The sequence below is a fragment of the Musa acuminata genome, chromosome BXJ3-5, assembly GCF_036884655.1.
Source record: "Musa acuminata AAA Group cultivar baxijiao chromosome BXJ3-5, Cavendish_Baxijiao_AAA, whole genome shotgun sequence".
Classification (NCBI taxonomy): domain Eukaryota; kingdom Viridiplantae; phylum Streptophyta; class Magnoliopsida; order Zingiberales; family Musaceae; genus Musa; species Musa acuminata.
This window is the reverse complement of record NC_088353.1, coordinates 38,140,210-38,212,298: the sequence shown is the minus strand read 5'-3', so window position 1 is coordinate 38,212,298 and position 72,089 is coordinate 38,140,210. Positions and strand designations below refer to the sequence as shown.

General features: G+C 33.7%; 3 protein-coding genes and 1 long non-coding RNA gene across 8 annotated transcripts; 1 reads left to right on the top strand and 3 right to left on the bottom strand.

The window, feature by feature from the left end:
- Positions 1-9,267: 9,267 nt before the first annotated feature.
- On the bottom strand, positions 9,268-24,176 carry LOC135637951 (anthocyanin regulatory Lc protein-like). Its single transcript, XM_065150852.1, has 8 exons — positions 23,724-24,176; positions 15,193-15,447; positions 11,893-11,989; positions 11,737-11,751; positions 11,559-11,615; positions 10,488-11,456; positions 9,826-10,266; positions 9,268-9,740 (listed from the first exon to the last, which is right to left on the bottom strand). The coding sequence occupies exons 1-8, from the start codon at positions 23,849-23,851 to the stop codon at positions 9,669-9,671; spliced, it is 2,034 nt and encodes a 677-aa protein (XP_065006924.1). The 5' UTR covers positions 23,852-24,176; the 3' UTR covers positions 9,268-9,668.
- A 24,905-nt stretch (positions 24,177-49,081) lies between these two features.
- LOC135638963 (rop guanine nucleotide exchange factor 3-like) lies at positions 49,082-53,031 on the top strand. Of its 2 annotated transcripts, none has more exons than XM_065152598.1 (8): positions 49,082-49,466; positions 50,001-50,352; positions 50,433-50,549; positions 50,658-50,812; positions 50,901-50,975; positions 51,153-51,440; positions 52,129-52,464; positions 52,651-53,031. In XM_065152598.1, exons 2-8 carry the CDS (start codon positions 50,034-50,036, stop codon positions 52,807-52,809), a joined length of 1,449 nt encoding a protein of 482 aa, XP_065008670.1. In that variant the 5' UTR covers positions 49,082-49,466; positions 50,001-50,033; the 3' UTR covers positions 52,810-53,031. The 2 variants fall into 2 exon arrangements, with proteins under 2 accessions (XP_065008670.1, XP_065008671.1); XM_065152599.1 differs by lacking the exon at positions 49,082-49,466 and adding an exon at positions 49,492-49,762.
- On the bottom strand, positions 51,434-52,195 carry LOC108952926 (uncharacterized). Its single transcript, XR_001978157.2, has 4 exons — positions 52,058-52,195; positions 51,836-51,938; positions 51,720-51,756; positions 51,434-51,575 (listed from the first exon to the last, which is right to left on the bottom strand). It is a non-coding gene; the product is annotated as an uncharacterized LOC108952926 (long non-coding RNA).
- Positions 53,032-55,895: 2,864 nt separating the features above from the next.
- LOC135638962 (uncharacterized) lies at positions 55,896-63,978 on the bottom strand. 4 transcript variants are annotated; one of them, XM_065152594.1, is made up of 9 exons: positions 63,554-63,978; positions 63,191-63,439; positions 62,545-62,716; positions 62,061-62,125; positions 57,649-59,128; positions 57,487-57,546; positions 57,237-57,379; positions 56,981-57,149; positions 55,896-56,884 (listed from the first exon to the last, which is right to left on the bottom strand). In XM_065152594.1, the coding sequence occupies exons 3-9, from the start codon at positions 62,663-62,665 to the stop codon at positions 56,307-56,309; spliced, it is 2,616 nt and encodes an 871-aa protein (XP_065008666.1). In that variant the 5' UTR covers positions 62,666-62,716; positions 63,191-63,439; positions 63,554-63,978; the 3' UTR covers positions 55,896-56,306. The 4 variants fall into 4 exon arrangements, with proteins under 4 accessions (XP_065008666.1, XP_065008665.1, XP_065008667.1 ...); XM_065152593.1 differs by having other exon boundaries at positions 62,545-62,702; XM_065152595.1 differs by having other exon boundaries at positions 62,545-62,702; positions 63,724-63,978.
- Positions 63,979-72,089: the final 8,111 nt, after the last annotated feature.

Sequence of the window (72,089 nt, the reverse complement as noted above, 5' to 3'; positions counted from 1 at the left end):
ACGTATCACAATACATAGATCAAGTATAACTTGAGGCAAGATTTGAACCTCACCGATAGAAGAAATATCTAATAAATGGTAATGCACCACATCATCCTCACCTAACTTCTATTTAAGACAAGAAACATAAAAAAATAGATGTATTTTAGAGTTTGTTGATAAGTTTAAGCGATAAGCAATTGGACCAATGTGTTTCAACTCCTTATAAGGCCCAAAGAATCAAGAAGATAGCTTCATAGATAACCGAACTTTTATAAAAGTTTGCTTAAAAGGCTGAAGTCAAAGAAAAACCCAATCATCCACTTCAAACTCTTCTTAACTATGATGCTTATCAGCTTCTTACTCCATTCTGACTTGTGAGACTACGAGATTATATCTTAGAAGTTAAATAATTCTATCCCTATCAAGCAATTCTTTATCTACTTGATCAACCTTAGAAGAACTAGGCATATATTTTATAATCGTGGGAGGAGGTCGATCATAAGCTGCTTCAAAATGAGTCATTTTAGTAGAAGAATGATAAGTGGTATTGTATCACCACTCTGCCTAAAGAAGCCATTTCATCCATTCCTTTGGTTTATCACTAGTAAAACATCTGAGATAGTTTTCTAAACATTTGTTCACCACTTTAGTCTGCTCATATATTTACGGGTGATAGACAATACTTATATATACCTAGATACCCTGCAAGTAGAAGAGCTCATTCTAGAAGATTCTAGTAAAATCTGTCTCGATCACTAACAATGGAATGTGGAACTCTAAACAACTTTACTATATTTTTAGTAAAAGTATGAGTAATACTTATAATGGTATAAGGATATTGTATAGCATAAAAATGAGCATATTTTATAAGACGCTCTACGATTACAAGGATGGTGGTTTTTCCTTATGATGGTGGAAGTCCATCAATAAAATCCATGGATATGTTAGTCCAAGCATCATTAGGAATAGAAAGAGGCTAAAGCAAACCAAGGTTAGAAACTGTCTTGTCTTTGTGGCACTAGTAAACATTGCATTCTGCAACAAATTTCTTAATGATTTTTTTCATACCTTTCTAATAAAAAAGTTGACAAATGTGTTTGTATATATAAAAAAATCCAATATGACCTATAGTTGATGATAAATGAAACTCCTTCAAAATTATATTCTAGCAAGAAGAATTTGGTGCCAAAATAATTTTTCCCTTGTAGTGCAAATCTATGAAATCCCAATTATAATTAGGAATAAAAGCTAGATCTTCTTCTAGCTTTTTAATAACATCTTGAAATTTAGGATATCTAACCATTTGTTCCTTATAAGTTCTAGTATTTTGTAAGTAAAAATAGAAATAACCACTAGTTTAGCTTATTTTAGAAGGCGAGAAAGTGCATCTACAATTAAATTCTCACTCCTCTGCTTATAAATAATCTTGTAGTCAAAACCCAATAGCTCAGTGACCCATTTTTGTTATTTTAAATAATAAACTCTTTGCTCAAGAAAATATTTTAAGCTTTTATGATCAGTGCATATTTGAAACCGTTAACCAATTACGTAAAGTCTCTACTTAGTGACTGCATTAACAATGACTAATATTTTCTTGTCATAAATAGATAAACTTAAATAAAACGAGAAAAGTGCCTTATCAGTATAAGCAATTGGATGACCTTCTTGCATTAGTACAGCTCTAATACTCGCTCTAGAAGCATCAAATTTAATCATGAATAACTTATTGAAATCTGGTAAAGTGAGAATTAGCAGAGTAGTTATTATATCCTTTAAAGAAATAAAATCTTGAGTAGCTTCTTTTGTCTACTTAAATGCATCTTTTTTCAAAAATGATGTCAAAGAAGTACTGATTTTGCTAAATTCTTCACAAACTTTTGATAATAACAGTAAGTCCTAAGAATTCTCTTAGATCCTTAATCAATTTTGGACTTAGTCAATCTTTCATTACCTATATTTTGGAAGTGTTGACTTCAACAGCCTCATGAAGAAGGGTAAAGACAATCTGTAAATTGATTAAATTTACATGGCCAAGATATTCTATCCCAAATTGTGCAAAGTTGTATTTCACTTTCTTGACAAAAAGACAATGCTCATGAAGAAGGGTAAAGACAATCTGTAAATATAATCAATAAATTTTTGTAGATAACTATATATCAGAATATCATCAAAGAAAATTAGAATAAACTAACAAAGATGAACTCGAAAGATATCATTCATTCAAATCTAAAAAGTAAACGAAGCATTAGTTAATTTAAAATACATTACCAAAAATTCATAGTAGTTATCATGCATTCTAAAAGTGATTTTTCAAATATCATCTTCATGCTTATGAATTTGGTTATAGTTAGACCATAAATCCAGTTTAGTGAAAACTTATGCATCTCACAATTCATCAAGTAACTCATCCACCATTGTAATACGATACTTGTCTTTCATTATAATATTATTAAGTACTCAATAATCTACATACATTCACTAAGAATCAATCTTTCTTTCTTACTAATAAGACCAGAAAGAAATTTGAACTAATACTAACCTTTATGACTCTTGCTTCAAGCATATCCTTGATGATTTTTTATATCTCTCTCTTTTGAAAGTATGAATATCGATAGGACTGAATATTAGTTGGTGTACTCTCGAGCAATAAAAGATTTCAGTTATTATGTGATTGAAGAGGTAGAAGTCCTTATAGTTCTACAAATATATGCATAAATTCCTCAAGTAATGATTGAACACTTTTATCTTGTTTAGAATGCTAGTCATAGGTGCCCAGCAAGCCAATCACGTGAGTGATGGCACGTGTGACTTGATACAGAATCTTTTTGCTTATTATATTTTGGCGTATATCACTTTATAACTATTGCATAAATGCATATATATATTGTGATGTCCTTGGATTTGTGCAATGGGAATCGGATCGTGATGAGATCACGATAATGAGATCGATTCACCTTTAAACACATATCCTAAATAATCCCGGTCATAGGTTACTCGAGAGGGACATCATGATAACCGGATAGACTGGTGTGCTATATACTCGTCCATATGATGGATGCAGCTGGTCTCATAGCTGCTCGTGTAGGGACACTAGGGATACAGTACAGATGCTCATTGGAGAATGAGTTCACTGATTGATCCGCTTACGGAATGCTGGATGGTTGATGATGCCTTATTGTCAGACAGCGATTCCGTAGTCCTAGTGGTGTATCTGGTCCTTAGACTTGAGACACCAAGGATGTCCTGTATGAGTGCTCCACTCTTTGATACCAGAGTTATAGGTTTGACTGTCCCAGATCTAGTACAGCTAGTCATTGGGAGTGGTAGTCGACCTTACGAGGGCTATTGAGCGTCGACAAAGGATCATCCACTCTCGGCGTCATGAGAGGAATATCCCATGTGTTCTTGCTCAGACAAATCCCTGGCCAGGGTCATTCGGGTTTAGAGAGAAAGAGTTCTCCGAGAGAATCTGATTAGAGCGAGACTTGAGTAGAAACCTTATGGGTCTGATAGCACCATGCTCGATATACGGTCTCTGGGATATTAAATGGATGAGGGACTATAGGTATATGGTAACTAACGACAGACATGTCCAATGGATTGGATTCCCCTGTATTGTCTGGGGACTACGGCGTAGTGGCCTAGTACGTCCGTAGTCGATGAGTCGAGTGAATTATTACAGAGATAATAATTCATTGAGTTAGAAGGAGTTCTGACAGGTATGACTCACGGCCAGCTCGATATTGGGCCTAGAGAGTCACACACATATGGTAGGTATTGCGATGAGTAAAGGTTCGGATATGAGATATCCGACGGAGCCCTTGTCTTATTGGATGCAGATCCAATACCCACTAGGGAAGGACCCATTAGGGTTAGACACGGGATCTCTATAAATAGGAGGGATTCACAGCCTCATAGGCTAGAGTCTTTGCTTGCCCTTCCTATTCTCCTCTCCCTCTCCACCTCAGAGTAGGCCTGGAGTTTTGAGGAGCGTCGTCGCAACCTTGCTGTGTGGATCACCGCTAGAGAGGAGGACGCTTGACCTCCTTCACCCTCTCCTAAGGATCTGCAAGGAAACAGGGATATACGATCTCCCTAGGTAACACAATCTCTATACGCAGTTTCATGTTTTGCGGATTTTTGCGCACCAATCTTCGCACGACGACGAACATCTTTTTGGGAATCGGGGATTTTTGTTTTCTTGTTCTTCCGCTGCGCATATGATGTCGCCCCCCATGATTTCCCAACATATAAGCTATAGTTTCATATTTAATACTCTGCAATTGTACTAAAAATCCATGGTGTGCCTTTTGAAGAATCATTTCCATTTTATAGCTAGTAATAGTTGTGACCTTACAACTACGTTTTCCCTTTAGGATCACTTCCTTTCCACTAATAAATAAATTCATAATTAATTTAGAAAAATTTTAAGAGATATTACCTAGAATTAATAACCACTCAATTTCAAGCACAACCTCATAGACCTACAATGGTAGTAGGAAAAAAATCCATGAGTAATTCTTAGCCCTACATAATAAGTTTTACTTTGGAACACTTCCTATCATAATTTAAAATTCATCCATCAATAATCTTTATCTTGAATTTATCACAATGTTCAATGCGATAGGTCAATCGCGTAGTAATCTTACTACCCATAAAATTATTTGTGCTACTAATATCAATCAAAATAGTAACAAACTAATATTTCAAAAGTCTTTTAATTTTCATTGTTTGAGGATTAGAATAGTTGGCTAATGCATGAATAGTATATGTGATAGGTTTAATAATCTCATCATTATCAGTACCTTTATTATCAAAGTCTATAGTCTTAATCTTTGATTTCTCCTCAATTGATTCAATTATTAAAAGTTTTTCTTGTTTGTATTGATGCTCCCTACTCTACTTTTTATCACAATGCTAACACAAATCCTTTGTTATTCATTATTTAAGTTTCTCTTGAGTCAGTTTTCTAGTATTAGGATTTTGATTAGGAATGGTTGGAGTAGTTGACTTGCTAGTCACCTGTTTATTAGCACTCCTAGTTCAGGGATTTTCTAGATTATTTTTTTTTCTCATTAAATCATGCAAAAAAATTATAGCTATCATAGTGTGAGATTGGAAAGCCTTAACTTCACAACAAAGAGATTTATTATTTTCTCTTATAATTCTTTGAGGTTGGCGAGCCTTAACTTTAAATAGCTCATTATCTTGATTTCCCGGTATTCATGACTTGATATTTTCTTTATATGAATCAAGATCATTTACTTTTTGATCTCTTATCATTCTTTCTTTTTTGTTATTTATAAAAAAAGAGAATTGTCAAAATGAATCATGATCTTTCAATATTCATGACTTGAGATTTACTTCATATGACTCCTTTATAATAACCTATCATCAAATTGATGTCTCATGATTTGAACTTATCTTTGATATCTTTCATGTTATGATTGGAACATTGATATAAAAGAAAAAAAATTGCCTCATTATATCCTTCCCTTTGTTTTTTATAATGACAAAGGGGGAGAAAGAAGTGCTAACTTGCACATCTCAAAGAGAAGCAAAAACTTGCTAGCTTGCACATTTCAAAGAAAATCAAAAACTTTTTTGCTAGCTTGCATATTTCAAAGAAAATCAAAAACTTGCTAGCTTGCATATTTCAAAGAGGAGTAAGAAATTTTACATATTTCTCCCTTTTGTTAATGACAAAGGGGGAGAAGTTGAATATACTCTTTGATGATTTTAAATTATGCATGTAATGATATCTTAACTCATATTATAATTTGGAATTGTGCATACAATAATATCTTAACTCATGATTTGATATTACGAAGCATGTAATGATATTTTAACTATAATATGTTAGCATATGTCTTTTGCAAAGAAAGTCATTATCACTAAAATTGTTTCAACTTAAATTCAAATATTAGCATTAGAAGGTTATCATTTTCTGAATTTAAGTTTATATGGAAGGGGGAGTTTAGTTAAAACTTCGTCATCAATAGATTTCCATAAAAAAAGAAAAGGGAGAGATTATTGAATCTCGGATTTTGATAATGAAATCAATTGATAAGTCTGAATTAATGAGCATTTAAGAAAAATGATGCAAGACAAATTTTGATCATAGAAAGATAAATTATTAAAGCAAGAGAATTAGATATTGGGTCAAAGTTCATCATGTCAAAAATCGAGCATCGAGCCAGACGGATCGAACATTGTGCAAAGAAGATTAGATGTTGTAAGAGATCAACATGTCAATGGATCAAGTAATACACCGAAGGAAATGATGATGCGTCGGAAGTTTGAATGAAGTATCAGATGAACTAATGACTTGTCAAACAATATAGGCATCATGATTATAGTGTCAAGTCTTGATCGAAGTAGTTTAAGTGTCTAATTGAGTTAATTTTTAGGTGTAATCATGTCAACTTGATTAGGAGCCCATTGGGACATTATCAGGGTTGAATTGGGCCTATTGGAAGGCAAATTAAGTGACATAAGATTGGGCTAGGTGGTGGCATTGCCAAGCCAAGCGATGGTACTACTTGTGAGTTGGAAAATATTAAATGTATTTGTTCGAAAAACCCGACGAGGTATCGCTAGGGTCAATAATGGTCCTGCCCAGTGTCAAGTAGTGGTACTACCCATACTGATAGTGGTACTGCCAGAACATAGTCTCCTAGACTATGTTAGGCGACGGTATTACTAATATCCCAAAAACTCAAAAATTTAAATTTTGACACTATTTCTGAAGTCATTTGGGGCCTATAAATACCCTCTCATGCTTTCTTGACAAAGTTTGAAAATCTTATGATTTTAAAATATTATAAACTCTTAAAAAGTGTTAAATATCTTCCTCTTTGAGTCTAAAAGTTATTCTAAGAGAGTGAGAGTAATTTTGTAAAAGAGGAGTGTAAGAGTTCTCTCCTAAATTTATGAAAAGGAGAAAGAGTTGTAACAATGGTAATTGATCTTTGTCTATTGAAAGAAGATTGATGGTGAAAGTCAGTGACCTCGAAGGAAGAGGAATCGAGAGTGGACATAGGTTAAGATGATCGAACCACTATAAATCGGTTTATATTTCTTTTTTTTATCTTAATTTATTATTGTATATTGATTTACTTACTAAGCAATTCTTACTCGCACTTCTTGTTAATCATATTTTTGATATGGATTCAGTGATTGAACTTTCAAACCGAAATTTTTCGAAAGCACTAATTCACTCCCCCCCAATGCATTTATGATCCTAACAGTTGGATTAAATTAGATCATATGAAATCAATATATATTGCTTAAATTAGAAATATCAAATCATATTTATAGAGATCATATAAATCATGAAAATTAAATCATATCCAAAGAGATCACAAATATCAAAGATATTCTTTCATATTTATGAAATGATTATTTACATATTAGTTGCTAATTCTTTACATTTATTCCTGATTATATCCATTAGTCTTTCATTGGTATCGTATCATATTATTGACTTTTATGTAAGTACAACATAGGTGAATGGTAACTCTTATGTTCTCCATGATTGTTTTTACATATTCCTAAGACATGGAGATATATATTTTTATTTTTCTTGCATGACGTAGATGTAGAAGACGATCTAGTTTTGTTATGATTTGTGATTTTATCAAAACTAATATTAGTTTTAGATAAAATGATGTGGACTTTGTGATTGCATCATCACTAATATTATTTGTTGGACAAAATAAACATTGAAATGTGAAGCCTCAAATGTTAATTTTTTTTATTATTTATATTGATTATTAAAAATTGATAGGTTGTTAAAAAAACACTATTGACATGATAGTTCGTAACTAATATTGTTTTTGTCTACATAATTATGAGTGATAAATTCCAGTAGTTATCATTAAAGTTTCTATATAACATTTTAGTGACCATCAATTCATCATTGAATTATCGTTATATTATTTCATCAATTTATTTATTTTCAATTATAAATTTTGAATATATTAGCCACAAAAATAAGTCGTCACTAAAATCTATAATTTAGTGACATATGTGTCTTTTATTGTCTCTAAAACTTTTCATGGGACCTAGGCTAACAGAAGTTGCTGAACCTTGATGTTGTCATTTGTACAAAAAAAACCTTCTCATGTATGAGTCACTTGGATACAAAGGCATTCATGTCTTTGAATCCATGACTTACATAATCATAGCTTAAGCCTTTAGGCATATACTTTTATTGATATTCGAGTTATATGGTAAACTCTTCGACTTATTTTCATAATACTTCAATTTTTGTATCCTTTTCATTTTTTTATGATTGCATCATTTTTTCGCTACTTTGACGTTTACCCCTTTTAGTTGTTATAAGAAGGAAGTACTTTAAGAGTATAGTGAAACTTTGATACCGAATAGTGTAAATCAAGAGGAAGATAAAAGAAGAAGGTGAGAAAATAAATAAGATATGGGAGAACAAAAGATAATTCTATCTTTTTTATGAGATAATTAAGAGTTGGTAGCTCAAAAATATAAAAGCTCAATAAGGTTTCAAAAGCTAGAATGCCACATCAATCTTTTTCCCCTCCCCTTTTATATATCTTTTATACATTAAATCATCAACCATCTCATTAATAAGTTATAATTTATTAAAAATTAAGTATAATTATAATATATAATTAATTCATTATGCTTTGTACTTGATGATTTGAAACTTCTAGTAAACACAAGGTGCAAATCATTTCTTGAAATTTAATGAACTTGAAAATTTATTATGTTAAAATTAGGAAACATTCGATGCTCACCATGCTGCAAGATGTTTGGAGTCTTAAAGTGCTCTTGCTTGGAAGTGGCTTCCACTAATATCTTCGACGTCGACTGTGGCATTTGCATTCCCTTTTCTTGGTACAAAACGTGTTTCCCGTTCCTTTAGATTATCGTAGTTATGTGACGCAGCTAACCGTGATCACCACGTACGGTGCTTCGCATGCAGCATTTGTTTTGATGCATATATTTATGTGCATGCTTCAGGATCCGTAGTCAAGTTGACGCCTTGTCTTGTTTTCTCCTTAAATACCCTTCGTTGGGCAGCTCTTCAGGTTGGAGCTGCCATCCTCCATTTATTAGCTCTCCCTAACACGCACTGTGGCACAGACCACTAGTAACTCTCCATTTATGTGGTCTTTCCCTTGTCGTGTTCCAAACCACTCGATGTGTGACCAGGTAATTTGGTTTTCGTATTATTTGCGCCACCATATACTGTTTTTTCCCTCGAAAGTAACAAAGCAAGCAAAATGACTCCAGAAAAACATGTTTGATGGCGAACATAAAACAATGAATAATATGTTGTGCAGTAACCACGAGAGGAGGATGCTAAACCAGGAACCATAGTGCTAAGAACAACAAGGACAACATTGACACTCGTACCTATTCATTGTTCTTTCCACATTATAGATTGACAACTGCTTTAGGTTTTCTACTGTCTTTTCTGTCCACTGAATTATGTTTTCATCCATCTTCTGAGTCATATGTATAACCAAATGCTCATCCCTTGCAAGCTACTTCCCGAGTGTACTCCATTAGCTTTCATTTTCCGTGAAGATCGAGGAGAACCTGCACATACTTACATGACAGACACTGGTGCTCAGTTGACCTGAAGAAAGATCTGTAAGGGCTCAATGGCCTGCTGTCATTAGGGAAGAGCATGCCGCCAGCTATAATAATCCCATCACTCTTTGAAGTGATTGCTTTATCATTCCTGGGGAGGCAACACTGGTGCTTCTAAACTGTAGTGGAGACCAAAAGCAAATCAGTAACTAGAAAACACAGCAGGAAGCAATCCACTAATGAGGCTGTTGGATGTATCCAAACCTTGGATTTTATTGCCAGGGAAAGCAAGCCATCGACAGTGGAAGATTGCACCGATAGCAGATCCAATTGGAGGTTGCTTATGGATTCCACTATCTCGAACACCAAGCATTCCCTCCATGGACAGTGAATCTCTACCAAAACCTCTTTGTCCTTCATGGTGACGTTTACCTCGATTGGACCATCCTTGGTCAAGATCCAGAGGTGCTCGGCATTTGATCTATCGACGTCACATACTTTCCGCTTCTTTGCTAAAGATTTCTCGCCATTTACGATCTCTTTATTTCTGTAATTTTCAGATGATCGCTCTGCTACATCAGGATGCTTCCTGCTCTCTGCAATCTCAAGCTCCGCTGGCTCCTGGCTGGATTCCAACTCCAGCACTCTTCTCTCAAGATCTTTCAGATAATCTATGGTGTTACCAAGGACGGATGCCTTGTCGACCTGATGACAAAAAGAAAATTACAGCAAATTAAATTCTATAAACAAAGGTGATAGGTCAAAGATATATTTTCCCAAATAATAGGCAAAATATTTCTAGCTTATCACCAAAATTTTGGATTCGGCAAAAATTGTCAGAAATTTCACATGAACAGAAATATATTGAGAAAACCATCTGATACCATTCTAGAAGTATATCTTCCCTCAGGAACTAATTCTACTACCTTGCTGATAGACGGAATAAGTGATCTCAAAACAAGAAATTTCTCCTTCAACTTCTCTCTTCTCCTCCTCTCTGATAAGACATGACGTACACCGGACTCTCCCTCTGGCTTGCAAGTTTTTTCCTGCATCCCATTTTCTTGATGACTCTGCAGGCGTCCGTCATGCAACCATGTTTTATCCACTAGAAGTTTCTTTAAGAGCTTCTGAGACATGCTAGTGAATGGTTTTGGTGGGTTCATATCAATTCTCCAGATTGCAAAACTGGATTTATGAGAAATCTTCGGGCAGCTTGAAACTGGTTTTACATGTTTTGAATTCTGTAAAATGACAGCAACTGTCTTTGCAGAGTGTGAATCATCACCATCAAGATCCAGTGGAACTATCCTGCTAAGGCTTCTCTGTTGAACACCGTCAAGAATCTGGTTGTCTTTTCTTCCTCCCTCAGTTCCAGAGACAACTCTCCGAGCATTAACGAAAGACATCGGTTCATGCACATCACAATCCAAATAGCCATGTAGGACATTGCTAAACTCATCATCCATAAACTGCCTACTCTGAGTCTGAGATATGTCATTTAGCCCATCAACTCCAAATGCATCTTCTACCTTTTGCGTGGGGCAGCCATCATTTAAACTACCATCTGAAGAACCTACAATTAGTTCTTCACGTATGCTTGTATGTAGCTCTTCGTCCCTGCATCGGACTGGTTCTGTTTGTTCGATAGAGGCATACAAATGAAATGGAATGTGTGTCGGACCATTGCCCAATTGGGTTTGAGGATCAGCGATCAGATTCTGGTCCTCCAAGCCGATACAGTCATCTATGTTATTATCAAGATTAGGGCATAAATTATCTTCGTCGTTCTCAGGCATTCGACGACCGGATATAGATTGCTCAGAGCAAATCGGATTTGGTAGCTCCCAGAGAGAACTTGTGATCTTCTCTATGATGGCAGGATCCTCCAAAATCTAAAGTCACATAAAATTAAAGGAGACATAGTTGTATGAGAAGTATAATAGTTCAGAATACCCTACTTGAAATCTTCATAAGAACAATAGAATAGAACTTACTAGATCATTTGTTCCGAGCTCTAGTACACCATCCATGATAGGGATGCACACCACAGTCTGCAAATAGACACCATGACAAATTATATTATAACTCGTCCAGACATATATTCACTTAAAGGTTGTCGAGAGAGACTGTCACGGTGTAATTGGTCAATTGAAACTAAGACCCTAACCATACCTGAATAGATGCACTCTAGATGATGTGTGACATGGTCCAAATTAAGCATTCCGCAAGTAACATATCAAAAATTAAAAAAGTCGCCAATTTTAGCTTCTTGTTCTAATTACATATTTAATTACAACATTAGAAAATCTAACTGGCTAGGTATACTACCTTTGCTAAAAGAGAGCGTGAAAACATCTTGCAATTTGCAAATTGAGCACCGTTCAACCAGATGTGTTGATTGTCCGCAAATGCTTTACCCGGCAATCTGAAGAATAATAGAAAATTAAGAGGTGTTAGAATTAAACTTATCAATGTGTCATAGAGAAGTTTATTATATCACATATTAAAGGTGTATTGAAGAATAAATCAAATTAATTATTGATTCTTTAAAGAGTATCTTGAAAAAAAGAGATTGATATTAAATATAATGAATATAATATGAAGAACAACATAAAACATTTAACTAAGATATGTTGGAATTAAGCTTATCAAGGCAGCACGAAGAAGTTTATTATATCAAGAGGTAAAACATAATAAGGGACCATAGAAGAATAAACCAAATTGATAACTATTAAAAGAGTCTCTTGAAAAATAAAAATTTATATTAAATATTATGAATGTAATGTATGTATGAGGAATATATAAGCCCCATGTATTGAGTCATGAAACATAGAGTGTTTTTAAGTGAAACATAGAATATTTTATCTTATCCTATTTTTTCTTTATATGATAGCTCTATCTCTTCTCCCTACATAGTTCAACATTTGGTATCATAAGAACAACAAAAAACAAAGTTGTGCTAGAATTAAACTTATCAAGATACCACAAAGAATTTTATTACATTAAGAAAAGAATAAATCAAATTGACTATTGATTCTTGAAATAATTTTTTGAAAAAAAAATCATATTAAATGTAATGAATGATATGTATCTATCGGAACTATATAAACCACATGTGTTAGCTCATGAGAGTTTTTGAATGAAACATAGAATATTTTATCTTGTCTTACTCTTTTTTTATATGATAATTTTATCTCTTCTCTTTACATATTTCAACATTTGGTATCTGAATTTAGATTAAGCTATGGCCTTTTCACCGAGCACTATCCAACTTCAAATCCCTATATTGACAAAAAAAAATTATGATATATAGTGTATCCAAATGAAGGTCTTTCTATACTCCCAAGATATATGAGAGCTTGTAGAAGATGGATTTATTGAACTAAATCTAATAGAAAATGGAATAATAAATATAGAAGCAAGAAAACAACTCAACGATAAAGGGAAAACGAGAAAAAAGCTTTGTTCATAATTTACCAAGAGCTTGATGATATAATGTTCGAGAATATCACTCCAATAAATACTTCAAAAAAGGTTTTAGAAATGCTTCAAAAAGTATTTGATGATGTGGACAAGGTAAAAAAATTCATCTATAAGTTTTATGAGTTGAGTTTGAAAAAATACAACAATATACTTCTGAATTTATGTTTGTTTACTTCTCAAAATTTATTTCTATTATTTATCAAATGAGAATAAATGGTGAACAAATAAGTCATCAAAGAGCAATAAAAAAAAACTAAGATCTCTAGATTGATTTTATTACTATAGCAATTGAAGAGTCTAAAGATTTAAAACAAATATTTTTAGAACAATTAATATGTTTTCTTTTAAGTTCATAAATAAAGGCTTACAAGAAGAGAAGAAAAGTCTATTGAGCAAGCACTACTAACCAAGCTTACTCTTGAAAACAAAAATGAATCAAAATCTCAAAAGAGAAATAGGTCATGGTCAAAGAGGAAAAGATGGCAAAAAATAAACCAATTAAGAATCTCAAAACAATGAAGGTGATAAAAAAAATTCTAGCCAAAGAAGCTAAGGTTATGGTCAAGGACATGGCCGAGGTCGTGGACATGGTAGAAATTCTAAATGGTCTGAGATATAATATTATGTTTGCAAAAGGTATATGTACTACTTTTTTAAATATTATTATAATATGAACAATCAAGGTAATAAGGTAAATTTTGTTGTAAAATAGAAAAATAAAAATCATATTTTGCTATTAATTTATGATAATTTGAAAGAATATCAGTCAATGACGTGGTATCTAGATAGCTTCAAATCACTTGTATGGCATCAAAGAATTATTTTCTAAAATAGATATAAGTTATTCTAGCAACATTGCATTTGGTGATCTATCTTAAAAACTAGTAAAAGACAAAGGTAAAATTTTTCTTAGACTTAATAATGACAAAGAATTATACTTTTCAAATGTTTATTATGTTCCTTATATGAAAAATAATATTTTAAGCTTAGGACAATTACTTGAAAAAGTTTATAATATTAAGATAAAAGATATGCTTCTTTCAATTTATAATAAGAATAAAATATTAATCTAACATGTGAAAATGAGAACATAATGTTTTATCTACATTTATATATTTTTTATTAGTTAGATTATTTTAAAACTAATATTAAAGATAATTCTATATTATGATATCTTAGATATGTTTACTTAAATTTTGAGACTTTAAAATTTTTAAAAAAGTATAATATAATAATATGATTACTAAGAATTGATCGTCCATCAAAATTATGTGAAGTATGTCTCATAAACAAGCAAAAAAGAAAGTCTTTTAAAATAACAAAATGAGCATGACAGACTTGATTTGATATGCTCAAATATTTATGGCCCTATTAATTCAATATTACTTCAATATCAATTAAAGGAAGTAATGTTTTCTTATCTTCACTAATGATTGTAGTAGTAAAACTTGGGTTTACATGTTAAAGAAAAAAAAAAGTTTTAAGTAAATTCAAATAATTTAATAATTTGATTAAGAGACAAAGTAGTTATAAGATTAAATATTTAAGAATAAATAGGGGTGATGAATACATATCAAATAAATTTAAAAATTATATAGAAATAATAGAATTTTATATTAATTCATCATGTTATATACATATCAATAAAATGGTGTTTTTTTTTAAAAAAGAAAGACTATACTTAATATGGTTTGATGCATGTTAAAGGAAAGAAAAATTCTTAAAGAATTTTGAGAAGATACTATTGCTTATGTCGTTTATTTGGTTTTCGATAAGATAAATTAATAATGTTATACCAGAAGAAGTATGGAACTTATATAAACTAAGAATTGATCATTTAAGAATTTTTGAAAATATTATATTTGTCAAGATATAAAAAAAAATAAAATTTGAGGATAAAAATTAAAAATATATTTTGTTAAATTATACTGAAAATTTTAGTGGTTTCAAACTCTATAATATTATCATGACAAAATTATGATATAGGATTAAAGACTTAGTTCTTGAATCATATATACAAAGCCAACTTCTCACTCTAATGACATGTATATAAGATAAATTGCACTTGATAAAAAAAAAAAAAACTTGAAGTGTCTACGAGACAAAGATAAAATGACAGAGAAAGCTTTTAAGAAGAGAGAGTACCCTTGTCCTATATTGAATACGAAGGACATGCAAGTCAAGTAGTACCATTCTGCATCAGTCAAATCCTCTGGATACAATGCAGCACAAGCCCTTCTCATCTGCTGATTGCTATCACCCGATGAAAGTGATTCATACAATTCCCTCAGTTGCTCGCTCCTCTGAAGGCTCATTTGGTCAGCTTCAAGTTCTATTGGTTGAATCATCTTCCTTGTTTTTATTTGACCATTGTAAAATCCACCACACCATTCCAAGACGCTGACAAAACAAATTAACACGAAATTTGGGCAAAAAGCTCAAATCAGATGAAACAATCAATTGATAAAAAAGATTCACGAAGCAAAGACGAAAAGTAAATCTCACCAACCATATTATCTGGAGGATGGGACCAATGAAAGTTCCTCTTTGCTCTACCATTCGGTAGAAAGTCTGCACATCCTATTTTATTGATATTTGATAAGATGAGACATTTTATCTGTATAGTGTTATCTTGGCATAGGCCTCCTAAATGGCATTCGCCTGTACAGCAGTCTAGGAAGAAAACAAGGTGAGGAATCTTATCTAATGTACTGTTCACTATCTTCGTTCTATGACAACCTGCTCTCGTTCCATCATTGCACACATTTAATGTAGTCGCTCGATGATTTTATCTAGAGAGAAAAGTATTAGGCTGACTACGAAAAGTATTAGGCAGACAGTCCACAAATTTAGTTTGAATTTTAATAATTTTTTTCTTATTTGTTTTTAACTTAATCTTAAATCAAAGAGGTGTGGTGACTACGAAAATAGAGGAAAAAACTGTAACAATAAGATAGAAAATTATAGCAGTATCTTGATTAAAAAAAAAGGATAGAAAAATAAGAGAAAGAAAGGAAAAAAACAAGGATAATGCAAAGAGACCGTTCTCAATCATCTAGGTAATATTCTCATATCAGGTTATATCAGATCTACAGTAGATTCTTGCTGTGATTACTTGAGGAGAATTTGGATATTATATACTTGGGTTTTGGGCAAACAACTGAGATTTATATATTCATTATTCTTATAGTGGATTATCTCTAGTTTGCCCCATGGTTTTTACCATTCATGTTAGAGGGGTTTTTCACGTAAATCTTGATATTCTATTTGATTGTGATTTCATTTAACTCCATTGCGTGTTACGACCTGCATGGATTTGTTCGTATATAAAAATTTGTTTCTCTTTTTATATCCCATCAATTGGTATCAGAGTAGAGTTTTGGTGATTTAATTTTTGCGTTTGAACATGGAGGCCGGTAATGTTTTTCTCATAATTAGCTTGAATGGAAATAATTGGATGATATGTAAATCAAGAATATAAAATCTCTTGTATTGCATAGACTTGTATGGACCTTTGCATGGGGATAGTACAAAGCTCATAACTATGACAAATGATAAGTAGAAGATATTAGATCGAAAAATAGTTAGGTTTATTCGATAGTGTCTTTCACCATGTTTCTACTGAAAGTTCTACATGTTCTGTTTGAAAAAAGTTGGAAGGTCTCTATCAAAGAAAAATAGTTGACAACAAAGTTTTCTTGATCAGAAAACTTATAAACTTGAAATATAAAGAGGGTGCTTCTATTGCTGAGTGTTTGAATAAAATGCAGAGTATCACTAACTAGTTATCCTCTATAAAAATATCTCTTGATGATGAGTTACAAGCATTGTTACTTTTAAGTTCATTACGAGAAAGTTAGGAGACATTGGTGGTTTTCCTCAATAATTCTGCACCAGATGGTATTGTAACTATGAGTCAAGTAACAAGTAGTTTGTTGAATAAGGAGTTGAAAAGAAAGAACTCGGTAACATCTCATATTGATTCATAAGCACTTATATCAGAGAACGGAGGAAGGTTAAAGTCCAAGGATAGAAGCAGTTCATGCATGGGTAGAAGCAAGTCAAGATCAAGAAAAAATATTATTTGCTATAATTGTGGTGAGAAAGGTTATTACAAGAACCAATGCAAGAAATATAAGAAGAACAAAAAAAAGGAAAAAGAAGTGGAGTATATAAAGTCAAAAGATAATACTACAACTACTATGCATGGTGGTGATTATTTGATTTTATCTCCTTCTAATGATATTTTTTCTTGTGTGTGTCGGGATCTTGATTGGGTGACTGACATAGGTGCTTCTTATCATGCTACACCATAGAGGGAGTTTTTTGCTACCTATAGGTCTAGAAATTTTGATGTTGTCAATATAGGTGACTATGGCATGACAGACATCATTGGCATAGGTGATATCCATATAAAGACTAGCCTTTGCTGCAAGTTGATGCTTAAGGATGTGAGGCATGTGGTTGACTTGAGGCTGAATTTAATTTTAATTGGAATTTTAGATGATGAAGACTATGATAGTAGATTTCACATAGGACAATGGAAGCTCAATAAGGGTTCTCTTATTATAGCTAGTGGAAAAATTATCACACCTTATATAGGCTGTAGGCCAAAGCTTGTGGTGAGTAACCGAATGCTACAAAGAAAGATTTCAGCATGGAGTTGTGGTATAGGCAATTAGGACACATGAGTGAGAAGAGGCTACAAGCTCTTTCCAATAGAGAAGTATTGCTAGACCTTAAAGGTACACATCTGAACCCTTGTATTGATTGTTTGGTTGGTAAATAATATAGAGTTTCATTTGCTAGTCCTACTTTGTCTAGAAAAATACATATCTTAGATCGTGTTTATACAAATATATATGGTCCTTTGAGGACAAAAACTCATGGTGGATCTGTTAATATTCTTGGTATCAGTGATGCACTTTATTTTGTCACTTTTATAGATGATTTTTTCAGAAAAGTTTGGGCCTATGCTATGAAGACCAATGATCAAATAATGGTAGTGAGTACATAGGATTGTTTAATGATTATTGCAGGTCACATGACATCTAACATGAGATGACAGTTCCTAGTACACCTCAGCATAATGTTATTACAAAGAGGATAAACCACATAATCATGACAAAGATCTAAGTGTATGCTTTCACAAGTCAAGCTACCCAAAAAGTTTTGGGATAAGGCTTTAAGGACCGCAGTTGATGATATTAACTTATTACCATGTACAGCCCTAGATGGTGATGTTACAGAGCATGTATGGTTAGAGAAAGATGTTTCCTACCAGCGTTTAAGAGTGTTTGGTTGTCGTACATTTGTACATATTCCAAATAATAAAAGGTCCAAGCTGGATAGTTAGACTAAAGAATGTATTTTTCTTGGCTACTTACATGATAAGTTTGGTTATAGGCTTTGAGATCCAGAAAAGCAAAAGGTGTTTAGAAGCAGAGATGTGATCTTCTTTGAGGATTTGAAGAAGAATGCATCAGCCATGACTTCTGCAAAAGGATTATCATATTGTGACCCAATTACTCCTTTAGTATATTAGGGTGATGGGAGAGATGTGCAGGAAGATGGTGTAGAGCCCAATATTGATATACCTGCAGGATATGTTGAGTAAGAAGAAGTTGGAGAGCAACTTTCCATAGAACCTCAATTGAGAAGATTTTCTAGACAACGTCAACCTTCTAGAAGATACTCTACAGATGAGTATGTGATGCTTACTAATGCAGGTGAACCAGAAGTTATCAGGAAGTAGTTGAAAGTGAATATAAAAAGAAGTGGTTAGTTGCTATGCAGGAAGAGATGGATGCTCTTCAGAAGTACCACACATATGATTTGGTGCAACTACCAAAGGGAATAAAGGCATTGAAGAACAAGTGGGTTTTTAGGTTGAAGACTCAAGAATATTGTTCTCAACCAAAGTACAAAGCTAAATTGGTTGTGAAAGGCTTTGGTCAAAAGAAATGTATTGACTTTAAAGAGATTTTTTTACCTATTATTAAAATGTCTTCTATTCGTGTTGCTCTTGGTATTGCTACTAGCCAGGACTTGGAGGTTGAGCAGTTAAATATGAAAACAGCTTTCCTTTATAGTGATTTGGAGGAAGAAACTTATATGGAGTAACTAGAAGGCTTCAAATTCAAAGGTAAAAAGAACTTTGTTTACAAGTTGAAGAAGAGCTTGTATGGGCTAAAGCAAGCTCCAAGACAGTGGTACAGAAAGTTTGATTCATTTATGATTGAGAATGGATACAAAAGAACAACTTCAGGTTATTGTGTGTATATCAAACGGTTTGGTAAGGATTTTATTATTCTCTTACTTTATGTTGATGACATGCTTATTCTTAGTAAAGATATGTCTACAATTAATAGGTTAAAGAAGGAACTGAGTGAGTCTTTTGTAATGAAGAACATAGGGCCACAAATCAAATACTAGACATGTAGATTTTCCGTGATATAAAAAATAAGAAGATTTAGTTATCACAGGAGAAATACATCGAGAAGGTATTGGAAAAGTTCTCCTCTTGCAGGTTACTTCAAGTTGTGCTCAAAACAAAGTCCGTCAAATGATGAGGAGAATAAGAAAATATAAAAGTTTCATTATGCTTCAGTAATTAAAAGTTTAATGTACGTGATAGTATGTATGAGGCAGGACATCACATATGCAATGGGTGTTACTAGCAGATTTCTTGCAAATCTAGGTAAAGAGCACTAGGTAGCAGTGAAGTGAATATTTAAATATCTCAAAAGGAGCTCTAAGGTTTGTTTAAGCTTTGAAGATGAACGACTTGTGTTGACAGGTTATACAGATACAGATATGACAAAAGATATTGATACGAGGAAGTCCACATCATGTTTTGTACTTACTTTTGCAGGGAGAGTTGTGTCATGACAATCCAGACTATAAATGTGTATTGCTCTCTCCACCACATAGGCATAATATATTGTTGCTATAGAGGTTTGCAAAGAAATATTATAGATGAAAGAATTCTTACAAGAATTGTGGCTGAAACAGGAAAACTATATGATGAATTATGATAACCAGAGTGTATCAATTTGTGTAAGAACTCAACTTTTTATTTCAAATCAAAACATATAGATATCAGATATCACTAGATTTAAAATGTACTTGAAGAGAAGCAATTACAGCTTTAAAAAATTCATATAAATGACAACGAAGCATACATGATGACAAAGACAATCGGCATGGCTTCACATTAAGGAGTCATGTGACATCCTCCCTGAAGAGGGAGGTTGTTGGGTTGATAACCTACAAGTTCAGCCCATAGTGGACTTTAATAGCCCATAGCCCATCCCTTTTTTAACCTAACCCTAGATCTAATAAGAGAAGTGTGGTGGCTATGAAAATAGGCGAAAAAACTATAACAATAAGGTAGAAAATTACAGCAACATCTTGATTCGAAAAAGAGGAAAAAAGAGTAAAAAAACAAGAGAAAGAAAGAAAAAATAATAATGAAGAGAAACTATTCTTAATCATCTGGGCATCAGGAGAATTTGAATATTATGCGTACTAACATAATCTTTATATCCTAATTATTCTCTAGAGATAAAAAAATTAATTTTATATTTATTATTTTTATAATAAATTATCTTTGATTTACATCGGGGGAGAGGAATTTTTCATCGTATACAAACATGTATACAAACATGGAGAAACCCCATCGCCGTCAATCATCTCGTTCTCCTGACGTGACGCGTCGCTGGCTGTCACGCCCCTCCGTCGGCTACTCCGTCTACGCTCGCGGGCACGGGAGAACCTCCTCATCCGATTGCTGCTGGCACGGTGGTGAAGGTGAAGGTAAAAGGGTATCTTGGGCGGACCTGCTTGCTGGCCATTCTAAGGATACCGTTCCGTTTCTTACTCATTTCTTTCGACGTTTGCTTTTGATCGCATCAAGATCTCCTCCAATGTTAGATACGATGAGGAGACTATGAGGCAGTGGAGACAGCAGCCCTGGGTCTTCAACCTTGTGGGAAAGTTTCTCCTCCACTGCACATCTTGAGGGACTTTGTTTGCAAAACATGGAAAGTCTTTTCTATGCCTCTTGTTTTGAATTTAGCCAATGACTTCTTTCTGTTTCGTTTTCAATCTGAAGTGGATGTGATTTCAGTGGTTACTTCTGATCCGTGATCTTTCCATGGACAACTCCTGCGTCTCTTTTCTTGTAGGCTGAATTTGAACTTCGTATTTGAAACGTTGAAAACCTCCCTTATTTGGATCCAACTCCATGGACTGCCCGTGGAGTATTGGAGTAGACAAGGGGTTTTGGGCATCATGAATGCGCTGGATCGTCCATTAAAGATTGACGAATGCTCTCTGAGGATGGAGCAGGACAGGTATGTGAGGGTATGTGTTAGGATGATCCCACCATCCCTCTGTTGTAGGGCGTGTAGACTGGGGACTAACAAACCAGTTTCTTCCAGCCTTAACTCACACGAGAACCTTCCTATGTGTGCTTTTGGTGTGGGCATGTCGAACGTCGTTTGAGCGAACGTTACTCTTCTTCTCGAGTGAGACATGTTGTAGGGGGAAGGTCAGATGTCCTTAAGGAAATCCCTCCTGCTCCCACGTGGAGTTCCCAGGGGCAGGGTCACGTCGAGTCCCATTTTTTAGGCTCCTGTGGCCTCCATCTAGCCCATTTTGACTCTCTTTACTCGTCCTTCTTTTCCAACTCCTCCCCAAGTGGATGATAAATCCATTGGGTTCCATCTGCTCCCATCTCGGAGAGCAGATCAGGGAGTAAAGCGATGACAAAGGCCAATGTGAGGGCATTTGTGGAGAGAGTTAAGCCCCAAAGGGGCTGTGGACGCAAATGATTACGTTCACCATAAGTGTTAGAGTTTTACTTTCATTTATTATGAGTGTTTTAAGTTGGAATTGTAGGGGCTTGCATCGTAGGCCAGTGAAGGATGCGATACATTTTTGTTATCCAATCTCATAGATGTAATTTGGTTTTTCCGCAAGAGATGCACTCCGATGCAAATACTGCACATAGGATGGCATGTAGGCTAGGCCGTGGATGGTTCTGTGGAGGGTGCATCAAGAGGGATTGCTTTGCTTTGGAACTCCTACGTGATTTACGTCCTGGTGCTCTCTTCTCATACTTTTGCCTTCCTGCCATTATGTAAGATGGGAGAAATAACAATTTTTACTAGGATTTATGCGAGTGTTTTCTTTCACGGTAGGAATTTATTAAGGAATGTGACAAATGTTGTGGTAGGGGTTTCTCTATGAATTCTTCAGTTCAAAACTTCAATAACTTTATTGCCAATTCGGGTTTAACAGATTTGAGATTTGACGGTCTGAAATTTACTTGGTGTAACAGCTATCAAGGCAGTGCTCGTATTCTTGTACGATTTGATAGGGTTTAAGTTAATGATGTTTGGCTTAATATGTTTAGTGCATGGTAGTTTATCATTGTCCCGTTTTATGTCAAGTTAATGGGCAAAGAAGCCTTTCTTCTCCTCTATTTAAATTTTGTCAATTTTCGGCTGAATATGAAGATGTGGCAGTATTTTCAGCATATGTGAAATTCTCTACCTTTTAATGATGTCTATATGAATGGCATTTCCTACAAATTGCATAGGCTCGGGGAGTCTTGGTGGTCTTATAAAAAAAAGCAGGGAAAGATTGAACTAGTCTTAGAATCGACTAAGTAGCATATCTCCTATCTTAAGATGAGCTTTGGTTTTCTTGTCTTTACAATAGATATAATACAAGTTAATTTGAAGTAGTGGTCTTAAGCTAAAACCAAGTGGATTGGTGATGGGATCAAAACATAAAGTATTATCATGCTTTGGTCACTTGTTGTAGGAGGAAAATTTTTATTCGTCGTATCAAGACTCGGGGTAAATACTTGTAGACCTTATCCTTATTAGGAATAAGCTTATTAAATTCTATTCCCAACTTTGAAAAGATGATGGGTGCGTTGTGCCTTGCCCAACTTAGTCGATCTTTCTTCTATAGGGTATCTCTTTAGGTATCTTGAAAGCTCAAGATGAAATCAAGATAATTCATGTGGAGTCAAACTAAAAGACATTGGTGCAAATCATACCCCTCTATATTTTTGAATGTTTTGATTCCTTTCTTATGACAAGGGAATGAGATGACTAGCTTCATAGATTGACCATAGTTATATTTTCTTTAAGAGAGTAGAGTGATCCTCTCGGTTTATCAGTATTTTATTTTTTAATCTACAAAACTCATGTAATTTTACTATTTAGCTAATATAATTTTGTTTGTCAACAAACAAAATTATAGCCGCTTTATGATTCTTTCTCTGATGGGAAACGAATCAAATGCTGATAGAACGGTTTTTAAGTTACCGATCGACTATAATTATGGCATTTTTGTGAACAATATCATTAGCAAAGTGCAGATTTCTTCTGGTCTAGTGCAAACTACAAAGTGCAGATTTCTTCTGGTCCGGTGTGAGTGAAACGTACCGCAAAATAAAGATCAATGGACTAAAATATGTAAAGAAGCTGTGGTCTCCATGAATTCCAAAATTTAAGAACATTAACACAAGAATCAAAATTTAAGTATATACACACATGAAAAAATATAAGAATTTGAACGATTAAGTAAACGGAACAAGATAATAATATATGAGAATAAATTTAAGAGGGAAAACGAAGTTGGAGCAGCTTCCTTACCCGGGTTGCGTGGTGGAAGTAGACCAAAAGAACGAATAGCTCCAATGGATCTTCGTAACGATAGCAGCGAGCTGCTTCCTGATGTGCCTCACTAGCATTTCTTCGTGGATCTCGAGATCTGCGGTCATTTCTCGGCACAAGACCAGATCTCCACCAATTATATAGAAGAAGAAGCAATTATCTTTCTGTACCACGTCTTCTAACCTAATAAATTGCAGAACATCGTAATTCTGATCGTCATTCTCGATATGGACCCTCTCCTACCAAAAAATTTATTATCAGGATCGTATTCCATATTATTTTCGTTATGGGATAGTGACGACACTATCTCCAGTGGCTGCAGTAAAGAAAGACAGATCAGTCAAAAAACAGTAAAAGCTGGGAGGTCTTGAAATCAATAAGTGGGATTCTTGGAGCTTGATCTCAAAAGAAATCCTCAAGAAGTTTGTTTCCTTACGATTTAGACCCTTTGGCCCTCCAAAGTAAAAGACAGTACATTATAAACTAGTTCGCAACAGCCCACAAAAAATGACAAGGTTTCTAGTTCTCAGAAATACACTATTAGTCTGGTTCGCAACAGTGTGCAGAAAATGACAAGTTGTTCGAAATCTATCGTTGGTTTAGGGTTCGCAGAAGACCGCAGAAAGCGACAAGGTTTGAAGTCGTTGTTGGAAATTTATTATTGGTTTATGGTTCGCTACACTCCGCAGAAAATGGCAACGTTTCAAATCGTTAGAAATTTATTATCGGTCGGTAAAAATGACCAAGTTTTAATTTGTTAGAAATCTATTATTGATTATGAGTCTAAATGGAACTCGAACGCATGGTCGTCAAGCGTGTTTTGGCTTAAATATTTTTTTAAAATTTTTTTGTTAATCATTCAAATTAAAAATTTCAATTTACTTGTTTTCTTTTCATGAATCTTAGCTTTGAGACTATACTGCGAATTTATTATCGACTATGAGACTAAATCAGTAGTCAAAAATATGATTAACATATGTCGGACATCAATTCAATCCTTGATTCTTTCGATATTTATTAATGTAAGACTATTCTTTTTCTTTTTTTTTTCAATCTCTTCTCTTCTCATGTGAATATTCATGGTTCAATCAATACAAAGATATATATATATATATATATATATATATATATATATATATATATATATATATATATATATATATATATATATATATATATATATATATATATATATATATATATATATATATATAAGGGTTTATGAGAAGAAAAAGAAAAAGGATAATAACAAACACAGAGAGAGGGAAAGAGGCGAATTGGACAAGTTGGTTTGAGGGACCAACCAAGAGGTAGCAGAGTACAGCAAGTTACACCTTCTCCTACCTAGCTTTTCAACCTTTTAGTTTCCTTGTTCCTCTCATCTGTCACAGTTGAAAGGAAAAGGAGAAAGGGCGGAGGAGACGATAGAGACACTTGAGAGTACCACATGACAACATAAAGACTACTTTCCCGGACATCTCGTGGCTGACACGCGAACACGCGGAGAGAGATGCAAGCCACAAATTTCGGTTTCCGCGGCAAGACTTCCAATCCTGAGCCCCAACTCCTCGGATCAATTCGAAGGCAGGCGGGAAGGCCAGCTTTGTTCGTGTACAGTCTTGTTCATTATTGTCTGTGTCGGAAAAACAGTTGGATGAAAGGCGGCGAAGGTATATATATATATATATATATATATTGACGTTGCAGTGCATACCTTTTGTCATCTCATGGGTGACGAACATGCGTTGGATGCAGCAACACAAGAACAATAATGACTCCGAATCCAATATGGAACCTCCCTTCAGATCTTCCGCGCTTTTGAATTCCCTGAAAATGTGTTATCTTTCAATCCATACATCTAAGCTCATCAGAAACCTCATTGTTGTTCATCTAAGCTCTTAGATCAATCTGCAACAACCAGCAATTGTCACAAGTTTTCTTTCTTGATAGTGGAGGAAGGTTTGTCGTCCGATGAACAAAATTAGATTTTCTCCCTGCAAGTACAACATCTGAATCCTAAGCCAAGTATTGTTTCATTGCGACCTAAAACATGATTAAACTTCAACATTGTCATCTGTATTCATTCTCCAGATGGTGATTTCGGCTTCTTTTTTTTTTTCATCTAATTAGGTTATCATTCCATCATCTGAGTCAGAAAACCGAGTGCAGGCTACTTTCCGAGTGATCTTCGACCTCCGTTGCTTTCATTTTTCGTGTCCAAATGTGCTTCACATGCCTTGGGATGTTTACGATGTCTCACAAATACTGTGATCACTGTGATTGTGCAGTACATGCACCTTCGATGCATGTCTAATTGTACGCTGCGCGATACGTCTCTTGACGTTACAGGAGCCGTAGTCAAGTCGATGTCTCCTTCATTGAACAGTCCTTTATGTTGCAGCTGTCGTCCTCTATTTATTACCTCTCCGAACGGCGGGTGGTCCAAATCTTTGGTCCGCAATTATTATTGTCACCTCATCTTTTTACGTCTATCTCACAGGCCACGAAGGAGACGGGTTCTGTCGTTCATGAGATCATTGATGCTTGTGAGATGAATATCGGGAGACGACACGTGGAAAGACTCCTTGCCTAGGCATTTATTGGCTGACATACGAAGACACCGAGAAATATGCAAGTGGCAGACGTCGGTTTCCATTGCAAGGCTTCGTTTCCTGAGCATAAATTACCGAGATTTCCATAGTATTTTTTACTTTTTATTTTGTGGAGGTTCATTAGCTATACACATCTATACGCAGAATCTTGTTCATTTTGTCTGTCGGAGGGGCAGCTGAAGGAAGGTTTAATGTGTTCACGTTGCAGTGCACGGCTTTGTCACCTCATGGATGACGTACCGTGCATGGGTAGGGTTCGGACTAATTAATTAGGACGCAGTTTTCATCTGTGGTTAATGGGTAGGGTTAGGACTAATTATATGGAATTTTCTCTCCGAATATAATAAGAAGTATCAAACTAATTAAATTTTATATTTGTTATTTTCTTAATTTATATTTTTATTGTTGATTCTTCATATTATTCTGAAAGTATTCTTTCTTCTACAAAGTGATATTAGAACCGAAAAGATTCAAAAATAATTATAGATTGGACAAGAATATCACTAGTTGTTTATTTAGCTTTGGTTCGAAGAAGTTTGATGGAAGATATTTTTTGTTCTATGATAAAGAAGAATAAATGATCTTATTTGGTAAAGCATAGGAAAAATATTAAAATATGAGTAAATAAAAATAAAAAAAAAGAACGATGAAGATTAGAATGAGCTTGAGAGGAAGTATGCAAGTTTTTATTTATCTTTACCTCGTTGACAATTATCAATAACTACTCTATAAAAATTAATTTAGGATAAATTTGAATAATTTTATTTGACAAAATGTTTAATCGATAAATTATATATGGAACAAAAATTTATTTATAATGAGGATGGAGATGAGTGGAGACTTTATATATCATTTGAACATATTCAAAAAAATATTTGGATTAATAAAATATATATAAATTATGGAGTAAATAATATATGGTTCCTTTTACATTACTCAAACATTTATGATAATTATAGGGACAGATTAATGATACTAGATTCTAGGGGCATTCGCCTCCTCATCTTTCCACTATTTAGATTTTTTTTCTTCACAAACGTTTGAACCCTTCAAATTATAAGAATAAGTGCGTACCATCCTCCATACAACCTTTTTCTAACCCATTTAGGGATTTTTCTTATCTTCTCCTAGACAATATAAACTTTGATATAATCCATCTTTGGACTATGTAATTTCAAGCAAAATTTAAAACCTCACAATTTGCTTTATAATTTATTCGATCTTATGTAACACCTTTGTTATTCAAATGTCTTCATACTTTTATTATTGATATTCATGACGCCTACCATTAAATCATTAAACAATTTTAACCTATTAGATAATTGATCCAATCAAAATATTTTTTTTATGTAAATAAGATTAATAAAAGCATAATCTAAATATAAATTATTATAAAAAATTAGTATAATAGAGCAATCATTATTTTCTTCTTTTCTCTCACTTCGTTAAAAACGAAAATGAGCTTTGTGTGTATAGAAAGATAAGTGAGAGCGTTATCACCTTCTTTGTGTGGATGACATCATAATCATTGGGAATGATGTAAGAATGTTCTTCACAATTAAGATTTAGTTATCTGGACACTTCTCCATGACATGAAGGACTTAGAGGAAGCATCATATATTTTAAGGATTCGGATCTATAGAGATAGATCGAAGAGGATGCTTGGCTTATCCTAGTCTAAGTACATAGACATCATTATCAAAAAAAAATTCATGAAAAATTTTCAAGAGATGTCTCATACCGATGAGATATAGAATATCACTTTCGATATGTACGTCCCCAAATACTCATGTAGAAAGGACAAGCATGGATAGGATACCCTATGCCTTTACGATAGGATTTAACATGTTATGCTATGTATCAGGCCTGATATAGCATATACTCTAAATGTTACAAGCAGATATCAAGCGGATATAGATTTGCAACATTGGAAAGTAGTAAAGTACACTTGAGAATGACTAAGGATATTTTACTGGTACAAGGAGGAGGTAGCCTCAAGGTTGAGAGCTACATGTACTCGAGTTTTCAGTTTGATATTGATGATAGCAAATCGAACTCAGGGTATATGTATACCCTGAATGGATGAGCAGTAAAATAGAAGAGTTCCAAGTAAGATACTACTGACTCGGCCATTGAGGCAAAGTACATTGTTGCGATAGAAACAACAAAGGAGGGAGTCTGGATGAAACTCGTATAAAAAATATGTATAAAAGATTTTTAATTTAAAGGTTTCGATCGATGAAACCCATATCGAAAAAATATTTAACTTAGAATGTAAGTAAAGGTAGTAAGCAACTAAATCAGTTGGTAATAGAAATGAAAAGCATAAAGGAAAATGTAAACTAGATTTATAGTAGTTCGATCATCCCATCCTACGTCCACTCCCAATTCCTTTTCCCTCAAGGCCACTAGCTTTTACTACCGATCTTCTTTTCAACGGACGAAGATCAACTACCCTTGTAGCAACTCATTCTCCCTTTCACAAGCTTAGGAGAGAACCTTTACATATCTCCTTTACAAAAGATCTTACACCTCCCTTAAAAAGACTTCTAAACTCAAGGAAGAAGAGACTAAATACTTTTTAAAAGTTTACAACACTTTTATCCTCAAGAATTCTTGCTCTTTTTCTTGCTACATCAAGTAAGTATGAGTAGGGTATTTATAAGCCCCAAATAGCTTCAGAAATGGAACCAAATATTTAAATGCCTAGGTTTTTGGGGTACTAGTGATACCACCGCCCACTACTTTGAGCACTAGCGATATCACCACCTATCTGGGTGGTACCATCGCTTGACACAACCTGGGAGACTATGTCTTAGCGGTACTACCACCTGACATTGGACGGTACCACTATCGAATTTTTTCAGAAAAGTACATTCTGTACTTTATGTATAGAAATCTTAGGGTGATATCACATGAAGAACAGAAAACAAAAGTCTCCAAATTTCCCAATGATGTGTTCCTCGTCGTGCGAAGATTGGTGTACAAAATCCGTAAAACAAAAAACTACATATATAAAAGATTGTGTTTTACCTAGGGAGATCATATATCCTTGAATCCCTACAGATCTGTAGGAGAGGATGAAAGAGATCAAGCGTCCTCCTCTCTAGCGATGATCCACAAAGCAAAGCTACGACAATGCTCCTCAAATCATTACCCAAATCTCCACACCTGCTATTTGAGGAGGAGAAGGGGAGAGGAGAATAGGAGGTGGCAACCAAAAACTTCTATAGCGGTGATCCACTAGGCCCAATATCGAGATAGTATTGAGTCATACATATCAGAACTCCTTTTGGCTCAATGAATTATTATCTTCATAATAATTCACTTAACTCTTCGATTGCGGACGTACTAGGCCACTACACCGCAGTTCTCAAACGATACAAGGGAATCCAATCCTTTAGACATATTTATCCTCGATTGTCATGTACTTATAGTCCATCATCCATCTAATATCCTAAAGATTATATATCGGGCATGCTGTTGTCAGACTCGTACGGTTTCTACTCGAGTCTCGCTCTAATAGGATTCTCCTAGAGAACACTTTCTCTCTCAATCCGAATGACCCTAGTCAGAGATTTGTCTGAATAAGAATACATGAGATATTTCTCTTAGGACACCGAGAGTAGATAATCCTCTATCGACACTCAATAATCATTGTAAGGTTGGTTGTCACTCTCGATAACTAGTTGTACTAGATCTGAAACTTCTAAGCCTATTAGTTCGGTATTAAAGAGTAGAGTACTCATACATGACATTTTTGGTGTCTCAAGTCTAAGGACTAGGCACACCATTAGGATAACGAAATCACTGCTTGACAATAAAGTATCATTAACCATTCAACATTTTACGAGCGGATTAATCAGTGAATGCATTCTCTAATGAGCACTTGCACTGTAGCCCTAGTGTCCCCACATGAGTAGTTATGAGACCAGTTGCCTTCATCATATGGACGGGTATATGACACACCAGTCTGTCCTATTATCTCAATGTTCCTTTCGAGTAACTTATGACTAGGATTATTTAGGGTCTGTGTTTAAAGGTAAACCGGTCTCATTATCATGATCTCATCATGATCTGATTCCCATTACATAGATTCATGGATATCATAATATATATGCATATATGTAATAAGCAATATAAAGTGATAAAATGTCAAAATATAATAAGAAAAAATAATGCATATCATATCACATGTGTCATCACTCACGTTATTGGCTTATAAAGTACCTATGACTAGCAATCTCTCACTTGACCTAAAGCCGATCACCTATGTATATGATCCTCATCAAACCCTTGTGACGCTCAAAGAAAATCTGAGATAACGACTTTGTCCGTGAATCTGTGATGTGTCCTTGAATCTGTGATGTTATTTTCAAATGGAACTCTTTCAACTACTATATCTCCTCGGGTCACAATCTCTCTAATAAGCTGGAACCTCCTAAGAACACTTCTGATGAGACCCGGGTTCCCTCACTTGAGCAATCGCCCCGTTGTTATCATAATATAAGAGAATCTACTCCTCGTTGCCCAATGCGACTCCCAAATATGTGATAAATTTCTTCATCTAGACTTACTCTTTTGCTGCTTTTACTATAGCAGTGTACTCTGCCTTTGTGGTTGAGTCAGCAATAGTATCTTGCTTGGAACTCTTCTAGCATATTGCTCCTTTATTTAGGGTGAACATATACCCCGAATTAGACTTGCTATATCGACATCGAATTGGAAACTCGAGTTCGGGTAGCCTTCAACCTTGAGGCTACTACCTCTATATACCAGTAAAAGATCCTTAGTCCTTCAAAAGTAATTAAAGATATACTTTACTACTTTCTAGTACTTCAAGCCTGGATTTACTTGATATATGCTCGTGACACTCAAAGCATAAGCTATATTAAGCCTAGTATATAGCATGACATACATGATAGAACCTATTACTGAGGCATAGGATATCTTATTAGGAATCTTTGGGGACATATTCTTAGAAAGCGATATCTCATGTCTCATCGGTATGAGACATCTCTTAGAATTTTTCATGCCAAACCATTTGACAATGGTGTCTATGTTTCTGGACTAAGACAAGCCAAGCATCCTCTTAGATCTCTCTATAGATCCCCCAAGATATAGATGCTTACTCTAAGTCCTTCATAGAGAAGTGTCTAGATAACTAAGCTTTTACTGTTGATAGAATTCTTACATCATTCCCAATTATCAAGATGTCATCTACATATAATACCAAGAAGATAATAGCGCTCACACTTACCTTTCTATACACACAAGGCTCATCTTTATTCTCAACGACATTATAAGATCCGATCGTCTCATCAAATCCTATGTTCCAACTTCGGGAAGCTTGCCTAAGTCCGTAATGGACTTAAGCAACCTACACACCCTATCTAGGCAGTCCTTAGATACGAATCTCTCATGTTGTATCATATACACCTCCTTCTCGAGGTTATCATTAAGGAATGTGGTTCTCATATTTATTTACCAAATCTCATAATTATAATGTTCTGTAATAGCCAATAGAATTCGGATGAATTTTAGTATGGCTACGGGTGAGAAGGTTTTGTCATAGTCAACACATTATCTTTGACGATACCCTTTAGCCACTAGCCTTGCTTTATAAGTCTCTACCTTTCCATCTACTCTGATCTTCTTCTTGAAGATCCACTTGCAACAGATGAGTACAATACCCTTAGGTTCATCAATTAGGATTCAAATCTTGTTGGAGTATATGGAATCCATCTAAGAATTCATGGCTTCTTACCACTTCCCAGAGTCTATACTCATAATAGCCTCTTCATAGGTTTGATGATCAATATCCTCAATATCCTCTCTTCTAATATGTCTCATATATCTCTCAAGATGATGAGATACTTTGTCGGACGTACATAAAGTTGAAATTTGTGCTGAGCACCTGAGTAGACTCGGGCTGTGGTTAATGCTTGAGTTAGGTTCTCCAACCTCGCTCAACTCTATCACGCTCCTACTATCTCCGCTAAAAATGTATTCCTTCTCAAGAAACATCACTCTCTTGGCTATAAAGACATTTTGGTCCTCCGAGTGATAGAAATAATACCCACAAGTTTCCTTGGGGTATCTCATAAACTTACACCCTCTATCCTCGATTTCAACTTATCGAGGTTGTGTCTTTTAACGTGGCAGGGTAGCCCCAAATCTTAACAACCTTAAGATCGGGCTTCTCCCATTTTCATATCTCATATGGTGTAGACACCATCAACCTAGTTAGAACTCTGTTCAGAAGATAAGCTATGGTCTCTAGGGCATATCCCCAGAATGAGATGGGTAGATCGGTGAAGCTCATCATGGACCACACCATGTCTAATAGTATATGATTCCTCCTTTTGAATACACCATTGAGCTGAAGTATATAAGAAGGTATCCATTAGGATAGAATCTCATGGTTCTTGAGGAACTAGGTGAACTCTGTACTCAAATACTCACCTCCTCGATCTAATCAAAGAGTCTTGATACTCTTTCCAATCTGGTTCTCCACTTCATTCTTATACTCTCTGAATTTCTCAAATGCCTCGGACTTATAATTCATCAAGTATACATGTTCATACTTATAAAATCATCTATAAAAGTAATAAAGTAGGAGCAACCACCTATAGCATGATTTGACATAGGTCAATATACATCACTATGTATGAGTTCCAATAGCTCAGTGGCTCTCTCATCACTTCTACTAAAATGAGAGTTGGTTAGTTTTTCACAAAGGCAAGGCTTGCAAGTTGCATATGACTCATAGTTGAATGGATCTAGATATTCATCCTTTAGCAACTTTTGAATTATTTCCTCATGGATATGACATAGCCTACAATGCCACAAGTGTGTGCTGTTCACCTTATCTCATTTCCTCTTAGAAACATACACACATTCATGATATGTGGAGCAATGTCTAGCATAAACAAACCATTATACAATGTTTCTCTCGTAATGATCTCATCATCTAATAATATTGAACAACCATTGTTATAAAAAATTAATTTATATCCACTAATCGTCAAACATAAAATGGAAATAATGTTTATATCCACTAATTTATATCCCGAGCTAGTGGGCCTAATCACTTATATTAACATCTATGTATGCAACGATGCATCTCCATGTCCTGTGATCGTCTATCTCATCATTGTCGATTCTATCGGTATCTTGATACATCTTTATGCATCGTGATCGTCTGTCTTGTGAGTCTCACTATCACTTCCATGCTCTCGCAGCACCTCCTCATATGATTACAACTTAATTATAGGCACATAGGCCTGATAATAAATGAGAAATAAAGTGGAAGCTTGCATGCCCTAATAATAATAATAATCATAAGTACACACACATCACACGATCCATGATCATCCGTCTACATCATACATCACATATAAATATAATTACATAGGACTACTAGATAATGATAATAGTTGATTAAATCTTTTAATTAACTAATATTTTTTAAAATTAGGGATATATAAGAAATTTTCTGAATTATGAGGGGTATTTTCATAATTTGGATAAAAGGATATAATTCAAAATTTCTAAAAATTTAAGGGGCAAAACTATCTTTTGCCAAAAAAAAATATTACTGCCCCTTCTCCTTCTCCCCTGTGTTCTACAACTGCCGCTACCTTATCGGCAACATCCCTTTGCGGGCGAGCGCTCTACTGCCAGCAAGCAATGTGCCTACGGGCAACGCCGCCGTAGCGGAGGGGTGCCCCCTTTGCTTATGGGTGAGCAACAACCTAGCGGGCGGGTTCCCCCATCCCCATGGGCGAGCATCGCCCTCAGCAGGTGGCTCACCACTATGGGTAGGTCGCTCGTGGGCGGCGCAGCTCTTGTGGGTACTGTGCACATAGGCAACGCCCGCAGGCTACCGACCCTCGCAAGCTGCTAGTGTTCATGGGTGTTGTTGTCTTCGCGGCTATCTATGCTCGCGGGTGCAACGTCCGTAAGCAGCCGACCATTGCCCGCCGGCCACCTGCACACAGGTGACCAAGACCTCTCTTAGGCTTTGACCGATATCTCATATCCGAACCTCTATTCGTTGTAATGCTTACCATATGTGTATGACCCTCTATGCCCAATATTGAGCTGGTTGTAAGTCATACCTATTAGAACCCCTTCTAGCTTAGTGAATTATTATCTTCATAATAATTCACTCGACTCATCGATTGTGAATGTACTAGGCCACTATGTCGTAGTCCCTATATAATACAGAGGAATCCAATCCATTGGACCTATCTGTTCTCAATTATCATGTACCTATAGTCTATCATCCATCTAATATCTCAGAGATCGTATACTAGGCATGGTGCTGTCAGACTCATATTGTTTCTACTTAAGTCTCGCTCTAATTAGATTTTCCCATAGAATTTTTTTTCTCTCATTCCAAATGACCTTGGCCAGGGATTTGTCTAACCAAGAACACATACGATATTTCTCTCATGACACCAAGAGTGGATGATCATTTATCGATACTCAATCATCCTTGTAAGGTTGGCTGCCACTCCCGATGACCGGTTGTGCTAGATCTAAAACTTTCAAACCTATAAGTCTGGTATCAAAGAGTTTGGTACTCATATAAGACATCCTTAGTATCTCAAGTCTAAGGACTATGTACACCACTAGGACAACGAAATTGTTATCTGACAATAAGGTATCATTAACCATCTAGCATTCTGTGAGTAAAATAATTAGTGAACTCATTCTCCAATGAGCACCTGCACTATATCCATAGTGTCTCACATGAGCAGCTATGAGACCAACCACCTCCTTCATAAATATGAGTATACAATACACCAGTCTGTCATATTATCTCGATGTCTCTTTGAGTAACCTATGATCGGGATTATTTAGGATATATGTTTAAAAATGAATCGGTCTCATTATCGTGATCTCATCACGATCCGATTCCTATTACATAGATACATAGGCATCATAATATATTCATATAATAGGCAATATAAAGTGATAAAATGCTAAATAATAATAATAAGTAAAAGACTACATGTCAAGGCGCACATGTCATCACTCACATAATTAGCTTGCAAGGCACCTATGACTAGTAGTAGTCCCTAGACGATACAAGAGAATCCAATCCTTTGGATATATCTGTCATCAATTACCATGTACCTATAGTCCTTCATCAATCTAATATCCCAGAAATTATATACTGGGAACAGTACTATCAAACTCATACGGTTTCTACTCGAGTCTCGCTCTAATCGAATTCTCTTAGAGAACTTTTTCTCTCTCAATCCGAATGACCCTAGTTAGGGTTTTATCTAAGAAAGAACACATGAGATATTTCTCTCATTATAACAAGAGTGGATGATGCTCTATCGACACTCAATAGTTCTTGTAAGGTTGGCTACCACTCCCGATGATCGATTGTGCTAGATTTAGAACTTTCAGACCTATAAGTCCGGTATCAAAGAGTAGAGTACTTATACAGGACATCTTTGGTGTCTCAAGTCTAAGGACTAGGTATATCACTAGGACAAAGGAATCGCTGCTTGACAACGAGGTATCATTAACCATCCAACATTCCGTAAGTGGATCAATCAATTAACTCATTCTCCAATGAACACTTGTATTATAGCCCTAGTGTCCCCACACGAGCAGCTATGAGATCAGTTACCTCCATCATATGGACGGGTATTCAGCACATAAGTATGTCCGGTTATCTCGATGTTCATTTTGAATAACCTATGACCAAGATTATTTAGGGTCTGTGTTTAAAGGTGAATCGGCCTCATTATCATGATCTCATCACGATCCAATTCTTATTACATAGATTCATTAATATTGCATATATGCAATAAGCAATATAAAATGATAAAGTATTAAAATATAATAAACAAAAAGAATGCATATCATCTCACACGTGTCATCACTAATGTGATTGGCTTGCAGGGCACCTATGACTAGCATTTTACAGCTCACAAGCAGTACCATTGCTTGGCCTTGTGGTGCCACCACTTAGCTCAATCTCAGGTCATTGAATTGGCCTTCCAATAGGCCCAATTCAACCCTAATTTATGCCTAATGAGCTCATAATTAAGTTAACATTATTTCACCTAAAACTAACTTAATTAAATACTTAAACTACTTCGATCAAGACATAATAATTATAATCATAATAATTATAACTTAATTATAATCATCAAGACACAACACTTAAACTAGCTCGATCCATCAACATGTTGACCTCCCGCAACATTCGATCTTCGTGGTGCAATACTCAATCCTTCTAGCCCGATACCCGATCTAATGACATGAAGTTCATCCTCCAACACGTCGACCAATCCTCTAACCCGACGTTCAATCTCTGACATGATGCTCTCCAACCCAACATTTGATTCTGGTTTAATGATTCAAATCCATGATCGAAGTTACTCCTATGTCACTCATTTTAAATGCTCATTAGTTCATAATTGAATCAATTAATTCAATTATCAAAATTTGAGATTCAAAAATCACCCTTTTTTTTATGATGATAATCAATTGATGATAGAGCTTTAACTAAACTCCCCCTGTCTATATGTCATATTGAAATGAACTTGAATTTAGAAAATGATAACCTTCTAATGCTAGTAATTAAAGTTGAAATAATTTTAATGACTTTTTTATAAAGGTTATATCAAAAATTAAAATAATTATTATATGCATAATTCCAAATCATCAATGTAGATCATAATTTCAAAACATGAGTTAAGATATCATTATATACATAATTTCATATTATTAATATTTCAAGTCATCAAAGAGTATAGTTAACTTCTCCTCCTTTGTCATCAACAAAAAGGAGAAATATGAAAGTTTTTACTTCTCTTTGAAATGTGTAAGGTAGCAACTTTTTGGTTCCCTTTTAGACGTCCAAGCTAGCATTTTTGTTTCTCTTTGAAATATATAAGCAAGCAAGTTTTTGCTTCTCTTTGGAATATGTAAGCTAGCAAGTTTTTGCTTATCTTTGAGATATGTAAGTTAGCACTTCTCTCTCTCCCCTTTGTCATTATAAAAAAGAAGATAATGATACAATAGTGTAAAATTTACATCAATGTTTTAATCATAACATTAAAGATATTAATATGAAAGATAATTTTAAATCATGAGAGATCAATTTGATGATAGGGTATACATGTCATAAATACAAAGGAGTCATATAAATATCAAATTATAAATACTAAAAGATCATGATTCATTTTAATAAATCTTTTCTTTAGTAAATAAAAAAAATTAGGAGATCAAATAGTAAAAGATCTTGATTAATATAAAAAAAATCTCAAGTCATGAATACCAAAAAATCAAAAGAAAAATCATGATTCATTTGGATAAATCTCCTCTTTAGTAAAAAGAAAGAATCATATGAGAATAAATAGTAAAAATTCTCGATTCATGTATTTGAATAAATATTTTTCAATAATGAGAACACCTTTTGATATATCTATAATAATTAGCTCCTTAATATGTACATCTATATGCTTTTATTCCTTGGGTAAGGATTCGTTGAAAGTAGATGTATCCAAGAAAGGAATTCAAATTATAAAATTCAAAATTATCATCAAAATCATTTTCTTAGTTTAAGAGATTCATAAAAAAATATAAATAGATTTATCAATGACTAAGGATCTTTTATTGAATACTCAATAAGCTTTAGAGATTTTTTTTAAAAAAAATACATTCCTCTTACAAGTTCTTTAGTTTCAATTTGTATGATTGATTTCATACTAGCATACCCTAGTCTTATATGCTAAAGCCATATATCATAGTTTAAAATCAAAAAATAAATTTTATCACAAAAATCATCGAGATCAATAGTATAACCATTATCGCTCCTTATAGCAATCATAGATTTTTATGTGGTATCACTATGATGTAAGCATTAGACTCAAATTAACTTTATATCACTTATCACACAATTGACGAATGTTTAGTAAGTTATGCTTCAAATTATCTACTATATTCAATCAAATATTTGATTTGTTACCAATAATTTTAATTCCAATGATCTTTCTTTTATTATTGTTATTTCAGCTAGTGAGTTTTAAGAAGTGTATTTGATCTCTAGTCATATGCCTTGAGCATCCACTATCAAGATATCATTTTATGCTCTTAGCTTTCGATTGTAGATATATCTACAAGAAAGGGAGCTTTGTTTTAGATACACATTTAATTTTGGGTCCCTCGTGGTTAGATCTACCTATCTTGACTTTTGGCATTAAATCATTTACGATTCTTTTAAAAACCAAAACTAATTTATAAGAGCTATATTTTTTAAATAAATATTTATAAGCATAATAACCACATCTACCATAAAAATTATATTTAACTTTAGGGGGAACAAATAATGTGGGTCAAATGTAGTTGGCTTTTGTTGAGTGTTACTGCTCACAAAATCGATTTCGTCCTTTCTACATTATTAACTTTTATTTGTGAGAATCATGCTTAATGATTTGTTATCAATTCTAAAATTTTCTAATATTTATTATAATAAATATATTTGTTATCAATTTTGTAATTGTTATACTCATTTTTTTAATTTATCAAATTCACTAGAGAGAGAAACATAATCCTTTGTTAGCAATTATATTTCTTATCAACTATTTTAAGTTCATCATATAAATCATGAAATACATCAAATAATTCATTATAAGGTAAAAATATTTCAATTGAGTTACATTCAATACTTAGTTTATCACTTCGTCATTATTGGTTTGCTTTTTTTTGATGCACTTGATTCGTTCCAAGTTGTCTTGAATAATTTCTTCTTCTTTAGCAGCTTCTTTTTCAATTGTGGATACTTATTTTTAAAATGCTCTAGTTTTTTACGTTCATAACAAACTATTGTATCCTTTTAAGTTCATTTTTAGCATTTTCTTAAATGATCTTCTTTGGTTCTAAGTATAATATCCTTCCTATTCTTTTAAAGGTTTTCCTAATGTTTGTCATGTGCCTTGCAAGTTATTTCATGGGTCATTAATTATCCTATGAGTTTTTTAAAAGAAAAATTGTTCAAGTCCTTTGCTTCTTGAATTGTAATTACCTTTAGATATCAACTTTTTAGAAGTGATCTTAAAATTTTATTAACCACTTCAAGATTAGTATAACATTTATCAAGGGTTTTTAAACCATTAACAACATCCGTAAAATTGGTGTATATGTCACCAATGGTTTCACTTAGCTTCATTCTAAATAAGTCAAAACTATATACCAAAAGATTAACCTTAGATTCTTTTACTTTATTTGTGTCTTCATGAGTAATTTTAAGTGTGTGTGTCAAATATCATGTATAGTTTCACGTATAGAAATTTGATTAAACTCATTTTTGTCTAAAGCACAAATAAAGTGTTTATAGCTTTAGCATTTAAAGAAAATATTTTTTTCTCAAAATTATTTCATTCATTTATTAGTTTATAGGGTTTTTAAAAACCAAACTCAATAACATTCCATAGATCAAAATCCATATAAAGCAAAAAAAAATTATATTCATGTTTTCTAATATGTGTAGTCCATCCCATTAAACATAGGAGGATGAGTAATAGAGTGACCCTCTTGATTGCTAGAAAAACTCATTTAATCTCTCTTAGATGTTAAACCAAATGGGAGAACTAGGCTTTAATACTAATTATTAGGATCGTAAAGGCACTAGGGGGGAGGGGGTGAATTAATGCTTTCAAAAAATTTCAATTTAAAAGTTTCGATCAATGAAACCCATATTAGAAATATGTTTAACTTAAAATATGAGTAAAGATAGTGAGCAACTAAATCAGTAAGTAATAGGAATGAAAAACATAAAGGAAAATACAAGCCAAATTTTTAGTAGTTCGGTTATCTCGACCTACGTCCACTCCCCATTCATCTTCTCTTAAGGCCATCGGCTTTCACTATTGACCTTCTTTTTAATTGGTAAATATCAACTAGCCTTATTACAATCCTTTCTCCTTTTCACAGGCTCAAGAGAGAACCTTTACACCCCTCTTTTACAAAAGATCTCACACCTCTCATAGAAAGACATCTAAACTCAAGGAGGATGAGACTCAATAATTTTTAAGAGTTTACAACACTTTTATTTTCAAGAATTCTTGCCCCTTTTCTTACTACATTAAGCAAGTATGAGTGGAGTATTTATAGGCCTTAATGACTTTAGAAATAGAGCCAAAAATTTAAATATCTGATTTTCGAGGTACTAGCGGTACCACCACCTATATTGGGTAATACCACCGCCTACCACTTTGAGCAATAGTGGTACCACCACTTGACACAACTTGGGAGACTATGTTTTGGTGGTACCACCGCTAGTCTAAGTGGTACCACTACCAAACACTAGGTGGTATCACCACTGAATCTAGCAGTACCACCATTAGTTTTTTTGAAAAAATACGTTATGTACTTTCTAGCTCACAAGCGGTACCACTACTTAGCCTGACGGTGTCACCGCCTAACCCAACCTTAAGTCATTAAATTGGCCTTCTAATAGGCCCAATTCAACCTTGATTCAAGCTCAATGGACTCCTAATTATGTTGACATAGTTACATTCAAAACTAACTCAATTAAACATTTAAACTGCTTTAATCAAGACACAACAATTATAATCATAAAACCTACATTTTTCAGCATGTCATCTTATTCATCCAGCACTTCGTCCGAACCTTTAGTGCATCGTCCTTTCCTTTGACGTATTGCCTCATCCTTTGACATGTTGACCTCCCATAGCATCTGATCTTCTTAGAGCAATACCCAATCCTTCTGGCCTAATGCCCGATCTCTTAGCATGAAGTCCATCCTCCAGCACATCGACTAATCATCTAGCCTGATGTCCAATATTTGATATGATGCTCTCCGACTCAATGTCTGATTCTACTTTAATGATTCAAGTATATAATCAAAGTTTCTTCTAAATCACTCATCTTAAATGCTCATTAGTTCATAACTTTATCAATTGATTTTGTCATTAAAATCTAAGATTCAACAACTTATAGTTCGAGAAGTTCTAAATCTAGCACAATCGATCATCAAGAGTGATAGCCAAACTTACGAGGGCAATTAAGTGTCAATAAAGGATCATCAACTCTCGGTATCATAAGAGGAATATCTTTTGTGATCTCACTCAGGCAAATCCTTGGCCATAGTCGATCAGATCGTGATGGATCCAATAAATGTGAGATTCCAATGAGAGAGAATGAGTTTTCTAGAAGAATCCGATTAGAGTGAGACTTTGATAGATTTTGTATGGGTTTGATAGCGCCATGTCCTGTATATGATCTATAGGATATTAGATAAATGAGGAACTATAGATACACGATAATTGAGGATAGATAGGTCTAATGGATTAGATCCTCCTATACTATTTTGGGACTATAGCGTAGTGGCATAGTATGTCTGTGGTTGATGAGTTGAGTAAATTATTATGAGGATACTAATTCACCCAGTCAAAAGGAGTTCCGATAGTGCTACTCACGGCCAGCTCAGTATTTGGGGATATACGATATCTTCTATCTAAGAAGAAATGCGATTTTATCACTCTCGAGTTTTGCACTCTCAATCTTCGTATGAATTCGATAAATCTGTTTTTGGGAAACCAGTTTTTGTTTTTTATTTTTCGTTGTGCATGTGATGCTCTTTGCAGTTTTCCAACACATATCTATCTTATGTATCTCAAAATCATAATGAACTAGTTATGACAATTCTTAACAAGTCCACTAGATAAATCAAAGAAAATATATCATTACGATTAATGCTTTCTTTATGGGTATCATATTTTATCGTGAGTTTGACTTTATATCATTTGATATTGTCCTTTAAGTAATATATAGTATTAAAGGCTCATATATAATAGATTTTTTTAATAATTATTAGGTAATTCAATGAGTTTTCAAACATCATTCTAGCCTATTGATTTTAACTTTTTTTTATTATATTGTATCACTCTTAAGAATCATCACTTTCTATAATTTATAAAAAGAATGAGCGATGCTTTTGATTCCTATATCATAATATGATTCTTTTATATATATAATATAATTATAAAAATAGTATATATTATTTCTTTTTATATTTTCTTAAAACCACTTATTATGGTTGTTCTATAAGTTTTGTTAATGTTATTTTGTTGTTTAGTGATTTGAGGAATAATTTTTTAAAGATAAAATAATAAAGAAGTATCAACTTATATCCCCTCACTATTAAAATTAAATTTTAAGATTTTTACTCATTGATTCATCATTTTCTAGAAACAACTCATTTAAATTTTATTTATCCTTTATTTCTATTGTAGCAAATTTTAAATAAGCCAAATTAAGAAGGAAGACAAGTAATAATAAATTATACGTAATTGACTCATTTATATTCATACCCAATATCTTTAAGTTTTACAACTTTATAAATCATAATGATGATATATTATAATTTTTTTAAATATTATAATATTGAGTTGTAATCAGTTTTTTCATTAAGGTGTGTATTAATGATTTATCAATAATTTTTAAATCAATCCTTTAACATTTCAATGCACTAGTTATATTTTATAATGAAATCTAAATATTATTAGTAATTATTAAAATCAGACCTTTTAGATATTTTTGAATCATTTATTTTAATTATTTGTCATACAATAGTTAAGTGTAATCCTTTCAACAAATAAGGTTAATTTCTAACTCGTAGTGTAAAATTCACATGCTTAAGTCATTCATAATAATTTAATCCAAAAAATATAAAGACATTTATAAGAATATAATGAATGAATTATTATTATAATAAAATAAAATAATATTAATAATTTGAATCTTTAAGTAAAAATTAAACTATTGATATCATCAATATTTCATCTTTGAGTAAAATATTAACATATCCAATGTTCACATAACATATTAATATCATTTTATTAAGTTTGAGTATACAATCTAAAACTATAAGGATATCCAAAATAATATTATCCTACCCATCATATAATTATTTAAAGTAAGTTCTCTTTTGGAATTATCTAAATCTCTTGATTATGTATTGCATTGTGAATATTATTATCTTTAATATAAATTTAAGATTAATTTATTTATTAGTCCAAATCATTTTGACGACTACAAGACTAATATAATTTAAAATATTTATTATAATTAATATCTCATAAATCTACCATCGTAAGTCATTTAGACATCTCCTAGTTAAATAAAACTTAGTGACGTAAGTTACAAATAATATTCATAAATTTTTTAAATTTAATTTATATAAAATAATTTAATAATAATAAAATAATAATCATAAAAATAATTAAATATTAATCAGCATAAAAGAAAACTCATGATGACTGTAATCATGATAAACATAAATCATGTCTTTATATAAAATAAATATTATTACATAATTTGAAGCATATACATGTGAATAACTACATAAATATCTGAAAATAATAATTAAAATTTAAGAGCCACACGTAATAAAATTTTATCAATATATCATATGAGAAAACTATAATAGAATTTTATAATTTATATATATATTCTAATTCTATCCGAAATATTAAATTAGGACAATCAACCCTATTTAAATGAACAAGTTGGGAATTGGGCTAAATATCAATCTAATTAGATCAATTAAAATTAAAGTTGACTAAAGTAAAAAAATGAGATTGATTGAATCTAAATCTAATAAAAAACAATTGAGAATCATCCAAAATTGAGGCTCAATCAAAATTAAAATTTGGCCAAATCAAGATAGTCAATACTTTAATTGAGTCAATAACCAGGTGTAATAGGTCAAAAGTAGGCATTGACTAAAGTCAAATTTTGATTAAAATTAAACTATTTAAAATTTAGTCAAAATAAAGTATCGATGAAGTCAAAATTTTGATCAGAATTAAATTAGTCAGAATTCCATCAAAATAAGATATTGTCCAAAGTTAAAATTAAACAATTGTCACAAAGTCAGAATCGAAAGAATAAATTAAAAGAATAGCCTCAGTACAGTGTCAAAAGTAGGGATTTTGGTCAAAATTAAGGTTTTGATGTTTTGTGTCAAAATCAAAAGAGTTGCCCAAATCACACAGCCCAATCGCTGCACGATTGTGGCTTCTCCGTCGTATATGGTCGACGGGTGACCTCAATGGCTATGCTCTCACCGACGAGCAGCATCATCGCTCATACCGCCCCTAACACTACACATCGTCGCTCCTCACCGGTGGCCTCATCACAGCCGGCCAGCCGCTGTTGCCGCACGACCTTCATATCGTGGCGTCCTCTCAACGCGACCAGCGACTGCCCGGCATCCCCTCTTCCTGCCTTACCGACATTGATTCGCACCGCTGCCGACGCTAATCGGTGCAACCAAGCGAGCCCCCTTTTCAGCTCCCTCATGGCAGCGTCTCCTTCGTGAGGGTCGTCATCCACCACCATGCGAAGCGATCTGCGGCGACTTCCTGCGCTGCGCAGTCTATGCCTGCGTCGTCACCGCTCAACTACGCAGTCTATGGCTGCCACAGTGCACAATCGTCCGTCGCTGCACTGCGAACCAGCAAACAACGCTACTGTGCGTCGCCGACCACTGCCGCATAGCCGAGTGACCGCTGCCCCTTGCTGTGCCGATCACTTTCACCGCTCATGATGTCCAGACGAGTGCAACTGAGTTATGAAATGTAATTTATCTAATCAAATTTATAATATATTCTATTTAATTAAATAAAATCATGTAATCTAATATATTCTTATTTTGTCAAGTCGATCTATATATCAAATACATAACCAAAATTGCTTCAACTATTACAAAAAGCAAAAGTGAGGTAAACATAGACTCGGTGACGCTTTTTGAAAGCATAGGATCTACGAGCACTCGACGCTCCAGTATGGTCTATAAATCTGTGCATATGTTATCTTGAATTTAAACTCAAGTATTTTATGTAAGTGATTTATATTCAATAAAATTGTATATCAAATCATCGTAAAATTCTATCAAATATTACGTTAAGTGGCCCAAATAGTAAAAGACATATAAATCCAAATCATCACGTGAAGTTATCACTTGAATGAGTCTTAAAATTATTAGGTGAAAGAGATTATAATACCCCAAGACTTACTTCTAGATCGAAAGTGTATAAAAACTTCAATTAACTTACAAGAATATGACATTTTAAGTTAGTACCTCAAATTCAATAATTATTGATCAATTATCCTATTGAGCCTAGTTGTGATAAATAATAATAATAATAATATACTTAGTATTAGCCGAGACATGTAAATATTAACAAATAACATATCACACCATAAATTCACTTTTAGGTTGGTCTCACATGTATAATACTAAAATTTGATTATGAATTACATTCGTGTCGATATCAAATTCTTAAGAGTGAAGAAAATTAAAAATCTTTATATTTCGTTCTACTTTAGAAGTGGGTGAAAACTAGCTTATAAGGACTTAATTTTTTTGGTTAATGATTCAGAAAAAATAAATCATAAATAGTACGAGAACTAACAAAATATCAAATATGAAGAGCAATCTGAATAGAAAAGATCTTCTTGTGGATGGATTAGAGACACATTATGGTATAGGACTATCATTAAACTAGGTTTAATGTGTATCATGTTATGTTATGATTTGATTTTAAGCTATATTTAATTCTTAATGAGAATATAAAATCTTTTATTGGGGAAATAATACTCTCAAACTTAATCCTATATTCAAAGTAGATAAAGGATTAAATTTGATGATAAGAGTCTATGGATGCAATGTTATTAAGTTGATGAGTTAATTATTGTATCCATATGATAGTTACACGGTTTTGTTGGCAAATCCTTTAATTTTCATATCTTGTGTATATTATTTTCTTGAAATAAGAACAGAAGACTCATTGTCACTGATTGCTTCCCTTTCTTTTTCCACAGTCACGTAATAAGCTTCTTCCCTCAAGCATATGATTAAAAGAAACGTATATATATATATATATATATATATATATATATATAAGCTAGTGGAAAGATCAAGAAGGCCTGACGATTTAAAAGAATGGCTTCTACAAGATCGAGCATTAACATTAGTGCTCGGGATGTCATGCTTGAAAGTTAGGGGCAAGGAATTATATGCCTTGACCTTTAGCAGTTGAAGAGAAAGGACTATTAAGTGACTAAGAATACAAAATAAACATATCATCTTGATGACTATTACTTTAACTAAACATTTTATGCATGTTAATTCCTTGGGTGATTAACATGTTTCTAGGTACCCATCGTGCCAACCTCTGTTTATAATCTCATTATTTTATGTTTCGGCCTTCAAGCATTAGGAATACAACCAGTTTAGAAACAAAGGAACAAATAAGAAATTTCTTTGAATTATTTTTGTCCTTTTTATTGGTTTAAGAATCAGAAGGTATATTAAATTATTTTTGACTTTATTTTTCTCTTTTTCATTTTTTTTTTGTAAAACTAGGAGCTGTTTTCCTTTTCCTCAATTTTTATTTTTCAACCTGAAGGCTAAAGTGGTATCATTTCAAGGGGAAAAAAAAAAGGGAACTTATAAGAAGTTCCTCTGACTTTATTTTTTTTTCTTTTTATTTTCTTTATAAAAGTCAGAAGGTCTATTAAATTCATTTCAAACTTAAGAAGTGATGACATTTTAGGGAGATAATTGTGTTTTATAAACTTTTGACCTTCCATTTGTCAAAGCATAATTGGTATTTTTTTTAGCTAGAATACTTTAAATAAGAAAAAAGAAGGCACACATAAGAAATTCCTCTACTTCATTATCTTTTCTTTCTTTTATTTTTTTTTATCAATTTCAGAAGATCAATTAAATTCGCCTCCAACTTAAGAAGATATGTGATCAACATATGACAATTTAGCAAGAAATTTTTTATCCATTTTATTTATATATTTAAAAATTCATCTGCCAGTTTCTTTCCTTAAATTTCTCCAATTCTATACTCTTAAGTGATAATTTATAGCCACAAATTATTCATTTCAAATGTTACCTATAAAGGTTGGAAAAAAAAGGAATAAAAGAGAATCAGACTCATGGTTGGTCCAATTTAAATATTTGATCAAAGAGTTGGATCTCCTGATTTTTGCAAACCTAAAGAAATAACTCATGCAACAAGATTGAATGGGATTTAAAATGCTTAGAAAATTACAATAATTTCCACTCAGCCCTATTTGTAATAGTTGCTAACCCAATAAAGATTTGTCCTTTAGACACTGGAAAATATCTAAAAGGATGTCAAGATCCTATCATTGTTATCATACATATTTTCATTACAAAACATTGTCAAATTAATCGAGGTTTGGGTGGGTGCACATTAGGCTACATCATTGTAATGTTGGAAAGTCTTCTAAGTTTAGTGTTTATTGTTATTGGATAACAATAATCTCTCTCTCTCTCTCTCTCTCTGTGCATGCTTGGTAGTCTTGGACCCCATCAACATAAAACCTTGTTCGGTGAACTTGAATGGGTCATCTCCGTAACGATCAAAATGCCATATGATATGCACCACTACTTTGCATGACTCATTTCTTAAATACCAATCTAAGGCTCGTTTCTTGGGGAAGAATAATAAATTCACTTGCACACGGAAACGAAAGAAACATAACCATGCAACTCAAATGAGTTGGATCAGCCACGAGTTATGCGGCTCCTCTTGGCTGCGACCATCTCATCACAAAGAATACTAAAACAGGACCAAATATAGCCAAAATCAAAGTCAACCACACTCTTTTCTCTCTTTTTTCATTTACGTTTTTCATTTATATTTTCATATTGGATGTAGCACACACACACACACACATATATATATATATATATATATATATATATATATATATATATATATATATATATATATATATATATATGAGAGAAACTTTGCAGTTATTCTGTGACAAATGCTTAGAATAATGTCATGTGAGCACTGCTCTTCGATACGATTTTTCTTCATCGTGGGTTAGTGCTTGGCTTGTCTACCCACCAAATACAGAGAATATCGAAGGAGAAGAGATCGTGGGAAGCCACAAATTGATCACTACTCCAAGATTCATATATTTTATTCCTCTGAGAGTTCATCCTTTGACTGATGGAATTGTTTATGCAAAGTATGATTGAATCCACTCAATCTGAGGTGTGACATGCTAAATAAATATGTGAACACGACGTTGCAGGAATGTTTCCCCAGGAAAAGAAAATTATTTTGTAACCAACATTCCAAGTCTTCTGTGGATGAACCAACACAAGATTCAAGAAAGCTGTGGCCTGGCCTGGCCTGGAAAAAGCATTTTGAGACTTTTCGTCACCTCTTATCATGACCATAGATGGGAGGGACCCAGTAAAATGATACCAGAGAAGCAGCAGACCACCAAATCAAACACTCGTACACATGTTCTTACTGATGATGATAAATCTCTTGGAGAGTGTTATAGTAATGGTGATCATAAGCCTAGTTCGTGATCTTTTTGAAGATTCACCAAAAGTGACGGTCTACTTACTGACTTAGAAGACCTCTAGAGGCATATTAAGTACAGGGTTCTTCCTACAAATCAACTTCTTGTTTTCTCCATTTTGGGCAATTAACTTTGAAGGTACAGAAGCCATTAATCAACTGATTTGTCAATATAAAACCATGTAATTTCCAGAATATTAAGTCCTTCGAGCCTCATTCTTCCATCAAGATAAGAGTTGGTCCTCCTCTAGCTCTTATATCATGACACCACCCTGTGCAAATACATCCCTTGACTAGGTAGTGTAGAAGCCATCAATCAACTGATTTGTCAATATACAACCATGTAATTTCCAGAATATTGAGTCCTTCGAGCCACATTCTTCCATCAAGATAAGAGGTGGTCCTCCTCTAGCTCTTATATCATGACACCACCCTGTGCAAACACATCCTTCCACTAAGTGCCATTCTGAAGGATTTGCCAACAGGCTATCACCTCCTGTCATCCACTCTGTCATTTGAATCCAAGATTTCCATAGAATCTTAGCAATCCATCTCCTCTGTAAAGAAAAAGAGCTACATACTGTGGAGAAGAGCTTGCAAGCACCAAAAGTTTATGCGAGGGAAAGGCTTCAAACTGATTGCAAAGCACAGAATTCTGGATTTCAAATAACAAAAGAAAGGTAAGTGATAATTCCTTTTCCCCAACGGCATGCTTTTTTCGATTGCCATGCCTGTTACTTTTTGTGTCCTGAAAAGAAGCAGCAGAAGCATCATGTTAGCCTTTGCCTTCGAAATTAGCAAACTGAGTTCTATGAATCTGCTCTAAGATATAGAAAACAAAAGCAAGCCACTTACCACAGCAGAAGCAGCAGTGCTGCTTCTCAACCTGTTGTGTTATCTAGCTTTTATGTAACTGGTTCCAATCAGTGTGGTGGATTCCTGGTTCTCATGAGCAAGGCCTTGCAAGAATAGCTTGGTGAGTTCTATCTGTTTCTTCTAGGATTTGTCAGTCTGCACAACACTGCATAGATCATTTTCATCTAAACTCCCTACAAATGAGTTTGTTCTTTTCTTTGTTGATTACAAGAGAACAGTTTTCCAAGATCTTTAGCATTACCTGTTGTTTCAAATATGGACCATCATAAACAACCAAACACTAAATACCGAGAGCTATTTTCCTTTTATTACCACCATATCTTGTACTTTGATTGCAGGTTTGGCAAATTGGAGTCACTGGAATTCTCTCCATGGATAGTTCCTCAGTGTCTGATGATAACTCGGAGCTGGATTTCCATCCCTCCTCAGATCGGTTGACAAGATCAAACACAGATATGGGATGCTCCACCCCTGGATGCAATTCGATCGACTACAGCCGCACAATCTCCACAGTCTCAACCTACTCTGAGGTCAACGATGAGAACAGCAGCCCATATGATCCCCCTCCGGTTGGATGGCCAATCTCTAAGCTTGTCGGACGGGCATCACCTGATTTAAGCAAACATGGAAGAAAGAAGACTGATGATATGCTCGATTGGAAACCAGGATCTCAAGATATATCACTTTCAGGTAAGTGTACCATATACCATGAATTAGAAGTAGCAACCGTTCCATGCCATACGTTGTTCTGATTTTTCTGTTACCACCAGAGCTTGAGATGATGAAGGAGAAGTTCTCAAAGCTGTTGTTGGGTGAAGACATGTCAGGAGGTGGCAAAGGAGTTTGTTCAGCTGTAGCACTTTCAAATGCCATTACCAACCTCTATGGTAATGATTTACTCACTGCAGTGTCAAATCTTCTTCTCTGTTGTCTCTGAGCCTACAGATAAAGATCTTATCTGCAGCTTTCTAATTTAGCATTTCCTCATATCACAGCTACTGTATTTGGCCACTTCTATAAATTAGAGCCTGTGTCACCTGAAAAGAAGAACATGTGGAGGAGAGAGATGGATTGCCTTTTGTCGGTCTGTGATTACATAGTTGAATTTTTTCCTTCTTCTCAAACCTTGCCAGATGGGACTACTCTTGATGTGAGGATCATTTACCATAAGCAGATCAGTTATCAATTTTCACTGCTAATTTGGCTTTATTTCTGATATAATTTTCTTACCTTTCCAGATCATGGCAACAAGACCAAGATCAGATATCTACTTGAACCTTCCTGCACTTGAAAAGCTAGATGCCATGCTTCTTGTAAGTTTCTGTCACCAATTTTGGTTTTTGATATTTATCAACAAGGAATCAATTAACATGAGAAGCTTCAATCACTGAAAACAGAAACCTTAAAACATGGATAGAAATTCAGACAACATAAGACTAAGAGGAAGAATGCGAGAGATTAGCTTATTGAAAGCTGGTATGATCATGCAGGACATACTGAACAGCTTTAAGAAAACAGAATTCTGGTATGTTGAAGAAGGCAAACAATCACCAAGTGCCTCCTCAAGGTCCTTCCGTCGGGTAGTTCAAAGAAAAGATGAAAAATGGTGGCTGCCTGTCCCATGTGTTCCTGACTCTGGCCTGTCCGAGGAAGCACAGAGGGCATTGCAGAAAAGGCGTGATTGTGCAAATCAAATCCACAAAGCAGCCATGGCCATCAACAATAGCATACTAGCTGAAATGGAAGTCCCAGAGTCATACATGGCATCCCTTCCAAAGGTAAGGTGATCCTTTCAAATTTGCAAATTCACATCTGCATCTAAGAAGTACTAAGTGGATTCTATTGTGAAGATGTAGAGTCTCCAACACCTGCTAACCTTATTACCATTAAGCGCTGGAAGAAAGATTCCCTACCTGCACAAAAACAAAGATTCGAAGAAAGTCACAGAAACACATATTTCTTTCATGTTTCATTTCAAATTTGCAAATTCACATCTGCATCTAAGAAATATTAACTGGATTGTATTATGAAGATGTAGAGTCTTAACACCTGCTAACCTTGTTACCATTAAGTACTGGAAGAAAGATCCCCTCCCTGCACGTAAACAAAGATTAGAAGAAAGTCACAGAAACACATATTTCTTTCATGTTTCCTTTCAAATTAGCAAAATCACCTCTGCGTCTAAGAGATATTAAGTAGATTTGTATCATGAAGATGTAGAGTCTCAACACCTGCTAAACTCATTACCACTATGTGCTGGAAGAAAGATCCCCTCCCTGCATGAAACAAAGATTAAAAGAAAGTCACAGAAACAAATATTTCTTTCATGTTTCCTTATTAAGATTCAAGAAAAATAGACCCTCTTGACAGATCGTGATGGAGATGAAACATGCACCTGAATAGGCAGTAAGACCAAAGTTTGGTTCGTCAGTTAATGCTGATGGATATCTGGTTTTCATTCTTCAGAGTGGCAGATTAGGTGTAGGAGATTCAATCTACCGCTACATGTCAACAATAGAGCCCTTCTCTCCAGATCATCTTCTTGATGGCCTCAATATATCTTCAGAACATGATGCACTTGAGATAGCAGACCGTGTGGAGGCTTCAATGCATGTATGGTGGCGAAAGGCAAGCATGCATACTTCCAAGTCATCATGGGATATGGTCAAGGATCTGGTGGCTGATGAAAACAAAAATCAGATACTTGCATCTAAAGCAGAGACTCTCCTGCTATGTTTGAAACAAAGATACCCTGGCCTGTCACAGACAACTCTAGATACCAGCAAAATCCAGTACAATAAGGTAAGGACTTGAGGCTCATCAAATTTATTGCACCTAATAATGTTCACAGTTCGCATCAGTATCATAGTAGCTGTTGGTACAAAATGTGGCTAGCATCATCTTATATATAACTTAACTCATAATCATCAACCCAAATATATTGTGCACAATAAGCATTAAGATTACTATGTTTTGCTTTTCTTGCAGGATGTTGGACAAGCAATTCTTGAGAGTTACTCAAGGGTACTGGAAGGTTTAGCATTCAACATTGTTGCATGGATCAATGACGTTCTTTTTGTGGATGCATCTGTTAGAAAACGGTTAAGAGCAACTCAACAACGAAGTCAAAAAGAGAGTCTTCTTTAATACTTTGGCTATTCGTTGACTTCATAGATGTAGTACTGACCATAGAAGTAAAGGATTTCTTTGACCCTGAAACACCATAACTTGTAATGGTATAATCATTTGTTGTCTGACCGACAACATTCAAAGAACTATTATTTTCATTTTGAAGATTTGTATCCTATGACTAAATTCAGTATCCAAGTAGGATTAAAATGTATCTCACTTTATGTGTCTTGTACAGCATGTCTCTGGTTGCAAACACAATGGAAGCACATTGAACTGGAGTATGAATTTTAGTTCTGGGAACTAAGGTTCAAAATTATAAAAATCATACTCCTGATTCATTTATGACTATTAAAGTTATCCATTTAAAGGAAAATAATCAAACATGAACCAAAAACCAAAAATAATCATAGCGATTCAGGGGACAATGTGGCCTCTTTCATTAAATTGCATGTAAATTGCCTAAATTAACCACAAATCAAGATTCCCATTTTAAAACTTGCTGAAAATGGATACTAATATGTTCGAAACTATCACACCACTATTACTAATAAGTTCCACACAGACATACAAAACATTTATCTTAATATAACTGCAGAAATGGCCCTAGATATAAAATGTATTTGGACAAAGTTTCTACATTCGGAAAAAGGCAACAAATTGAACTGCACAATGGCCTTAGATATTCAATACAACAAACCTCGGGTATCTTCAATCTCAAACATCCCTAGTGGGCTCTCAACTCTGAAGCTCATCTTCTTGCTAACCTGAACAGGACTCACTGTTTCTGCCATTTTTAAAGAGCTCAGGACTCTAATTCTCTCTCTACTTCTGTTGTAATTTCTCTTTTTGATGGTTAATGATTAGTGCTCTTTCTTTTTCTAAAAAAAAAAAAGAACATTAAGCATGAGTTTAGTAACCAAAATTAGGAACAAAATCCTTTTTTTTCAGAAAGAGAAAACTATATTAGTGTTTCAAAAGTCTACAAAAGGACTTATTAAGGTCACTACAAAAAATGGATGTAAGATCCAAAGGAAACTGCTCCTTCCAAAACATGTCATTCTCCAGCGTGCATGACATAAGCAGGCATACGACCATAAGTGTGCCTTAAAGCAAAGAGCTTTTTGTCCAGTGTGCATGCCTGCAATATTTGCGGAGCAAATGAATGTGGCAGCCAGTGATGCAGCATAACTCTCTTCCACACAATGAACATGTTAATTTACGTTTGTTGAGGTCTGTTTTAGGTCAACATAAATCAGAGGGTGCTCCTATCAGAATGAGGGTCACAACCACATGCAGGGGTGGCAATTTCAGAGACTGAATGAATCCCGGGACATTGAACGCATTTGCTGCTTAGTGTTTTCTTTTGACTCTTTTCTTGATTGATTACCAGCCCATGACGCATAAAAAAGGAAATTGGTGCCTATTCAGCTCAAGAAAACTAACAAAACAAGACAAACAACTCAAAATGCAGTCCAACTCAAGAAAGGAGGTCGCTTTGCTCCAGGAAAATCTCAGACGACAAACAAACCGATGCGAAACGAATTCCCAGAGAAAACAACAGCTAAATTCCACACTAAGCACATCAACCAGAAGGCCCAGAACACAAACCAGCTTAAACAATCACTTCAATTAACCTCCAATTCCGGTGCATAAAACCCAGCTCAGCGTCGAAAATATTCAATAACAGGAAAGCTAAGGACAACGACGAATAGAACAAGAGCCTCACCCGGTTTAGAACAAGAATCCCTTTTCCTATTCGCCATTGCGCGGGGGATAAACCCAAAGAACCAGAGCCAAAACTTCAGCATCTCAGAAACCCTTAACTCGACGGAAAACGAATTCAATATATCGACTTCAAAAGTGTTTTTATGTTTTCCGAAGAGACGCCATCCTTTTCGAGTGTAGTTTGGCATTGTTGTCAAATACAGAAACGAGGTGTTTTCAATTTCTGTTCATGGTCACCTAATAATTAAGAAACTTTAGAAATAAAAAATCGAAAAAGAAAATAATTAAAAACAATTGCGAGGATTATTCACATAAAACAAACAACATTTTTAGGGGTTGTGGGCTTAACTGGGGAAATTTGCTGAAAGTGATTTGTTTCAATGATTAGCAAATAATGGAACTAGTTATATTGTACTTCTCATTTATAAGTTCTTTAAATTGATCTATATTTCCATTAATGATATTATTTTGAAGCTCGAGGAAGATTTGATGGTGGATGAACTTTCATGGAGTGGAAGTTTGCCCTCTTTTCCAAGCCCCACGAGTTGCATGGGATTTTACGGCAATGCAGAAAACATCACATTCCATAGCCTTGAATTGGATGTACCAAAACATCTGAATGCATCATACAGTGGTAAATTTACCTCTTAGAATGTCCAACTTATATTAGCTGTTAAACCTTTCTACTGACTAGTGGTACTTGGAGGCCTTGCATCTTACTTTGTCTTTTAATTTCAGGCACTGAGACTTCGAATCCAGTATTACCTGCGTCTCTTTGTAGGCAATCAAGTGAAGGAGAAGATCTGAGCTTGTGGTTGCAGGAAGACATCTTGGTGAAGTGATATAACGTAAGGTGTTCTGTTCTAATGGCCCTAATATTAAGAGGCCATTAGATGCGTTAATACAGTTGGTTGTACAGGGGCAGCCCTATCAGGCAATGCCTTCTAGTGTTTGCACTTGGAGGTACAGTGGTGCCAAGAACATCTGCATGGAGGCAACCCACACCAAACATCTGTGCCTGGAGGTGGAAGGATACAAGAATTCATCTGTCTCCTTAGGCAAGAATTATACTATCATTTGCATCTTAGCTAGCAATAATCTGGTGTTAATTGGGAGTAATTGTTCATTGATGCATTATCTGATGGTGGGTGATAAACGCGACCACAGAAAATATGATAACTTTGCAAGTACTTAGATGAAACAAAGAAAAAGAGGTATAATTATGGCAACTGACTAATTCCCATAGTATAAAAACACAGGCTTTTAAAAGAGGTATAATTAGTCAGAAAGAAAGAATATTAAGAATGATGCAAGAGTTGTGAAGAAAGAATATAAAGAGAGCACATCTGATCCAGGCACAAATTTTACACCAGTGCTTTTCAATTTGTGATCCTTTCCAAAACAAAAAGCACATATCAACTCATAATTTGTGATAAATGTATGTTTCTAAACCAATATACAGCTGGCACTGGTGTTCTTGGAGGAAATCTTAGGTAGTAACTCCAACTCCAGGTATTTCCAGATTATTGCCAATGGTATTACTTACAAAAGTAATTACAGACACTTCAACTCCTTTCAATCTTCACAACAATCTGCATTAAAAGAAGAACCTAGAAGTACAAATAACTATGAGGTCGCTATGTGTGAACCTCTAACTGACATGGGTGGAAAACACCCCAATCTTTGCTAGAGATCCTAGAGGTCTTCCAATCAGATTCCAGTAACAACTTTAACTGCATACATTTGTGTGTACTATAAAAAGATGAAATGCCCAAAGAACCTGGAGTTCAAAACCACATGTCGTAAACAGTTTCTTCGATTAGATCATCTAAGATGGAATCGCATATCTCACACGTCATGTTCTTGGTTTCAGATTGGAGGTTCATCCAACTTCTATGCTCCAAATCTTTATTTATTATTTGATCTAATGTGTTCAGGAACTGCAAATGAAGATGCCGATCAACACCCTTATAAACTTCTTGAATTAAGCTTTCCCCCAGAGGAGCAAGCAGAAAATTTCGCTTGATAAAAGATAGCCCTGGGGTATAACTTGAAAACTTCTCTTGTATCTCGACAAGGACTTCATTGATGCAATCAAAGAGAAGCTTAGAATTGTCTTGCGGGAAGAAAGAAAAGATCTCCACTCCATCAAATAAAGATGGTTCGAGTAAATGGTCTGTTACATCCCATCTCTCTAAGAGTTCGTTCATCAGGCCTGAGGCTCCCAAGATAACTCTTATATAATCATACATAGCTTGATTGATATGAAGACGATCTCTGTCCTTCACATCTGGCAAGGTTATAATTCTCAAATAATTGTCACTGTCTTCATAACTAATTCGTCGATTTTGTTTTTGCATGACATCTGCAGATGGGCAAGAAATTCAAGTTAATCCAAAAGGATAAACCAAAGATGTGTGAACAAATATCTTAATACTTCTCAATATCTGTCAGATCATACAGTGTTCTAGTTTAGAGGACTCGGGGCTGGTAATATCTTCCGACAAGAATGTGTCAAGAATGGATACTGAATTTAGTTGATCTGGTTTTTCAGTGGTGCTTTCAGAATCTGATGAATTTTCTCCAACAAAGGAACTTGGCAAGGTTAGTGACCTCTCTTCAGATGAACCCTAGTAAAATGATGGTATAATTTTAAAGAATCAACATTTTTAATTGAAGGTGGTGTTATAATGTATTTTATTAAACTCCTTGCTTACCATTTCTTGTAATGTATAAGACTCTTCTTCTTCTTCACATATTTTACTTACAACAATTGGCTCATTTGTCTCCAATGGTACATCCATCTGCTTAATGTTCGCAATGCTCTTGGTAGCAGCTGCTCCCAGGATCTCTCTGCTTCCTGTAAAGCAATTTGATAAACAATAAATTTCATATTATAAAATTGCACAAAACCTATCCTCAGTGGATCTCATTTAAATATATGGAAAAGCTTTCCAGGAAAACTACCTTTGTTGTTCAAGTCTTCTCCAATGTATGATATGTCCTGCATATTGGTATCAATGAGATCTGTATTTAAGACAATGAACTGTAAAACATCAGTTGGTATGCTCAGAGAGCAAGATGAAAAATCCAACTTTGCTCTTGACTGGCCTAAAGTATTGGCAGCACCTTCTTGCTTCAAGTGTTGTAAGGAGGAATCTCCTGTCTCCTCAGGTGGCATAGTGAGCTCATTGTCTCTTTGAGGATTGGATATAGGACATAATTCATTGAATCTTGAGAGAGAAAGTACTCTCTCCAAAGATTCTAAAACTTGGACCTTAGGCAAACTGTCTACTTTGGTGTCTAGCATCTCAGCAAGATGCTTCTTGGCTTCTTCATATATCAAAGACTGTGATCTCGAGGAAGAAACACAACTGTTGATTTGAACTTTACATTGTTCTGAATTGTTTTTCTCATCTTTTCTCTTGTCAATGGAATAACATCCAGATAGCTTTGTAATATCAAAAGAAGAACTGCTTGCTGAGCCCGATATCGTTGTTTCACTATTCATCATTTTACATGTAGCAACAGGAATTTTGTGAAGAATACCATCCATGGATATTATGTGTCGTGATTTTTTGCTCTCACCAATTATACGCCGGAGTCTTCTTTTGATTTCTTGAAGGGAAAAATGAAATCTGTCTTTATCATGCATTTGAACATCATGAGATTGAGTTGAAGTGCTTGTACTTATAACAGAACAATTTTGATTTCGTACTGCATATGGCTTCAGATCAACAATTCTGTTTAAACCATTGGAACTTGGACTTTCATTGGATGTTCCCATTGACTTGACTTTCTTCCAGGAAAAACTGTATTTTTTCTGTTTGTGGAACAATTGATTTCTGTTTGATTCTTCGCATTTCCCTTTACTATGATCCTGTTCCCCTGATGACTGAACATTCTCTAAACATTTATCTGATTCCAGTTTGGATACTTTCCCTACCTGAGTAATGTGAAGACATTGTATATGTTTAAGCAAAAGTGATTCTGGATCTTCAAGAAGCTTCAGAAACAACTCCTTATCTGAATTCAAGGTGTATAATGCATTGATGAATTCTTTGGAATGGATAATGCATCGTCCATCAAGTTGGTTTTCAACCATTGACTTCTGACTTATAATGGCCTGCGCAACATCTGCTAGTGTCTTTTGAAAGAAAGAGATCTTTTGATCAAGATGATCATCAAGTTCATCAAGATGGCTATCAATCTTTTGACCAATACTTCCTGAGGCAGGAAGAAAGTAAAACTTTTTTTTCGATTCTGCATGAATTTCTTGACATGTATAACTGTATAACTCTATCAAAAATGAAGCAAGGTCAAAGTTGAGCAAAGATTTTTCAGTTAGATCCATACTATCAGACTGATGACCAACAAAGCCAGGAGAATCAGCCAGATTGTTCATCTGAGCATCTGAAATTACCTTCAATTTCTCGCTTCTCTTATAATTTTTCTCAGGATGGAACTTATTTTGCAATTTAGATGTTACTCTTTGTGCTTCTTCATTTGTAATCTTCTTTTCGGGACGTTGAAACATCTCTTCCTCCATATGTACTTTCACACTCATTTTACCCAAATCAACCTGATCTTCTCTGATTTCATCAACAAGCTGAAAAATATTGGTTTCATGGATAATTGTCTTCAATCTTGGTTTCTCTAAAATTAACATTTGAAATCTTGAAAAAAATAATGTAGCATCCAGTACTCAAAAAATTCATTTCTCCAAGTTTTTATCACAATTACTTGCAAAGATTCTTGGCAGTCGATACTCAAAAGGTTTGTTGTAGAAACTTAACGAGATTAATGTCTCATTTTCTGGAGAAGGTCTTATAGAAACAACAGATTGAGCTTCATAAGAGATTCTTCATTTGCTTTCCAATGATTTCTAGTATATTTTTAAGTACAAAGGGAAATATTGTAAAGTTTTATAAACAATGAAGAGATTGAATAAAGAATATTAATCTCATTAGGTTGATTCAAATTGGTGAGATCAACATTATTTTTATGCTTCAAGGCTCAAGCAATTGCCAGCTCCTTTATGAACTGAAAGTACCTTCTTCGGAAATTTCCTAAATCTAGCTTTTCACCAAGTTTTTCCAAAATATGTCATTCAGATTCCATTTTTGGTGCTATTTAAATGATTTCTCCTTGTCATCATCTTTACGAGTATATACATACTTCATGAGATTATTAGTCTATTATTTTCCCAAAATTTTCCAGAATATGTCAACAAAAATGTATTTTGAGAATTTAACCACTAGATACGCTTTGCAGTTCCTATTAAAATGAAAAAGATAACTGATTAGACATATTTAGAAAGTTTTTATATATTCCTTATAGACAACCAGATTTAGTAAAACATCATTTATTTAATCGCTCATGGAGTATCTAATAGATGTCATAACTAATGAAAATTTTAATATATGATTAATTATTAACTTAAAAAGATATGAAAGGGAAGCTAAAAGGTTTTATGTTGCAAGGTTTGACGTTTCGAAGCATACCACTCAGTATGGATAGTACATACCGGTTTGATAGAAGATTGATATGGGCGGTACATCGATACATCCCAATGTACCATATGTCAGTATGCTGGGTATAACTCGGTACATACCATACCAACAGCTGGTCGGTACACCGATACAGATTGGTAATGCGAACCATGATATGTGGTAGGAAAAACTAGACCCGATCAACTGCAGTATCTTGTATGATGTCAAATCAAAATAAACAAGTGAAAAATGATGGAAAAAAATGAACAATAAGGATATTTAACATATCTTAGTAGTAATTGGCATGGAATGTTATATTATCTGAAGAAAAAAAAAAATCCTTAACGAGTTTCTTCATTGGAAGAGGAGAATCTTCTGCTGTGGGACAATTCCTTAAAGTTAGTATGCAATTTCGAATGGTACCGCCCGATACGGGCAGTACGTACCGGTCCGACAGCATACCGGTACGCGGACCGCCCGCTACCGGACGGACCTGTAATAGTGCTACAATGCTACAGTAAGAGGAAATTGCTCGGTAAGCCCTGGTGTACCGTTTGGTACGCTCTGGTGTACCGCTCGGTACGTCGATACCGTACCGTACCGAGCCAACCTCGAAACACCGGTACGGTACAGTATTGCATACCTTACCTTAAATATCATCTTTTTGTGATACATGATGTAATCATAACTTGGATATTACAACACCAGAAAAAGTCACACCGATAAAATGATAAGAATCTCTTGGTTATGTGGTTCAAGAAAATGTCATATAAAGATATTAAAATGAAATTGATGGCTGACGTAGGCAATTGCCTTCTTTTCATCAAGCTAAAAGACTGAAAACTTCTAATTGTATCTTGTCCCAACTTATTCGGTACTTGGTAAGTGACAGTCCCACATCGACCCTTTGGTAGCAGGCAGCTAAGAGCCTGATCCATCCCCTCACCATATTGTATCAGAGAACATGGTTTGATTTGGACAAGTTGTGGCGGAGTCCCATAATTAAGACAAATGATATAAAACTGGTTTTCTGACACAACAGCTGCTACCTTCTATCCCATGTATTTAGAGCAAAAACCAATAAGAAAGTATGATAACTAACTTCCAAGTTTGCATAATAGAATTGATAGCATGTGCTATGTGGTTAATGAAAACTTCAAGGTGGTCTGAGCAATCACATGGAATGCTCACATAGGGAACCATGATCAAATTCCTGATGCACTGGTCACTATCTTTGGATGCATTTAAATGTTGTGATCAAGTTCTTACAATTGCACAAGGGAAGTTGCTAAATACCAATTTGTGAGTGAGTTGACGGTCCAACATGAAGAAGTTGGGGATGGTAAACAACTAGTATATACATGAAGGACATGAAGATTTGATGGCTTAAGTTTGTGACAAATAATGTCCTTATGTGAGTGAGCCTTTGCTAGCAGGCTAACAAGAGATCAAACAAAAGCAAACAAACCGAACAGAATTAAAATGACAAATGAAGGGATCACCAATGCAATTAGGACAGACTGATTCTCGTTTTGTCAGCAAGCAGATCTAATATACAAATATGGGTAACAATGAAGTCATACACAGAAAGTCTCTTAAAATCCATCGGAGAGCATGCATTTAGTCTCCATTTGTAGTCATTTTCTGTTCCAAATATAGTTCTACAACTTCTTCCAACCCAATCCTTGATTTGGTTTAGTACAAATTGTGCTAGGTAAAGCATCAAAGTAAAAGGATTGAAAGGTTCCCTCAATAAGAGAAAGGATAGAAGGTTGTAGCACAAACATTATTGCCCAATCTTATTAAAGTGAATTGTATCTAGCTATACACTGAATTGAACACCTATACCTGACTAAGTAATATTGCTTCAATTTTCAGACCTTAATTATAGACAAAAATTACCCTACAGAATTTGTAACATCCCCTGGATTTTGCATGACAAAACAATAAATAAATTATAAATTGTCAGAAAAGTATCACGAAGTAAGCTTAGTTTAAAGATAAGTGCCGTCCACAATTTCTATAGAATGACAAATTTACTGAACTTACACTGCCTTTGTGTCTATTCTGGAAATTTCTAAGTGAATCAAGTTTGATTTTCGAATATCCACTGCCTGCACAAGATAAAATAACAGTTATAACTTCCTAAATCTTAATAATATAATAATGTCACCATTGGAAATCAAACAATTTTATCTGCATCTTGTACAAATAAATATATATGAGTGGAGACCTTAATTTTTATTACTGCTCAACAATGTAGAATCATGTAACAGTAACAGAGCCTGTGTCCCTGAGAACTTAAAATTTATCACATGGTGAGTCAGAACCTTTTCTAGAGGCACAACATAGAGCAATTATTTGTAAATGCAAGCATTGTTGCACTACCAAAACAAGAAAAGAATTCAGATAAATTATTACAAGGCATTGACTAACTAATAAACAGTATATAATTCGAACTTTCGAAGATTCTTGAGAGCTTAGAAAATAACATATTCTGTTAACAAAGCTGTCTTAAGAAGAAAATTATTACCAGCATTTCTGATGTTCCCATGTTTCTTATCTGAAAGGAACTTTTGAGCTATCAAACCCCACATACATCCAACATTGTCCCTTCGAGATTGTGATTGTCTTCTATAGGATGTTTTTGTCATAATTGAAGTCCTGATTTTGCTCAAAGAAGATGGCCCTCTAACATTGAGGAACTAAATGAATGAGTCAGAAAGAAATAAAAGAATGAGATTGAACAGATTTTGCAACAAAGAAATTAGTGAAATAAATGCATATGAAGCAACCATTAGTTCGAAAAAAATATTGATGGACTCAAAGCTCATGTCAGGTCAAGAGTCAAAATATTATTGACTTTCAGAAATAACAAGGTGAACCTATATTTACTAACCTAATAACTGAAAATATTAGCAAGCGTTCTCCTAATATGAGAAAACCAAAGAATTTTCACATCTTTGTGAGTCAATACTGCTATCTTGAAGAAGTATTTGGAATGTTCATAATGTTCTATTCAGTGAATACAAACCATGCATTCCTTTTGATAGTTAATGACAAAAGCTGGTTATACTACATAACCTTCATTCTGAGATGAGCTTCCAATCTTAGACTAGTGTTATAACTCATCAAAAAACACAAACTAACACAATTGCTATAATTAAAAGAAAAAGTACCTCAAATTAAGCACCAACTCCAAATTGGGCAGAACTGTCAGGATGGCAAGTCTGAAAGGAGATGAAAGCTCACAATTTCCAGTTTCTAAATTTCACCCCTTCAGAACTTCCAGAGTTGTCGAATATGATCTGTTTTAGTTCTCCTGTTGAAGAAAGGAATAAGATCTTGCCCTACCGACGTGCCAAGCTCCACATGTCAGCCCTGTAAGCCAAATTCCTTTTATTCTGGAAAGGACCCGTGAGCCAAAACTGTAAAGTAAAGCAATTGAAACCTCAATCAGGTTATTTCCAGTTGAAACAAATTTCAGTTTGGAGCTTTTACAGAAAAGAAAACTGCATATTGTACTAGAGATCCAATCTAACCCAAAGTGAATCTCTACGTCAGAGAACGACATATGTAAATTGTTGGAACAAAGTTTCTTTTCTCCTCCAACTGGTCAAATTCAAGAAATTTTAACATGGGATAGGTTGAAAGCAGGCAAAGTTGCCATCTTTTCCCGGCTCAAAAAACCCAAGTTAAAGAATACACGAACGAGGATCAAACTTCGCCTCTTTCCAGCTCTGTAGCTGATAAAAGCGTCATCCTTGTGCTTCTTCCGCGATTCCTCTACAATCGAGATGACGAGGAAAGTGTAAAGAACCTAAACAAGTGCTTCACGGCCAACACTTCATGGCGACCCGCGGCACCGCCATAAGAAGCGTGGGAGGACGGGATGCGGAGCGTTCTGGGAAGATACAAGGAAAGAAAAGCGGAAAGCGTTTCTCTCATTGGAGGAATCGTCCGGGTCGTGGAAAAGGTGGCAAAGCATCCACCATCATTCCCGTTTCCGTTCCTTTTTAATGGGCTAATTAAATATTATTTTTTTAATTAATTATTTTTAAAATTTATATTAAGATCTTTATATTTATAAAAATAAAATATTTTATTTTATTTTTTGGTTTTATAGATAAAAATATCATACTATTAAATTATTATAGATAAAAATTGAACTCTGCCTGACTTCAGTTTATTATCTCATATCTACTTATAAAAGATAATATGAATATATTTAAAGTTAAATTAGTATTATTATCATTTTCATTGAGTTAGACGTTTTCTTTTGTTCCACGAACTTGTCTAAACTTGTCTACGATATTATTTTTTAGTAAATTCTATTATTAATATTTAAATTATTTTGGCGCTACTTCTTTAAATAATTCTTCGGTGAGATTAAGAAGTACCAACTACTCTGCATTAGAATTTTTCTACCATCGAAACTTATGAAAAGGAATCATTTGTTATATTGAATGAGGACGAAATGGATATCGAAGATTTTGTTGCTTTGGTCATTAATTTTTGGCAGTCTATTCCTTTGATTATTTTTGTCATCTATGTCTCTTTCTAAATATGTCTTTCAACGAGGCAAGATTATATTAAATCAGATAAAGAAAGAAACAAATAAAGATTTCTATCGATGGTCGCCATGTTATAGCCATTAAGATAATTTAAGACAATGATGACAAACCAATAGTAGACCTGTTTTACTTTTTGGTAAGTAATGTTTATCATAATTGTGTAATATAAGCATAGCTTGTGCACATGAATCATTATAAGTGAGGGAATTTTGCATGTAAAGACATAGTAGAACAAGTAAAATGATCATCAGTCATGATTGCATAGATGATAGTATAATTAGAAAAGGTAAGACAATTAGTCTTAATAGTGGGAGCAGAAGTAGAGAGACATATAAAAAAACTGTAATAAAATTTAAATTCTTTAATTTGTAGGTATCTGTTTGATATAGCTAATCTTAAATAGTCGGGACAAAAAACATCTTTTTCAAAGTATAGTGGATTTCTCAAAAGAACAAAATAGAGCTGCTGTCCATGAAGAAACAAAGGTGTTGCAAACAGTTGGACCAACATGAGCTGCTGACGCTGATTTGACCTAATCCATGGGCGTGCACCCTTAGAGGGTTCCAAAAGCCTACCCCAGCCTTGCAAGTGCCCAAGTGCAAGTCAGTCATGAATGGGAGATTTGGGAGGTTAGCATCTCACTGTATTAAGAATCACTATCAATCAATCAGATGTTGCTACTTGTCTATAGGTAACGTTTCACCATCTTGTTTGTACGTTGAGATACTGTGATGTAATGGCCGTAGAGATTATGACAATGGTTGAAGTTTGGAGGTTACCTACCCTATTGTTTGTAGCATTTGATTATATATCTGCGTTGGAATTATGTTTCAGATTAGGTTAACAGAAGTGTGTCTTCTTGCTTGCAGGCAATTTAAAATAAATCCAAAGATTGAACCCATATCAAGTTTCATGATGCTTAAACACAGTAAAGATCGCTAGTCCTCATCATCTCTTTCGATTAGGCCTTCCCCACCATGTATATCAGCTTACAAGATCAACCAAGCAAATATGTCACCTACCCCAGCCTTTTTTAGACAAAGTTAAGTGACTATCGATATTATTTCTCTCTGATAGGAGCAAGTATGTATGGATCAATAATATAAACTTCTACAATTATCTATATAATCTATCGTAGGAGTAGATCCGACTAATTAATCACTTTGAAGCATTTATCGAACATATATTTATAAGCATAAAAACTATAATTATATTATTATTATTATATAAAAAATTTTAATATCAAGAACTAAAATAAAATAATGATAGATCAAGATGAGAACTATATACCTTTTGATGTTATTCAGAAAATCTTTATCTGATCTACAAACATATCATCATCCGATTTAAAAGTTATAGCGATATTAATCGACAAGAAGAATTAAACTTGTCTTCTCTTCTCTCCCTATCTCATAGGACTATTATAAGCGATGGAATAAAAACTTAGATTAAGAATAGATCTAGCATCATTTGTTGTCTCTAAAAGGTCATATCTATTTATAGGTGAGAAGAAAGGGTTTAGGATAAAAAAGTATGGGAATTCCTCTCATTAATGTCATCTCCCGAGGAATCCTAGGATAATCAGACTTCCTTTATATTAGTTGATAATCGTAATCAAAATTCAATCAAATTTATAATATATCTTACATAATTAAATAGCATCACATAATCTAATATTCTCCCACTTGGTCATTAATTCGTAAGATATAAAAATTTTAAAATTAAAATAAATAAAATAAAATTTTATTTAAAAATAATTTTACCTAATTAGATTTTAAAATTTTTTAAAGTATTCTATATATTACATTGAATTTTAAAATAAGCTAATAAGTCTAATAAATATAATAATACTATATTAAGTCTATTTGCAATATGAGTCATAATGGTTATATATCATCAATGTTATACTTCTTTCTATGTACCATAATACCATTAATTTTTTTAATGTAGTCTATAATGACTCCTATAATTTATTTTATCATGATCCTATTATCACATTTAACTATAATATATATATATATATATATATATATATATATATATATATATATATATATCTAAATAGGATAGTGAAAACAAAAAAATAATTAATTAAATAAAATAAATAAATAATAATATTACTTAAATATGCATCAGTATATTTTTATGAGTTGCGTATAAATCTCATTCTAAGAATATATTACTTAAATGCTTTATATTGCAAGGCTTTAGTCAATGCATCAAGAATCATCAATGTTAAGGTTACATTTATTATTTCTAAACTCTTTTAAAGTATTTTATCTCATTATACTCAAAACCATTAGAGTCTTTTATCATTCTTAAGAAGCTATAATATTATCACAAAATATCTTCAATTGATTAATAATTAAATCAGCCACACTGAGCCTTTGTTAGGATCTTAATGGCACTAGGGAGGTAATGAATTAGTATTACAGTAAATTTTAATTGACTTTGGATCTTGATCATAAAATCTATATTAGAAATATGATTAACCAAATATTGAGTGTGAATAAAGGTTGTGACTAAAGTGAATAATAAGTAATCACAAACAAAAGTCATAAGTAAGATAAGGAATACAAACCAATTCATAGTGGTTCAGTTTTTTCGACTTATATCTACTCTCGATTCCTCTTCTCTCGAGAACATCAGCTTTCACTACTAATATTCTTTCTAATGGATGAAGATCAACTATCCTTATTAAAACCTTTTTATTTATTACAAGCTTAGGAAAAAACCTCTATTCTCACTCTTTTACAAGAGATCTCTGACCTCCTATAACTTGGTATCACAACTAAATTCAATGAAGAAAAAGAGACTCAAATAATACTCAAGAGCTATAATACTTCACAAACTTCGGAATAGATACCCTATCAACTAAGCTTAAGTGGGATATTTATAAACATCAAAAAGCATCATGAATGGAGCAAAAAATTTAAATCTATAAAAATTTTGGGATATTGGCAATATTACTGCTAACATTGGGTAGTACTACGATAGTAACTTTTGACATCATAATTATGGACTCTAGCAATACTACTATTATAAAATTTGAATTCTGGATGGTACAATTACCTTCCTTGGTGGTACTATCACCATTATAAGTGATACTACCATTGGAAAGATTAACAAAGCACAAGTACTAATTATTGATTGATTTAAATAGTACTACCACCTAGGTCTAATGGTACCACCAGATAGGCTTAATTTAGGCCACCTATTTGACCTTCTAATAGGCATAATTCGACCCCACTTCAAGTCTAATAGTTTTCATGACAAGTGAGTATTGTTTCAACTTAATATCAATTTAAATTAATCCAAAATAGTCTTGATTAAGATCTTAACAATTCAACCACACCTCCATCACCTTTATGAAGCTTTTAGCACATTAGTCAACCAATCCTCTAACTCGACATCTAATTTTCGATGTGATAATTTTTGTAGCACAATGTCCAACTCTTCTACTTCAAAAGTTAACCATTCAATGGTTCAAGTCTATGATCAAAGTATTTTCTATATTACTTATTTCAAAATTATATCAGTCCAATAAACTCAGCAATTTGTTTCATTATCAAAATCTGAAATTCAATAGTCTTGAGATAAAATTTCACAACTATAAAGTCTGATTTACAGCATCAAAGTATACCACGAATTCATGTTCCATTATTGATTATATAATAAATGATTGCTGTGCACTTTTTCAAGAAATTACACCTCTAGCTAACAAAAATATGAATCTTTAAAAAGACTTCCTACTATTAAGATAATATATAAAATCAACATCTAAATATCTTTGTAGCTTCCTAATGTTTGATTCTTGGGTTAATATGTATCTATCCAATATTCCAACTACAAAACTGATATATGATCTTGCATAAGTTTAAATATATAATATACTTCCAACCATGTATGCATAAGCAATATTTTTCATTTGATTTATTTCTAAGTCATTTTTGAGATATTAGTTTTGATTGAATCTTTCACCTCCGATAATATGTGTATTATTAGTTGAGAAAAACTATATACTAAATCTCTTCAAGACTCGGTCAATATACTTTTTCTAAAATAATCCTAGTAATCTTTAATATTTATTTTTAAATATCTTAATACCAATAGCATAAGATACCTCATTCATATTAATTATCTTAAAATTCTTGATGAGAAATATCTCGATTTTATGTAATAAACAAAAGTCACTATTGGCAAATCAATATATCATTTATATATAATACTAATATAATAAGCTTACTTCATTAACCTTTAGATATATACATTGACTAATAATATTTTTTTTAATTTGAAGAAAGTAATGATATCATAAAACTGTATATACTATTATCTGAAAGCATGTTTAAGGTCATAAATGAATTTTCTAAGTTTATAATTTTAACTTTTCTTTTCCTTCTATAACTCAAAATTATAATGAGCTACTAATATCATGACAATCCTCAACGAGTTTGTTTTAGAATCCGGAGAAAATGTCTTGTTATAATTGATATATTTTTCTTAAAATAACTTTAGCCACAAGTCTAGCTTAATATTATTTGATATTGCCCTTTAAGTTACTTTTTGTCTTAAAAGACTAATTTGTAATCAACTTTTTTACGATTATTAAGTAATTCAATGAGTTCTCATATATCATTCTGGCCAATCGATTTCAATTCTTCTTTTATTGTGTCATACCATTTTTTAAACTTGACACATTATACAATATTATTACAAAGATTTCAATCATTTAGGTTGTTCTATAAGATTATTAGCGATAACATCAATATCATGTGAGGGTTCATCAATGTTATTTTATTATTCAATCTTATTTATTTAATGATTTGAGAAACGACCTCTCGAATATGAAATAATAAAGAAGTATAAACTTGTATCCCCTCTATATCAAATTTAATATTTTGAGATTTTTCACTCCCGCTAATTTCACCATCTTATAGGAATCCTGTATTGTTAGATTCTACTATCCTTATACTATAATTATAGCAATAAATTATATATCTCTTAAAATTTTTTAGATAACTAATCAAATACCCAGAAATAATTATTGGATCTATTTTTTTTTATATGGATTGAAGACTCTTATCTTTGCATGAGTATCGCAAATAGATAGATATCTCAAACTAGATTTTTTACTAATTAATAACTCAAATGGAGTTGATGGAACCGACTTGCTAAGAACCTTGTTCAAAAATATATATAGTTATCTTGAGAGCTTCACTTAGAAATAACTCATCATACTCCTAACCATGTTCACAATACGATGTTGCCCTTTCAACAATGTCATTCTATTATAGCACACTTAGTATACTAAGTATAAATATTTTGCTTTTCTAAGAAACTAACAAAAGGCCTAGAATTCTAACCTAATTCATTATATTGGTCATAAAACTCACTACTCCTATAATATTTAATAATTTTAATTTTTTATCTAATTTTCTATTAACTTTATTTATGTATACCTAAAAAATGTCAACAACTTAGGATTTTTCATATATTAGATACACAATTATATCTTGATAGGTCATGTGATAAAATTTTTTTCTCTACTAAATTAAAGAATATGAAGTGATTTACATATATTAGTATAAATAATCTTAAGAAGTTCTTTAATTATTGTGATATTTTTCTTTGTATGCTTAGTTTACTTTCCCTTAATACAATCTATACAAATATCAAAATTAGTGAAGTCTAAAATTTTAAAATATTATCATTTATTAATTTTTAATTTTTTTCTTGGAGATATATGTCAAACGTTTGTGACACAATGTAGAAGATTTTTCATTATTGAAATTATGTTTCAGTCTAACATTTGATTATAGGGTCATCAATGTTTTTACAAAATTCTAGAATTAACTTTTATTGAATCATAAAATATATTGAGTTTACCATTACCAAAAGAAAGACATAATATATGTCTTGAAATAGTAAAAACGTAGTATGTGTCTGTAAGATCCATAAGATGACTTATCTTTAGGCGTAATTGATAAGTTCTCATTGCTATCACTTTCGCTTTGAGATGATCCCCATAACTATAAATCTTTCATATTCTTTTGATTTTTGGGTTGAAAGAAATCCCTATATATTATTCGTAACATGAGTTGAAATATCAAAATCAATTTACTAAGCATTAGAAGGAGCCTCTAGAATATTTGATTCAAAATATATAAAAGTCAAGTATATATCTTTTATTTTAAACCAAGTCTTATGTTTAACATAGTCCTTTTTCATATCTTTTTTACCATAAAAAAATTATTTTATTGTGAAGTCTTTCTTTTTATTAGTCTGCTTAGCATTTCTATATTCAACAAATTTATTTTAGTGAATGACAGTTTAACTTTTTTTTTATTATCTACTTCTTGAATAGTAGTCAAAATATTTTGATATCTTTCTTGTTTTAATCATGATTCTTCCTAAACACACATACTAATCAACTTATTCAAATCTCATTTATCATTATTTGTATTATTTTTTATGCTTTCTAATAAATTCCAACAAATCTTTCTGTTCTTGGTTGTGTTAGGTATCAGTTTTCTAGTTTGGAGGTGATGTAATGGGTAGTTCTCGGCACACTATAATGTCTCTTTTTCTGAAAGTAGATTGTTGTTGTTCTTTCTTCTCATGTGATAAGGCTTTGCTCTTTTGTGCTGCCATTCAACAATGGGAAGCCCAAAAGCTAACACCCAGTTGAGACAATAGAGCATCCATCGAAGTTACCGTTGTTACAGCGAAGTGCCCAACCGTTTCATCATTGAAATGATCGTAAAGGTCACGATTCTTAGTGTGGCTAAGACACTTTTGGCAAGTTGACACCTGCTCTTATCAAACTCCCAACAAAGCTCTCAATATCTTCTTCGCTTTTGACCTGCCACCACCTCTCTGAACAAAAAGCAAACGCAGCCATAGCTGATACATCCACCACCACTGCCTGAAAGGTACCGGTGGGGCATAAAAAGATAAAGATGACATTGTGTTTAGGCGTCCCGAGAACAAGTTATCCAGAAACACAAGTCCCATTGTCTCTGTTGATTCAGATAGGAACCACTTTGTCTTTTCTATTTCTCTGCTCAACTCAACACCTCTGGTGGATCCATTAGAAATGTCACTAGGAGGCAGAACGACTAGTTTAATGTGCCAGTGTTGGAAGAGATCAAGTTTTCTGCTTCTTTTTCTTCCCACCATAATTGCATGCTTAATGACAATAAGGCACTGCTCGCTGCTCTGCCGACACTAATTCTTGGGCTAGGCAATTAAAATTTCTGGCCGGGTAGGATTTTTACTCTAGAAATCAGTCATTTGATACAATTTCCTTGAACTAGCCAGGTTCAGGATTTGCATGTGTACGTGCCTTGGCTTTTGATGTTTGAGTTCTTACACCGAAAGATGCATACAATCATTGCCCGTAGTTGTGCATCAAGAGTAGCTGCAGCCACTATTCTACTGGGCAAAAGGTATATCGACAAAGCACTTGCAGCTATTTTCTTCACAATGACAAGAGAAGAAG

Excerpts from the sequence above, each read along its gene's own strand:
- LOC135637951 (XM_065150852.1), bottom strand. The coding sequence starts at position 23,851 with ATGACCGCAGATCTCGAGATCCACGAAGAAATGCTAGTGAGGCACATC. Across the intron at positions 11,457-11,558 it reads AGCTCGGAACAAATGATCTA|ATTTTGGAGGATCCTGCCAT; the intron begins GTAAGTTCTATT and ends ATGTGACTTTAG. Across the intron at positions 9,741-9,825 it reads CCCTGGCAATAAAATCCAAG|TTTAGAAGCACCAGTGTTGC; the intron begins GTTTGGATACAT and ends TCTCCACTACAG.
- LOC135638963 (XM_065152598.1), top strand. The coding sequence starts at position 50,034 with ATGGATAGTTCCTCAGTGTCTGATGATAACTCGGAGCTGGATTTCCAT. Across the intron at positions 50,550-50,657 it reads TGCCATTACCAACCTCTATG|CTACTGTATTTGGCCACTTC; the intron begins GTAATGATTTAC and ends CTCATATCACAG. Across the intron at positions 50,976-51,152 it reads AGCTAGATGCCATGCTTCTT|GACATACTGAACAGCTTTAA; the intron begins GTAAGTTTCTGT and ends ATGATCATGCAG.
- LOC135638962 (XM_065152594.1), bottom strand. The coding sequence starts at position 62,665 with ATGACAAAAACATCCTATAGAAGACAATCACAATCTCGAAGGGACAAT. Across the intron at positions 59,129-62,060 it reads AGAATAGACACAAAGGCAGT|CTTGTTGATGAAATCAGAGA; the intron begins GTAAGTTCAGTA and ends AATATTTTTCAG. Across the intron at positions 57,380-57,486 it reads AGAAGACTTGAACAACAAAG|GAAGCAGAGAGATCCTGGGA; the intron begins GTAGTTTTCCTG and ends ATTGCTTTACAG.